We start from the raw sequence: 72,089 nt of genomic DNA on the forward strand, positions 1-72,089 counted from the left end.
GGAGCAGCATAACCGCGGGTACCCATAACACGAGTTGTAACATGTGTTTGATCTTCCCCTGGTCCATCTATTGCTAAACCGAAATCCGACAGCTTCGCATTATAGTCCTGAAAAACAAGAACTTAATTATTGTGTGTTCATTGTAATAATTAACTAAATGCATACATGAAGATTAAGTAATAAGTTATTGCTTGATGGAATGATGGAACTTACAGCGTCCAACAGAATGTTTGAGGCTTTAACATCTCTGTATATGACTGGCTTTTCTTCTTCATGAAGGAAACAAAGTCCCTTTGCAGCCCCAATTGCTATTTTGATTCTTGTTAGCCAAGGTAATGTTGCTAAATAACCTGCATTTTTTTTTCCAAAGGAAGACAACCATTTATAAAAGAAATAATTGAATAAAAAATTAAAAAAGATGAACAAAGAATTTTTTTTTTTCAAAACTGGCTTTTGTTTTTTATTTTAACCATCATTTTTCACACTCAAAAAATTATAGTTCCAATAAAATAATTAATAAACTAAAAAAAAAAAGCCTTTCGAGATCTTCCAAAAATAATGAAATTTGACAAATTTCTTCCAAATTGATCCTCTCAAAAATCACAAAAATTTGACAAACAAACTTAAATATGACCTTTCTTTTATTCAAAAGATATTTTTATCAAAACCAAAATTCAAAATTATGGCATACAATTTTCTTTTGGTAATTATGCAGAGAAAGGCATGCATGTACATGCCTTTGAAAAGCTTCTCTTCCAGATTGCCCCTCTCCATGTATTCATAGACAAGAAGCCTGTGTTCATCTTCACAGCAGTATCCAATTAAGTTCACCAGATTGCGATGCTTCAACTGCCCCAAGAAGATTACTTCAGCCTATGCACAGTAAAAAAAAAAAAAAAGAAGAAACGAAAAAGAATAGATAAGATAACACATTAATAATAATATCATCATTATATTTGAGAAACTTCTAATACAAAAATAATAAAAATTAAGATGGCTACTTCAATGTTAACCTATTCATGCGAAGATAGTATTGAAAAACATTAGATAGTTTAATATATTTGATTGAACTATTTAATGATTTACAATATCATATTCACCTAAAGATAGCTTCATAGAAATAACCATTTTTAATAATTAATACTGTGAAAATGTTAGGAAGAGAATTGATTCATACCAACCACTCTCTGTGTCCTTGTTTGCCATCCAAATTGAGGGCCTTAACAGCAACAACCTGAGGCACAAGCCTGGGCTTAAATTTCTCATCAATGAAGCCTTTATAAACCTTTCCGAATCCACCTTCGCCGAGGAAATTGTTCTTGCTGAACCCATGTGTGATCTCTTTCAGCTCCTGGTAAGTGAAAATATGAATGTTTGATCCAATTCCTGTGAGGGAATTTGACAAATCACTCATTATAGACTGTGATGAAGAATTGCTCAGATCAGAGAGCGAGATTCTCCTAGAAAGTGTCTTTTTTGAAACTGATGATGTGTGTGTTTCGTCCAAGGAGGAATTGGAAAAGGGATTGTCTTTGAAGCAACCAACTATGAAGGATTTCCACATAACCCTTTTTTGGGAAGGCATTTTCTTTCTTCTCTTTCTTTTTTCTTTGAGTTCCCTATTATTCCAAACCAGTTTGATGTAGCTTTATCACTAGCTGCAAAAATGTGATGACAAAGCTTAGCTTTTATAGGTTGGAGAGACCAAAGCTAACAGTATTTTGGAACATTTTTTTAAGAGACTTTGAAACAAGAATTTAATTTTAAAAATGCTATTCGTACACTAAAATTAGCCACTAAAATCAGTCACTAATGTATTTATATATAAATACAGATGTAATTTAATTTATTTTCAACGTGTATTTGTATTTCAACATATATTTTATATTAATGGCTGATTTTGGTGTATACGTAATATAGCTTATTTAATTTTTATATAAGGTAATTATAAAATAATTTTATATGCATGTTCAATTAAATAACGCTTTTATTGATAGTATGAATGATCATTAAAAAAATAAATATAATTAAATAATTGTATAAAATATTTTAAATTCTTAAAATAATAATAAAAATTAAACTAAAAAATCTTATGTATTTTTGTTTTGTCATGAAAAATCTTATGTCATATAAACCAAATCTAAAATCTTATGTCATTGGCCGTATTGTGTTTTTCTTCGTTGTAGGCCTAACGGATGATAAAAGTAAACTTGGTAGCAGCCAAGTCCTGCTGCAGCTGCTGCCCTCATTTTTTTAAAATGTAAATGAATAAATAAATAAATTCAATCTACATGTCCACTTCTGTGGTTGGTTACCGTTGAATTTTTTAACTTTAACTAGAACTAATATAAACAGGATTTGCCGATTTTGTGTTTTTTATTTTATTTTATTTTATTTTTAAATTATCGGTATTTAACCCCCTATTATTAGGAATTTGAGCCATATTATTTGATATTGCCTTAGATGGATATTATATTACTCTTAACTTGTTACGTAAACATAACTAAATTCGGTCTTGTAAAATGTTTTGAAGAGATGATTATAAGCACCTTATTTTATAAATGATAAATAAGAATATAAATGTATACTTGCGTTTTTAATTTTAAAAAAATTAAGAGTATTTTTAAAATTAAAATTCTAACATAACCTTTTATATATATATATATATATATATATATACTTTTTTATTTATATTTATTAAAATCATTTAAAATATGAAAAGCAATTTTCAAATAATACAACAGTCACTTTTATTTTTATTTATCAAATATAACTATTATAACTTTAGAAAATTATCTTTAAAAAATAATTTTAATAAATTAGTTTTGAATGAAAAATAAAAATTTACTAAATCAGACCTAAAAATTGTTCCCGCTATTATATTGTTTAATAGAAATTAAATTATATAAAAGTTTTTTCTATATAAATAATATACTTGTCAAATGAGTCACCTTATGTGTGGATAAGTGGCCAAAGTGGGATTTTAGTTTGTCTTTGATCTTTCTCATTTTAATTATTTATTTATTTATTTTTCATTCATGCGGTAAATATAATTGACTCTAACTCCATGTGATCGATCTAAATAAGACATGTTAATTTTAATAATGAAAAAGAGTGAGATGGTCTTTATGTTTAATTTCTTCGTCAAAATGATTGGAGATATCGTGGAAACAAGTGGTTCGAAAAATGCCAAATTGCTTAGCATGCCTTTCTTCAACCTTATTTCATGGTGATGACGCTGTGCCACTCTCTTCTTTCTCCTCTTCTGCAGGCTTCTAACCTGCTCCATTTTCACACTCACACATGCAAATTAAACAAAAGTCGTTGTGGCTGCAAGAATTATTTTCTTGAAGTAAAAATAAAAGTTGAAGTAAAAAACAGAAAAAAATGTTTTGTATTTAATATATTTATAGAAGTATTTTATATTACATGTCACAAATATATAAAAAAAAATTTGTATAAAAATACAATTATAAAAAAATTATTTTACATAATATGGTATTTTAAAAGAATAAGGGGTATAATTGTCATGAAACTACTATGTCTAAAAGTTTAACTTGATAGGAGAAAGCAAAATGAATAGTTATATTTTTAATAATAATTATTTTATTATAAATATTTATTTATTGGCATAAAATAAAATAATTACATAAGTTTTAATAGAAAATATTAGCTATATATTTAATCTTTTTAATAATATTTTAATTAACAAATTTTGATAATAGTAGTTAGGATTTTATATTTTCAAACGGACATATTTTTTTTTAAAAAAAAAATATATCGACATAAATTTTTAATATTAATCTTTTTATAAAATTTTTCTATCTTCAAGAAGCAGAAGTATGCACTTATCTATTTCTTAAAAAATACCAAAAAAAAAAAAACATATTTCCGCTTCCAATTTTTTTTTTAAAAAAGAGAAAAGAATAAAAACATATAAAAAACAAGTCAGAAAATAAAATAAGTACTTATTTTTTTTAAGGAAAAAAAAAAGACTTTTATTCTAGAAGCACAAACAAAAGATGCCAGTATTCTGTGTTGACATTTTTACTTAACTAGTAGATTAATGCTGTAATAGACATTAATATGTTTATTAATTTTATATTTATGTTATATTAAAAGCAGTAAAAAAATAGAAAATTTTATTGAAAAACAAACTAAAATTCTATTCTTATCCTTTTAGTTGTAAAAAAAAAATAATTTTCTTAATATTAGTAAGGGCAAATCACATAAAAATACATTTAATTTTACATGAATCTCCTAAAAGAAAAAATATTACATAAAAATTTTATTTCTATGTAAATCGAATTCAATGAAGTCTATTTAGGGGTTTGCATGTAAATCAAATTTAATGTATTCGATTTACGTGGTTACGTAGCAAATCGAATTAATAACATTCGATTTAGGGTTTCTAGTAGTAAATCGATCTTGTTAGCTTCAATTTATATGGGAGAATGAATGGATTATGGTAAATCGAATGGACTGATTTCGATTTACTCAATAACAACTCCACCAGGTAAATTGACTCTACTAAATTCAATTTACCATTTACAATCATCCTGCATAAATCGAATTAATATAATTCGATTTAGTGTACGTGTCCAACCTATATAAATACGAGCAGAATGTTGAATCCTCATTAGAGTGGCACTCACAATGGCTATGGAGGATAGTTTCCTAGTGCTTATGCACTACAAAGGCACGATTAAGAAAAAAACGCGAGTGAGAATAAAATTTACTGATAAGGATCCGTGAGTGTCTTTATAAGACTTTCTCCGAATCTTGTTGATTTTCAGAATATCGTACTATAGAAATTGGGACTGCATGGAATGAAACGGATAAAGAAGTTATGTTATAGAATTTCGATTTGTGTTGTTCGCGATGGGGTGAAGTATGACTAGTTTGTGATAGACAGTGACGAGAATTTATAAGTTTTATTTCACTATCGTTGCCAGTTTTTCGAAGTTGGAATCCCTGAACTATTGGCCAAGCTTGTGGATGTGGTCTCTATCTCAGGAGGATCGAACCGAAATCATGAATCAGTACCAATGGCAGCAACCTCCAGCTCAACCCCTGTTGTTATGCCTTCATCTCTGCCTGTAATAGCATCTGCGAGAGATTTAATGGCATCTCCATTTTTCGCAGCTGATCTACACTGCGATGAGATTGTAGAAATAGGTGCTAACATGAATACTCCTGGTATGATCCCGGTTTCTGAGGAGGTTAGAGAACTAGATGTCATGAAAGATGTACTAGGGGATGGCGATGATGTGGAGCCCGCCATGACTGATGATGATAGCGATGATGATATAGGAAGGAGTATTTCTGTTAGGACTGGTAGAGCATCGAGCTTGAAAACTTAGTAGTACCCGGCACACTTTTTGACTCTACACTTAGATGCCATAAGATAGCAAGAGTTTTCAGATGTAGAATCCGATTTTAGAGCCAGAGATTCACAGGACACTGTAGGTCTAGCTAAGTTCCAAGTCGGTCAGCAGTTTCAGAATAAGGAGGAAGTCATCTTATGTGTGAAGACTTATAGCATTCGTCGTGGGGTTGAGTACAAAGTGTTAGAATCGGACCATGCCAAATAATACAGAAAGTGTAATAAGAAGTTCGGAAATCTATCCCTTGCCCGGAGTAAATCTATCTTGAGCCTCAACTACTGGACTCTAGGCCCTTTCTCGCTCAATGTTGGCTGATAATCAGACAATCTGACACTCAAAACATGTTATAAACAATGGCAATAGTATTTAATATATATTACTAAACATAACAACCATAAACATTAAGTACCTCATCTCCAACGACCAACGAAAGGCATCAAACCTATTGGGTCTGAAACTTGGGAACCGCCAGAAGATCCATGACTGGAGGAGTTGCAGTGGACCGGCCAATTTAACCACATTCCTATTGGCCACACGGTACAAACACCGATATAACCACGAGAGAACGACGGATCTCCAATTGTATCTGCCCATGTCCTCTAATCTCGCTACATACATTAGCCACCGAAGAGTTGCGTCGATAACAACATCATGATGTATGCTCTCACGTACCTCCTGACTGTCTCCTCGTCTGCGCCCTGAGGAAGGTCACTGAATGTCTCCTGCATCCAAGTGCACTTCATAGTAAACTTGTAGATATAGTTCGTCGGAGGCAACACACCCGATAACTCCTCGGACAAATCCCATGCAGATCAGCCACTCTCAATGTATCGCTTGAAGTCCATCAAACATCCACTGATGTACTGTCTGTTGATGGGGAGGCCTAACTGGTACGCAACATCCTGTAGCATGATCGTGCACTCTCCAAATGGCATGTAGAAGGTATGCGTCTCAAGATGCCATACTCGACAAATATACTAACCAGCGGCTCATCCAACCTAAATCAGTGATCGTTGAGCCTCGTGAGATGGGCTAAGCTGACCATCTGCAAGTATGGTATGATCCTATCGTCTAGAGGTATACTATGCTGCCTTTTCATGCTAGTGATACATCGGTGTGATGCATGACAATGAAAAATTTCTCTTAAAACCATAATAATTAACAAAACAATTCACTAAACAACCATTAAATAATGCTAACCCTTTTCATAAATATCATATCCAATCTTTATAAAAAATCACCTAAAGTGGAAAACTCTATTAAAAATAAACTTTAATGTAAATAATATTGCAATCCTATACATAGATAACCTAACATTTAAGAATTAAATTAAATTGCATTAAACCAAATTAAATTAAATTATAATAGTTCATAATTAATCTAATATTTAAGACGTAAATTATGAAGCTAAACTAAATTAAATTAACTTAATTTAAACTCTAACTAAACTTCTAGTGCCTCGTTAATCTAATATTTAAGAACTAACTTAAATTTAAATAAATTAAACTAAATTTAAATCCTTAAACTAAATTAAATCCTTGCAAAACTTCTGCTGCCTAGTTAATCTAACATTCGAAATCTAAATTAAATTAAGTTAAATTCCAATAAAACTTCTAACCTAGTTAATTATTACTCTAATTAACCATTGTTTATCATTTCTCTAACTTGATTTTTGCACTTTTAAAATTCTAATAAACTACTAATCACTACTCTAACTACCATTTGTAGTTTAAAATTTCTAATAATGCATATAATGAAATTCTAAGTGACTTAATATCACGAACAATTATTTATTTTTAAAGAAAATATATTTTATTCACTAACCTCTTCATGGATAAAACCAGCAAAGTCGTCGTCTAACCGATAGATACAATTCGGGTCATCTTCCATTTTCGCAGTTTGAATGTTGTGGTTTTATTTCTCACTTTTCTTTGGATTTAGCGTGTGGGGTGGGGATTTCGTAAAATGTAATTCGAAACAAGTGAATTCGAATTGTTTATATATATATATATATATATACACTACAAAAAAAAGAGGTTAAAATGGCATTTATATTATGGCGGTTTTGAAGAACTGCCATAATATTTGGATATTCTGGCGTTTCCATTGCTGCCATAATTGAGTTTTGGATTTTTGGCGGTTTTGATAATTAGGGTGGTTTTGAACCGCCATTATCACCTAGGTATAAAAGAAGAATTATCAATCCCTAATTTCAGAAACCCTTACTTCGTTGAAACACTATGTCGTGACGCTGTTGCTCCTGGATGGCCTGTGTGATGATCTCCGATCCTCTTGCGTTCTCCGACGATCTTCTCTGGTGACATCTCCTCTGGCATCGATCTCCTTTGGCGACATCTCCTACAACAGCGATTTCCTCCGGTGACGTCTCCTCCAGCTTCCTCTCCTTGTCGTCCTCAGTGTCTTTTCTGCCAAAATCATCAACACTTCCTCTACGATGATCCAGGTCAGCTTCCTTTCCTTCTTTCTTTCCTTCCTTTCCTCTCCTTTCCTTCCTTTGTGATGAGTCTCTCTTTTTAGGCCGTTTGCAAGGATTCATTGCGAGTGGAGAAGTCTGTTCTGCAGTTTGCACCGCCAATAACGTTCCTCCGCAATTTGTGTTTCATCGCTCTCGCTGCACTGCCGTCGTCGATGTTCATCCATTCTTCTGCTTCATGCCTTGTCCACCATCCCTCGCTCTTCTAAAGGTCTCATTTGTGTTCCGTTTATGTTAGGGATTGTATTTTCCTTTTCAGTTTTCATCCATTTGTAACATTAAAGTGTTAGGATTCTTGATGAATAATAACTTAATGAATAATAAACTAAACTAGGTTGATGAATTTAAATTGTAATTTTATTAGATTGAGCATGTCCTATGAAAAAAATATCAGTATTAACTAATGGATTGTAAAATTGTCCATAATATTCTATGTAAAATTAGAAAGTAATTTCTGCCAAGTGCCATGCCTGAGTTTGCAACCAATTTACAAGTAGAATAACTTTTGATTCTTGTCATTTTTATACAGCATAGATATCATGGCCTTTTTTTTGTGTTCTGTTCCATCCAGTTACTGCCTAATTGTGATTAGTACCTTTAATTTAGTCTTGCCATCAGGGACATCTTATACAAAGCTATAAACTATATATGAAATTAATTTCATTTTTTATGATATTTTTGGGTTTTTTGTGTTTTCTTCTTCTGGCTTCTATCTTCAACTGCTTCACAAACGCAGGTTTTTTTTATTCTTTTTTCTGCTTACTCAGTTTTGAGCTGAATATCATACAGTGGGGTTGAGCAATTTGAAGTAAGCTTCTACCTTTATGTCATTTTGGGTTTCTCTTCTTGTTTTTAATTTCAGTGAATGATCAACTAAATTAGATGATTTAACTATTTTTGTCTTTGCTCAATGAAGTGTATTAATGGATCTGTGTTCTGTTTGTGCTTAATATTTTTAACAGTGGGGTTCTCAGAGAACTTTGGGTAGTTCAAGTGATTGAATTTGAAAGTTTTAGTTTGGTTTGTTGGTTTGTGTTGGGGGAGGGGGATAATGGGAATATGGGTATTAAAGTACATGCAAAATATGTGTGAAGATTAGTTTGATTGAGAGTTTGATTTCTACTTTTAACATTTGAGTACAATTTTTATAGCCTTTAGTTACTTCTATTTTTGTGATAGAACCTTTTTTATTTTCTTATTAAGTTGGCATGTGGAGAATTTTAATTGATGCAAAGTAGTCAATGCTTCTGACTTAATCTTTGTTTCAATATGAGATTTTATTTTATTTGTAGAAGATACAACCACTAACTACAGAAGAAGCCATGTACAATATAACTAGAAGCTTACAGGTATTTTTTTCATATATCAATTTGTGCAGCCAATTCTTGTCCATAAAATTCTTATGGAAGTAAATAAGTAATTCTTGCCTATATACTGTAAATCAATTATTTTCCCTATCATATAGTCTGTAAAGAGATGGTCATCCACATTTGAGAATTGTATAATAGTTTTCATATTATTTATTCTATAAGAATTCGATGTTTTTTCACAGCTCTGAATAGGAGCATTAATGTTGCTCAACACTAAGTTGCTGAATATTTGATTGTGATCTCAAGTCCCAACTTCTGAATGGGCTTGAAAATGTCTGATATACATGCAGTACCACTTAAATTCAATTTGCCTGTAATAAAATATTACTCCTACCCTCCCATTTTCTTTATATAAACAGAAGAAAAAAAACTTTATCACTTATTGCCTTATTTGAGCAATTGCTCTGCTTATTATTTTTAATAAATCTGTTGGTGATAACTTTTCATGTGAAACAGGCTTTAGATCTTCTTCAACTCCTGCTGCTAGCTACTTTACTTTGAAAGTTTCAAGTTTTAATATTTGCTAGGAAAGAAAAAAAGAGGATTGATTTCTATTTTCTGTTTCAAGTTTTAATGCATACTTCTCGACTTGGCATTCGAGGTCCTTCTCTCTTGCGTCAAGCTCCTTAATCTAGCCTTTAATTTGGTTCTTTTCTGAATTGAGTTTCGTAACTTGTTCTTCATATTGCTTCTCTTTGGATTCAAGCTCCTTCAATTTGTATTCAAAATGCTCCTTGTTTTGTGCAAACTCCTCCACTTGGCTTTTATGCTCCTTCTCTCTTGTTTTGAGCTATTTTGCTTTGCCTTCAACTTGACTCTTTTTTGAATTGAGTTTTCTCACATGTTCTTCATACTGCTTCTCTTTTGATTCAATCTCATTTAACTTGCAATCAAAATGTTCCTTATGGTATAAGGAACACTTGGATTCTTTATTTGAAAATGGTGATAAGCTATCATTGTTAAGAGATGAGGTAGATGATGAACTACTAGATGATGACATTGGAGAAGACGAACACATGTCTGAATAGTTAGTAGGTTAAATTAATTTATGGTATGAAATTTATATTAAGTTTTCATTTAGTTATAATTCACATTTTATCTATACTTATTGATTTCTTAATTATTACAGATTGAAAATTATAAGTTTGCTTTCTTAATTATTGATTTAATGGAACTACTAAGCTTTGATGCACATTTTATTCTATATTTATTAATTATTGATTTGATCTATTATGTAGATATGCCAAAGCAAAAGAGGTACAAGAATCTACTTAAAGCAGTAGCAGCTGCAAATTCTTCACAAGACAAGTCAATAGCAGTTACAAATTTATCCCGAGACAAGGCGACATCTTTAAATGCATCACAAGTCAAGTCTGTAGCTGCTGCAAATTCCTCCCAAGACACATCGGCAGCTACAAATTTCTCCCGAGATAAGTCGGCAGCAGCTACAAATTTCTCCCGAGACAAGTCGGCAGCAGCTGCAAATTCGTCCCGAGACAAGTCGGCAGCAGCTTCAAATTCATCTCGAGACAAGTCAGCAGCTTCAAATTCTTCCTGGGACAAGTCGGCAGCTTCAAATTCCTCCCGGAGCAAGTCGGCAACAGTTTCAAGTTCCTCCCGAGACAAGTCGACAGCTTCAAATTCTTCTGAGCCATCATCAGTTGCTCCAACTATATCTGAGCATCTATCCGAACCTAAACGTAAACGTGGACGTGAATCTAAGCATTACTGGACTATTGATGCCATATGTATGTAATATTCTCCACCCAGCTATCACACCATTTCTTTCACTCCTCTTCCTTTCCAAATTTCACTATCTTCCAATTTACATGTCCTTGTTACTAACCCATATAATCTAATAAAATCTAACATGCATTCCTCTGATAATTCATCCATTTTTTCTTTAATACAATGACCCCTCGGATATATAATATATAGTATTATATATGTAGCTGTTATATTATACCTTGCACAAGAATCAATCTTTTATAATATATATCCATCATCATATGTTTCATTCTTTAGTCGCTCAGTTACTCATTTATTTATACTTATTTATCTATTTTAGATGAATATGAAGATAGTAGAAGCCTTCATTTATTAGTGAATGATGTGCATAATTTTTCAGAAGGTTTGCGCATAATTGTCAATTTTGATAAACAGCATGTAGCAATAGGAGAAGCAGCCGGACTCCTTGCAGGAGTTTGTGGGCAATTGGCCACTGATTGTGTACCATTTCTAGTCAGTTTTGATAAGTGGTCAGACTTCCAGAGAGCTTTTTCGAAAATCAATGGAATATTTTTTTCCTAGTAAGAAGATTACTTAAACTCTAAAGCTTATTTCTTTCTCATTATTTAGTTATATTTGCTGGTTAATATATATTCTTTGTTCTATATTAAAGGCTCGATTTTGCTTCAAAGTGAGTGATAGCTTGGCCAAACAATTTTTACTCCAATCGCTTGGCAAAAAATGGAGGGAACATAGGATAAAGCTTTGGAATGAGTTTTATGATCCGAAGTTGAGTAAAACTGAGATCATAAATAATACACCAGAAGATATTGCTCCTGATCAATGGGCTTTATTCGTAGAATATCGTTTAAAGCCTGAAACTCAGGTAAGTACTTACTCTCGTAGTTAAATGTTGTCCTACTAAAAAGCCTTATATAGTTTGCTACTATAAACAGGATATTGAATTCATATGGAATGTTGTTAAAAGCCTTTATATAGAGTTGGTAATAAAAAGCCTTTATTCATAGTTTGCTGCCTGCTCATCTTTTATTTTATATAGAGTTGGTAATGAAATAGTGATATGTTGAATGCATGTTATATGTTGAATGCATGTTTGACTCTATTTAATTGTGTCCAAATTTATCTTGCAGAATCTTTGTAAGAGAAATCAAGAAATTCGGCAAAAACAAATAATTCCTCATACTTCAGTTGCTAAATCAATTGCATGAACAAGAGCTGAATTGGTAATCAATTAATGTATGCCCTCTACTGTTAGTGTTATTCATGGTAGCATTGTTAAGATGCAGGATTTGGACATATTTTGTAGGGTGTTGTATGATTTGGTGATCCTTCTTTTGAATGTTTATGATTTATCCCTGTTGACTAAAGTCTTTTTAATTGTTTATACTATTTCAGAAAATAATTATCTTTTCCTACATATATGGATTTCGTGTTATTATCTACATATTCATCTCAGTTACGTGGTTTTACTTTAGCACCCATTGTTTAGTTTGCTGCTACTATTATATTTTATATAGCATAGGAGTCATTTACGTTAGCACCCAATGTGTAAGACCCAGAACTTTTGAAAAGTCTTATTATGATCAAGTCTAAAATCATATAGTTATTTACAGCCTTAATTTCAGAAATTATTTTAGTAATGATAATTAAGGCAAGTTTTGATTTATTGGATTTGAGATAAGTTATGATTATTATCCAATTTTACAATTATTGGATTATTTTCTATATTCAGAGTATAAAGTTGATAGTTATGAAATAATAAGGATTTTATATGATTTGGATTAGATAAGTAATATTTTAAATATTATTACAGCTATTTTGGAAAATGAAGAAATTAAGTATATTATTTCTAATTTTTAGATTTGGGTATTTTATTGAAAATAATTTGTGAAATTGATGAGCAAATAGTATTTTCTATATATAATTAGTGTTGGATTTAATTTGGGTTTCAATCATCATATTATTCTCAATTTTATGTGAAATTACCAATTTACCCCTAACCCTAATTTCCAAAATAAGGAAACCCTAACCTAGTAACCCGTTACCATGACCCGGTTCCCTTATCTCGATACACAGCAGCAGCAGCAGATCCTCCCCCTTTCCCCAACAGAACGCAACACCCATGGGTTCCCCTTTTCTCCATAAACAAAGAAACAGAAAACAAAGAAAGGTGAGATCGGAGGGGAACACTGAGGGAAGCATGGGAGGAAGAGAGGCACGGGCCAGCGCCGGCGGGCCTCGCTGTCACTCATGGAGCTGCGAGCTGTGCTCAGTCGCCGTCAGGGTCACCGCGTCGTCGCCCTTGCCAGCTCCGAACGAGAAGCACGATGGAGCTCCGTTTCTGCTTCCCTAGTCCGCCGTGAGTGAACGACACTGGAAGAGAGGGGCGCGCGCGAGGGAGCTCGACCGCGAGGAGATGGGCATCGCGCCTGCCACAAGCTCGTCCTCGCCAATCTGCTGCCGCCGTCACTGTAACCGCGCCATCGCCATTCCCGGAAGCCTGTGTCGCCGTCGAGCCCAGACGAGAGGAGAGACCGGAACTGAACCCCGATGAGCTGGGGAGAACTAGCGCCGCCGCTATGTCGTCGTCGTGGACACCACCGCCTCCGTCGGAACGGCCGTCGCCACTGCCACCATCCGAGCTCGCCGTTGCTGGTGATGGCAAGCTGAACCACAGTCAGAAGAGGGTTCAGACCGCCGCAAGTGTCGCTGCCGGAGAAGGGAGCTGCGCCTCTGTATGTGGGTTTCAGTTACCAACGCTGGAGTCCGGTCGCCGCTGTCACTTGAGGTGGCTGCCGGGCTGCCGCCGAACCGGTTCAAAAGACTGCCGCTGTTCGGTTCAGCCGTTCCTTCTTCGTTTCGGTAAGTAAGTATGTTTCGGAAAGCCTCACGTTAGTATTTCGTTGCGTTTGGTTAATGAATATGAATCTTGATAACGTGGGATCGAGTCCTGATTATTGTATGTTGCGATTAGTGTTGCTATGGTTATTGTGAACGTGGCTGGGAGCTGAGGTTTTGGTTGCCGTCAGTTCGGGTTGAGGCGGAAATGGACTTAATGAGGCGTTTGGATTATGGAATTGCGTTTTGAGGTAGGGGCGCTTTCCGAAAACTATAGTTTATTATTAGAATTATTACATATGGGTACTGATGTGAGATATTGTGTATTTGGTGATTGGATCTGCCTTATGTATCAATTGATTGACTCAAATGACTATGGATGTTGGCTTGGCTGAATTGTTGTGTGGCTTGTGAAATGTAATGTTTGAAGTTGATTCTTTAAATATTTGAAATGAGTTTAATCCGTTGAGGATTGGTTTGAATTGAGTCAATTAATTTGATGATGTGAAAGATAGAATGCTCTTGAAATTCAGCCTGGGTTGCTTTAATTGCTCTGGTTTTGATAAATGATTTATTGCTGAACCGATTCTTTAAAGCTTTATAAATGAGTTAAATCGGTTGATATTGAGTTGATTTTTGAAATGGTTTCCTTGAGGTATGCCATTGAGGCAACTGTTGGATTTAGCTTGCTTTTGAATTGATTTCTGGCTTTGAGCTGTTGAAAAGGAATGAGAAACGGTTTAGTTGGGACCCGAACCGGGTGGCAAAAGTCCAAGTTTTAGGGGAGGTGCTGTCGAAATTTCTATAAAATTCGAGTCTTTATTGAAATATTGTTTGGAAAATGATGAGTTAAAGACTTCTACTATTTTATTTGAATTATCGAGAAAAGGATGATTCATGCTTTCGAAATGAATTAATAAAGAGGAAATTGTGATTTAGTCTTGCTTCTTAAGAAAGGCATTGTATCTCTTTCAGGAGAAGGTTATTTAGATGAAACTTGTGTTTTAAAGCTGTTTGGATGTAAAAAGGGTTTATGCCTTTGAATTTGACTTGGGGGTTTCAATTAAAGAAGTTTCAATGACTTTGAAAGAACCTGAATGTCTATTGACAAGTTTCATTTTGAAATGTTTTGAGAAAGGTTTTAAGTACTCTTTGAATTCTGAATTCTTGCAAGACTAAAACAATTTTGAACAGTTGAAACGTTCTAGAATTTATCATGGGGTTGAAGTTGGTTTTGCCTAAGTAAAGGAAACGGCTTTGAAAGAAGTAAATGATTACATGACTCGGTTTGGCTTAGATCCTATTTGCTTACTCAAATCAGAAAGCCAATGTTTTAGTGATTTTAAATGAATTTGGCGAAATGAGTTATGTTATTCTCCCCTAAAGACTTGGGACTCTGCCGAGAAACTTTTGTTATGAAATCCCATTGTTGTATGGGTGATTTTGAATACTTTGAAATAAATCCTTAACTTGCCATGGTTTTGGAAGTTTTGGAAAGAGAATGTCGAGAGTGGCTTTGTTTTAAAAAGGGAACTCACTTTGAGTAAATTTGGCTTATGAGCCTGAGATGATTTGAGAAACGAGATTTCTAAAGCCAAGGCTGAAAATAGTTGAAACTTGATTTCAAAGTGAAGCGATTTGAGAAAAAGTGATTTATGGCTTAAATGCCGGTTTTATGAATTTGATGATGTTGGATGGTGGAAGTGCTGTTTTGTTATGGGCCGGAATGGCTGTGTATGATTATGAATATTGGCTGGTTCTGGATTGAACCATGAGCCGGAATGGCTGTGTATGATATTGATTTATGGCTGATTGCCGAATGAGTTATGGGCCGTATGGCTGACTATGAATTATGAATTTAAGCCGGATGGCTAAGATGGATGTTGATCCATGGCTGGGACTGAATGAATATATGCTTGAGATACCTGGGTAGTAGCAAGGGTTGTGGTTCGTCCCACTTGCTCCAGTTAGAGACTGTGATGCCTGGGTAGTAGCGGTAGTAGTGGTGATTCCACTCGCTCCAGGTTGAGCTTTTAAACACCGGCCTGGGTAGTAGCCGCAGTAGTGGTTATTCCACTGGCTCTGGGTTGAGCGGGTAGTAGCAATGGGGTTGTAGCTCAAACCTACTTGCTCCGCGATGGGTGTTTCTGTCCATGGTTAGCTACCGGGACGTGTCGGGTTGGCTATATAACTGACAGATGATATCATCAGCCACTAGGGATAGGCATGCATCATATGCATTTATGTGACATTGTTTGGGTGTACATATTATACTTGGTTTGCCTATGTGATTAATTGCTAACTGTTCTACTTGCAATAACTGTTTGTTTGTGCTTGCATCTTCCTATTTGTGTTTGCTATTGGGACTCTGTTGAACTGTGGTGATTGGTTGTTGTTGGATTGTTTGGGCCTAGGGCCGTGGTTGGGAATGAGATGAACTGATGGTTGATTTCGTTTTTGTGTTTTTGGTTTGGAATAAAATATGAAATGTTGTTTTGGTTCAGCATAGATAAACTGTTTTGAAAGGCTTTTGAGTTTTTGAGAATTGAACGGTTCTTCCTTCAGAAAAGATTTTTAGACTTTACTTTTACTGTAAACCGTTGTTTTTGAAAGAGGCATAAGACGGTTATTAATCACTGGTACAGTTTATCCTCACATATCCTATTACAGTAATTCCCAAAAACCCTCTACTGAGAACCCTTTCGAGGTTGATGTTCTCACCCCCCTACATTTTTCCCCTTTCAGGATATGGGCGCAGAAGTTACAAAGAGCTTATTTAATTGTTGTTGTGATGCTCTGTATTGTTTTAGTTATGGTTTATTGTACCCTCGCCTTTATCTTAATATATTCTGTAAGAGGGATAGGGATTGTATTGGGTAATGCTTGTAATATTATTTATATATGTGTATATATATACGGATGTACGCTTTATGAGTTTTTGTAAGTTGTATGGTATTTATGGATGTACGTTACCGAATGAAAGAATTCTTGGGAGCGGTATTGCGGTTTAAAGTTTTAAACGGGCTCATATTTTAGTATTAAATAGTATAAGTGTCATCGTAATGTCCGAGCTATCAGAGTCACGCAGCCGGAAGTATGAGCTTTGGTAGTTAGGGTGTTACATTATGGTATCAGAGCAGTTCTTCCTGTAGAGCCTGAGGAATGGACTGACTATGCTTCAATTGCATACTCTGAGTGTTTGTCATGTATTAGGTCTTGTCGAATGACGAGGATTAGAGCTTTATGCACATGACGATCTATTGATTTAACGCTGTTAGTCTTGCATTGCATAATTCCTGGTATTAAGTTTGGCCGGCTTAATACTAGTGAATTATGTATATGAAAGCACTGATAGGTTATCATAGATGAAATACGAGTTTTGAGTAAAGCGAATCGCGGATTTTGGGAACGTTAGAAATTATTTCTCAAGGCTATTCAGTTGTGTGTCTTGAATTCTGTTCGAGTTGACCTGTTCTTTCATATCCTAATTTGAAGTTCTTGTTTGCTAATCCTTTTGAAAAGTAGTTTGATTCTTCAATTCTATTCCTCTATCCATATGCATTCTTGTTTGACCTTAAGTGCATATGCTGGTTTAAGATCCTTGTTGCATCTGTCTTCATCTATTTGAGTTCTTCCTGATCCCTGTATTCTTTGACATGGCTTTGAACTGGTCCTAATGCACTGTGCATTTTAACTCCTGATTTCGAGTACATTCTTAGAGAAATTGTTGATTCAGTTTTCTCTTATTTGATAGTGATTATAGCTAATTTTGAGATTTTTATAAAAGTTGCTGTTGATTAGATATATATTTATCTATATATGAAGCTTTGAAGATTTTTTATACAGTTTAACAACTATTTATTTCTAATGCCTCGCCTGTACTTTTACTGGTTTACGGAACTGCACTTACTTTAAAAGTAAATTGACTTTCTAGTAATTTTACTATAGTTCCAATGTACATCTTCGTTTGATTATGTATTTGGGGTGTTTTTCAAAATTCTGGAAAGAAAGGGGATTTCTCACTTTTATCCCAGTTGAGTTTCGTTTGATAAACTTTACTTAGTTCATTTTGATTTGAGTTTGATTTAGCATACTACATGGTTTATGCCATTGTTGTTCTTTTGAAAATGTTGGACTCAGCTTTCTTCTTATGAACGGACTCGTTCCTTCTTAAGCTTTTCACCTCTATGAATGTCATACGTGACCTGTTTTTAACTAATCTTTTACATCTTGTGAACATTACCATTGATCTTGGTTTGTCCTCTCTTGTGAATCTCATCCTTACGTGAGTCAGTTTGATTCGTTTCAAGTTAGTGCATTGTTTATTCTCTCATTATCTCCACAAGAGTTTTTAGTCAGAAATTTATCCTTGAGAAATTACAAATGATTGAGTTATCTTTTTCTATGACTTTTGTATTCTTTTGGATCAATTTAAGACTTGTTTAATGTTTCATGTCTAGTGGATCTTGTTTGAACTACTTTAATTTAAGATCCTTTCTTGTATGGCTTGACTCCTTTTAAGTACATTCTAATCTCCTTGAATATCCTTCTGAGATGGTGATTTCAAGAACACTTTGGAGTCTTGTCTTGAATTTTTCTAAAGAAGTTTTGAATTCTCTTTGAAGGAATACTAAACGGAATTTATTTTCTGTTGCCTGGTTATGATTGAAACCATTGTTCAAATTTTGGCAAAGTTGTTTTGAAGTGGGCATGTGCTATTTTAAATAAAGTTTTGAAGAGCTTCCTTGTTTAGTGGAAATCTGTTCAATTGTAACGCACCACTTATTTCCTTTACCAAATTTTAAGCAAATTTTTACCTCAAAATTTCTTTTCCAAAAAGAGTTTAACTTCCTCTTTTTGTCCTTGCTATAAATGTTATACACGCTTGTTTGAATATGAAATTTTGAGAATTTTGAACAAGCATTTGATTTTCCTCCCGAGTTTTATGAATTGCTTTTGGTTAGGTTGTGCACCTAACTATCTTTCTAAAATATTTGAGAAAATATTTTAGCTATTAGTCAAACTTGTGTGCATTTTGTTTTAGAACTCTACAAAGTCTACTTCAACATGAATTTGCATTAAAGCAAAGACACGATTATGCTTTTGTTACTCTCTTGAAGGATGTTGTTACTTAACCTTTCTTTTAGACTGCGAAGTGGTTTTTTCGCAAGTTTTTGACTCTTTCATGAACAATGTATTCGAAAGTATTTTTAATCATGCTCTTGAGTTCTGTGAGCTTTGTCTTGGGTTTAAAATATTCTCTTCTGTAAACCTCATGCTTCCTCGACTCAGCTTGAGTTTGTTTCAAACTGATGCGCTGGTTTTCTTCTTATTGATCCTAGTGAACTTCTTTGATCTAAGGGTTATCTTTGAAGTTGTCAGTTGAATTGTGTCTAGCAAACTTCATTGCTTGAACATCCTTGTTTATCTGGAATTGGATACATTCTCTCAAATCTTTGAGTACTATCCTTGACATTTGACTCTCCTTTCTAAATCTTGTATCCTTCTGAGTAGACTCGAGAATTGTTTTGATATCACGTGCGACTTGTAGACGTAGTAGCGCAATGTGTTAGTTCTTTAAGATGTGATATGCGTGTATGGAAGGTGAAGTGGTAGGTGTAAAACGTTATGAGTAGTGGGTGTTTTGTTCCTTGCGAACGGGTTTGCGGTCGTTAGGCTTATGATCGGTTATGGGGATTGTAAAGAGCTTGATGGAGTTGGAAAGTTGAAACTTGGAGGTTAATATGAGATTAGTGTGCGGATGTTAAGCACGTCATTTTAGCCCCATCCTGTTTTATAGCCTTTGATGCTTTCCCCTACTATCACATGATTGACTCATGTTATCTTTTGCTTTGAGCCTACCTAGTAACGTTTGCCTTGCAATCACACTCCTATCTTTGCACCCTTATGCATATGACAATCAAAGTATTTGAAAATCGTATATATGATTATATTTTGAGATATTTTTGCTTCTTCCTTAAATGTGTTCAAGGGTGAACTGTTATGGAACTTCTTTCATTTTGTATCAATTTTTGACGGCGAAAATTTTTATAAGGTGGGTAGGATGTAAGACCCAGAACTTTTGAAAAGTCTTATTATGATCAAGTCTCAAATCATATAGTTATTTACAGCCTTAATTTCAGAAATTATTTTAGTAATGATAATTAAGGCAAGTTTTGATTTATTGGATTTGAGATAAGTTATGATTATTATCCAATTTTACAATTATTAGATTATTTTCTATATTCAGAGTATAAAGTTGATAGTTATGAAATAATAAGGATTTTATATGATTTGGATTAGATAAGTAATATTTTAAATATTATTACTGCTATTTTGGAAAATAAAGAAATTAAGTATATTATTTCTAATTTTTAGATTTTGGCATTTTATTGAAAATAATTTGTGAAATTGATGAGCAAATAGTATTTTCTATATATAATTAGTGTTGGATTTAATTTGGGTTTCAATCATCATATTATTCTCAATTTTATGTGAAATTACCAATTTACCCCTAACCCTAATTTCCAAAATAAGGAAACCCTAACCCAGTAACCCGTTACCATGACCCGGTTCCCTTATCTCCATACACAGCAGCAGCAGCAGATCCTCCCCCTTTCCCCAACAGAACGCAACACCCATGGGTTCCCCTTTTCTCCATAAACAAAGAAACAGAAAACAAAGAAAGGTGAGATCGGAGGGGAACGCAGAGGGAAGCAGGGGAGGAAGAGAGGCACGGGCCAGCGCCGGCGGGCCTCGCTGTCACCCATGGAGCTGCGAGCTACGCTCAGTCGCCGTAAGGGTCACCGCGTCGTCGCCCTTGCCAGCTCTGAACGAGAAGCACGATGGAGCTCCGTTTCTGCTTCCCTAGTCCGCCATGAGTGAACGACACTGGGAGAAAGGGGCGCGCGCGAGGGAGCTCGACCGCGAGGAGAAGGGCGTCGCGCCTGCCACAAGCTCGTCCTCGCCGATCTGCTGCCGCTGTCACTGTAACCGCGCCATCGCCATTCCCGGAAGCCTGTGTCGCCGTCGAGCCCAGACGAGAGGAGAGACCGGGCCTGAACCCCGATGAGCTGGGGAGAACTAGCGCCGCCGCTATGTCGTCGTCGTGGACACCACCGCCTCCGTCGGAACGGCCGTCGCCACTGCCACCATCCGAGCTCGCCGTTGCTGGTGATGGCAAGCTGAACCACAGTCAGAAGAGGGTTCAGACCGCCGCAGGTGTCGCTGCTGGAGAAGGGAGCTCCGCCTCTGTATGTGGGTTTCAGTTACCAACGCCGGAGTCCGGTCGCCGCTGTCGCTTGAGGTGGCTGCCGGGCTGCCACCGAACCGGTTCAAGAGACTGCCGTTGTTCGGTTCAGCCGTTCCTTCTTCGTTTCGATAAGTAAGTATGTTTCGGAAAGCCTCACGTTAGTATTTCGTTGCGTTTGGTTAATGAATATGAATCTTGATAACGTGGGATCGAGTCCTGATTATTGTATGTTGCAATTAGTGTTGCTATGGTTATTGTGAACGTGGCTGGGAGTTGAGGTTTTGGTTGCCGTCAGTTCGGGTTGAGGCGAAAATGGACTTGATGAGGCGTTTGGATTATGGAATTGTGTTTTGAGGTAGGGGCGCTTTCCGAAAACTATAGTTTATTATTGGAATTATTACATATGGGTACTGATGTGAGACATTGTGTATTTGGTGATTGGATCTGCCTTATGTATCAATTGATTGACTCAAATGACTATGGATGTTGGCTTGGCTGAATTGTTGTGTGGCTTGTGAAATGTAATGTTTGAAGTTGATTCTTTAAATATTTGAAATGAGTTTAATCCGTTGAGGATTGGTTTGAATTGAGTCAATTAATTTGATGATGTGAAAGATAGAATGCTCTTGAAATTCAGCCTGGGTTGCTTTAATTGCTCTGGTTTTGATAAATGATTTATTGCTGAACCGATTCTTTAAAGCTTTATAAATGAGTTAAATCGATTGATATTGAGTTGATTTTTGAAATGGTTTCCTTGAGGTATGCCATTGAGGCGACTGTTGGATTTAGCTTGCTTTTGAATTGATTTCTGGCTTTGAGCTGTTGAAAAGGAATGAGAAACGGTTTAGTTGGGACCCGAACCGGGTGGCAAAAGTCCAAGTTTTAGGGGAGGTGCTGTCGAAATTTCTATAAAATTCGAGTCTTTATTGAAATGTTGTTTGGAAAATGATGAGTTAAAGACTTCTACTATTTTATTTGAATTATCGAGAAAAGGATGATTCATGCTTTCGAAATGAATTAATAAAGAGGAAATTGTGATTTAGTCTTGCTTCTTAAGAAAGGCATTGTATCTCTTTCAGGAGAAGGTTATTTAGATGAAACTTGTGTTTTAAAGCTGTTTGGATGTAAAAAGGGTTTATGCCTTTGAATTTGACTTGGGAGTTTCAATTAAAGAAGTTTCAATGACTTTGAAAGAACCTGAATGTCTATTGACAAGTTTCATTTTGAAATATTTTGAGAAAGGTTTTAAGTACTCTTTGAATTCTGAATTCTTGCAAGACTAAAACAATTTTGAACAGTTGAAACGTTCTAGAATTTATCATGGGGGTTGAAGTTGGTTTTGCCTAAGTAAAGGAAACGGCTTTGAAAGAAGTAAATGATTACATGACTCGGTTTGGCTTAGATCCTATTTGCTTACTCAAATCAGAAAGCCAATGTTTTAGTGATTTTAAATGAATTTGGCGAAATGAGTTATGTTATTCTCCCCTAAAGACTTGGGACTCTACCGAGAAACTTTTGTTATGAAATTCCATTGTTGTATGGGTGATTTTGAATACTTTGAAATAAATCCTTAACTTGCCATGGTTTTGGAAGTTTTGGAAAGAGAATGTCGAGAGTGGCTTTGTTTTAAAAAGGGAACTCACTTTGAGTAAATTTGGCTTATGAGCCTGAGATGATTTGAGAAACGAGATTTCTAAAGCCAAGGCTGAAAAGAGTTGAAACTTGATTTCAAAGTGAAGCGATTTGAGAAAAAGTGATTTATGGCTTAAATGCCGGTTTTATGAATTTGATGATGTTGGATGGTGGAAGTGTTGTTTTGTTATGGGCCGGAATGGCTGTGTATGATTATGAATATTGGCTGGTTCTGGATTGAACCGTGAGCCGGAATGGCTGTGTATGATATTGATTTATGGCTGATTGCCGAATGAGTTATGGGCCGTATGGCTGACTATGAATTATGAATTTAAGCCGGATGGCTAAGATGGATGTTGATCCATGGCTGGGACTGAATGAATATATGCTTGAGATACCTAGGTAGTAGCAAGGGTTGTGGTTCGTCCCACTTGCTCCAGGTTAGAGACTGTGACGCCTGGGTAGTAGCGGTAGTAGTGGTGATTCCACTCGCTCCAGGTTGAGCTTTTAAACACCCGCCTGGGTAGTAGCCGCAGTAGTGGTTATTCCACTGGCTCTGGGTTGAGCGGGTAGTAGCAATGGGGTTGTAGCTCAAACCTACTTGCTCCGCGATGGGTGTTTCTGTCCATGGTTAGCTACCAGGACGTGTCGGGTTGGCTATATAACCGACAGATGATATCATCAGCCACTAGGGACAGGCATGCATCATATGCATTTATGTGACATTGTTTGGGTGTGCATATTATACTTGGTTTGCCTATGTGATTAATTGCTAACTGTTCTACTTGCAATAACTGTTTGTTTGTGCTTGCATCTTCCTATTTGTGTTTGCTATTGGGACTCTGTTGAACTGTGGTGATTGGTTGTTGTTGGATTGTTTGGGCCTAGGGCCGTGGTTGGGAATGAGATGAACTGATGGTTGATTTCGGTTTTGTGTTTCTAGTTTGGAATAAAATATGAAATGCTGTTTTGGTTCAGCATAGATAAATTGTTTTGAAAGGCTTTTGAGTTTTTGAGAATTGAACGGTTCTTCCTTCAGAAAAGATTTTTAGACTTTACTTTTACTGTAAACCGTTGTTTTTGAAAGAGGCATAAAACGGTTATTAATCACTGGTACAGTTTATCCTCACGTATCCTATTACAGTAATTCCCAAAAACCCTCTACTGAGAACCCTTTCGAGGATGATGTTCTCACCCCCCTACATTTTTTCCCTTTCAGGATATGGGTGCAGAAGTTACGAAGAGCTTATTTAATTGTTGTTGTGATGCTCTGTATTATTTTAGTTATGGTTTATTGTACCATCGCCTTTATCTTAATATATTCTGTAAGAGGGATAGGGATTGTATTGGGTAATGCTTGTAATATTATTTATATATGTGTATATATATATACGGATGTACGCTTTATGAGTTTTTGTAAGTTGTATGGTATTTATGGATGTACGTTACCGAACGAAAGAATTCTTGGGAGCGGTATTGCGGTTTAAAGTTTTAAATGGGCTCATATTTTAGTATTAAATAGTATAAGTGTCGTCGTAATGTCCGAGCTATCAGAGTCGCGCAGCCGGAAGTGTGAGCTTTGGTAGTTAGGGTGTTACACAATGCATCTCAGTTATTATGTTGTTGCTGTTAGTTACTTAATTTTATGCATATCTTTTCTTGAATGATATATTTCTTGATTGAGTCTTTCTACTTTTCTTGAATTTTAGACGGAAGAGACGGGAAAAGAAGTTAGTAGGGTTCAAATGTGGGACATCACTCACAAGAAAATAGATGAAAGTTATGTTAATGAAAAGACTAAAGAAATAGCGATGAGACTAAAGTACAATAAGTAACTTATTTTTATTTCTTTTTCTTTCTTTTTTATAAGATAATACTATGTTTGATTCTTTCTCTTTCTTTTTATATATGTATGAGAAGATTGAAGCATATAGCAGTCAACAAGCAGTGGAATCAATCGTTAATTCTCCTCTTGATGCTCTTGGAGTAGTTCTTGGGAAAGAGCACCCTGGTCGTGTTCGAGGTTTAGGCATGGGAGCTGTTCTAACAGTTGCTTTCAAGAACAACACTACAAGGATTAGTCAGATGAATTTAGGTTCTTCAAATGATGCTGGAACATCATCTATTTGTGGTCCAAATGTACAAGAAGAGTTGGATACCATTAAAGCGCAATTGCAAGCGCTAGTCTCCTATATTGCTTCTAAGGAAGGAGGTAAAATTCTAGTAGAATTGGCTAGAATGTTTCCTACTCAACAAATTTTACAAGTACAAATACAAAATTTTAAGCTGACTATATTATTGTTTAGCTGACTATATAATATCCCATTTCATTCTTTAATCTATATAATTCATGTCTAATCAAAAAGCTTAGTAATCTACTAATTAGGGTTGGTTGTCTATATAATTTATATAATCTTGATCTACGTTAGGGTTGGCTGTCTAATAGTCTAATAAAGATTAAAAATCACAGTTCTATCTTTTCTGTGTACCATGTATATTAAAAAAAATCTGAGTCACCTAAAATTCTCATATAATTATAGTTTGTTATACATACCTTGATCCTTTTTAGTTTATGTCTTTGGGAAATCCTTAATAAGAAAAATTTCAATAGCATTAGTGATAGGTGGAAGGGTAGAGAACTTTGTAGAAAGAAATGAAATTCTATATTAAAATATATATTAATATATGTATTTTTTTGTATTTTTTGTGCTCATAATAATTATATTTTTGTTGTAGAGATTGGACCAAAAGAGTGAGATTCCATCACCAAAAGTGTTAGGAAGTAGGTCTTTTGGAGCGAGCAACAAGGAAGCATGACCTTGCATGATAAAGATTTTATGTATTAAGGATTATATGTTAAGACGTATTATTAAAAAATGTTACTTTGATATTTTGTTTTTAGATTATGACGTTTCAATTATGACTTGGATTATGACTTTTGGATCATGTAAGAATTAAAAATCATCTTATGATGTTTGATATATGGCTATGATTTTTGGTTATTTCGAGATTTTAAAGTTTGAGTTCCGAAAATATCACTTCAAATAGGTGGTTTCAATCTTATTTTAAAAAGCATAAAATTGTCATCATAATTAGGTACAAACGGCGGTTAGAAACTGCCATTTTAAACGAAAACAATGCCATTATACCTTGGTTTTAAATGAAAACGATGCTATTACATCTTGGTAAAAACGGCAGCTAAAAACCGCCATTTTAAATAAAAAAAATGTCATTATATCTAGGTAAAAACGGCGGTTAAAAACCGCCATTTTAAACAGAAATGATGCCACTATATCCTGGTAAAACCACCGTTTTAAACAACTTAAAAACCGCCGTTTGACGTGAAAATAATGGCTTTTTCTAACCGCCATTTTAACCGTAAAAAAACCGTCGTATTATCCACAAGTAATTGTGGCGGTTTTCTAAAAACTGCCGTAATAACTAGAATGGCGGCCAGAATACGGACGTTTCTTGGAAGTGCTGCTTTTTGGTAAAAATGGCAGTTGGAACCGCTGTAATTTCCAAAAAAAAAAAAACTGTCATTTTAACCTTTTTTTTGTAGTGATATATATATACACACTAAATTGAGTCTAATGGATTCGATTTACCCCTAGCGTATATTCCATGTAAATCGAATTCAATCAATTCGAATTACTAAGAGTATAAATCATAGGCCTAAATCGAAGCATCTAGTTTTGATTTACTATAGATGATTCTATTCGAATTTTAAACCTTAGTAAATCGAAGCTATTAAATTCGATTTATGTGTAAATCTAGTCGTTCGAATCTTATTGATTCAATTTAATAGTAGATTGGCTAAATTGAATTTAGACAATTCGATTTATATATAATTGTGAATTAAGACATGCATATAATATTTTTAATTTTAGGATATTCATATTAAATTGTCTCTCATTTAGTTTGTTTAGCTGATTTGCCATATAAGGCATAATAAAAAAAATAATTGTCCCAATTATTCCTTTATCAACAGTAGATATTTATCACTCTAATATATATAGTTAATTTGTTCATCTCTAAAGTTTATTAAGTGTCAGGTGTTGGGTTTAAATAACGCGTAGTCACGTACTTATGTTTACATTCTTTTCTAAGAGGCTGAGAGGATAATACACGGTTATGGAATAAAAAAGACCCAATAATAGATGATAAATTTTATCAAATTTTCTCTAAAATAACATATAATTTATTTTATGTTGATGTATTAATTTTTAATTAATTCATATTTTAATTTAATTATTAACTATATTAATAAGTTAAGTTGCCTAAATTTAAATAATTAATATTTTAACTATAATAGAATTAGTTGTAATTAATTTATTATAATAGATATTATATAACTTTCAAAGGTATTAATAAACAAATCCCTCTTCTAAATCCTTTTCTCGTCGAACAAAATAAAAAGAGTAGTTATGATAGATATTCAATTATTGCAGTGATGAAAAAGATTGAATTTAAAATTAGGGTTCAAACATAAATCTCAATAAAAAAAATGGGATGAAAGAAAATAATTGACTCCTTCATAACTTATATTATAATATTTTTTGGTGTTAATTTTTCTCTTTTAAAAATAAAATAGAAGATTATCCATAAAATTAAATAAATAAAAAAATGCAAAAAGAATGAAAATCTAGTCGAAGACCGTTTGATTTTGATATTAAGAAAGTAACAAACATGAAAAGAAAACATTAGAAGATTTAGAGTGTAAAAGATATATACATATTAGGGTGAATAATGGTCTACGTCAGTAAAAATGAAAAATCCAATCCAAGCAGAATGATAACCATTATGTTGAGAGGGAGAGAAAGAAGAACACTATGGGTTTTTTTTTCCTTTTTTTTTTTTGAAACAAAGAAGGAGATTTAGGAGAGGTTTTTTGTTAATATTTTTAAAATATCAACTAATCAAAAATTAACAAATCATAAATAATAAGTTATATGTTATTTTAGAAAAAATTTAGTAGAATTTATCATAATAAATACGTAAGATACAAATATATAATAGATACATATGATACATAGGTTATATCTAAAATGAGCCCAATAATAACTTTATTTGTATTTAATGCATTACTTTATGAATTATTAAATTTAATTAAACAATAATTAAAGAATATTATAAAAAATATAAATAGACTTTATAAATAAAAAATTAATACATACATATATAAATACATTTTAATATATAATATTTTAAAAATAATAAACGTAATCTTTTGTTTTTAAATAAATAAATATAAATACATATAAATACATATATATAAAAATATTTTTTATTTATTAAAATTAATTATTATACATAAAATTTTTATAATATTAAGATATTATAATTAATTATAAAATATAAAATAATTAAATTATTTTATACTACTTTACAAATAATTAAATTATTTGTTAAGATTATATAATACGATTTTTCTATCCAAATATTTGTAAACAAAGGATGTGCTACTTTTGTGATTGGATAAAAGTATTGGATGCGCCAAAATATAAAAAAAAAAATAAATTATTATATATTACTTGAGAAATAATTAGATTATTCGTTTAAAAAACTAAAAAGATTTACTTTTGTTAAGAGTATAGTATTATATATAGTACAATTTTTTATCTAAATATTTGTTAACATGTATTTTATGTAAAATATTATATATAATACATGAAATTATTCATTTTTTCTTATTTTTAAACAAATATTTTTGAATTTTTTATTTATACTCATAAAAATAAAAATAAAAAATAAATAATATTATTTTCACTTTTTTTAATATAGATAAAAATTTACTTCTACGAAAAACAAAAACTATGAAAAGACATAAAATTTAAATTACAAAAGTATAGTCTATCCTAACTCAATTATGAAGAAGATTTAAGAATAAAATTTATAAGATTTATATTATATATAAACCTCAGTTGTTAATCCAACTTAATCAAATTGAGTGAAGTAAATATAAATAAAACAATTTAAGAAGTTAAATATTAAATTTTATTTTCTTAAAAATTAACCTTTAATCTCTATATAATTATATATGTAATCTTTTAAATAAACATGGAATAAGAAAAATAAATACTTTAAATATTTTTAATATAATATCATCTGTCAAGTAATATAAATAAAATCAATAAGCATGGAATAACATACTTGGATAAAAAAGAATATTCTATTAAAATATTTAAGTATGGACAAAAAAATTGAATAAAAAACTCAATTTTAAAATAAAATCATTTCAGCGCATCCAATACTTTTATCCAATCATAAAAGTAGCGCATTATATAATAATATATTCATAACAAATAATCTAATGAAATAATTTTATTATTTTATATTCTTTAATTAATTATAATATTTAATATATAAAAATAAAGGATTATATTTATTATTTTTAAAATATATTTATAAATACATGCGTTAATATATTTTATATTTATAAAATTTATCAAAATTTTCTTTTTATAATATTTTTTATTTAATAAAATATAATATTTTATGAAAATTAGCGCTTCTAGATAAAATTGTTGAGTTCATTTTATATATATCTGGAAAAAAACGATGAAAAGGATAAAATAAATAAATAAATAAATACATATTACTATCATATGAAAATTAGCGCTTCTAGATAAAATTGTTGAGTTCATTTTATAATTATTCATTACTTGTTTGTTTCTTTTTGCATGTTGGACTACTTCTACACGTTTTCTAAAAATAATAGTATTTGAACTACAATAATTAACTAATTAAGGACACTATTAATAACTAAGATAAAATACTTTTTGAAAATTTAAATCATCATATACTTTATGTAGACATATACTTTATTATTATTTTTTGTGTGATTTCTATTAGAACGCTTCGACCAATTCTAATGTTGACTTTTATGTTAATTTTATTTTGGTTATTATAAAATATTACATTAGTATTTATGTATCATATATCATAAATAATTATTTAAAATTAAATGAGAGATTTATCATTTCAATACTTAATTTCAACTCAAATTAAGTTTTATATTAATTATTATATTTAGATAATTATATAAATAATAAAATTTTATTAGTTTTCTTTTAAAATGATATTTTTTTTTAGAATAAAGTGACAAACACACCCTTGAGAGTTTACATTTCAGATAAATTAGTCTATAAAAAAAAATACCAATAAAATCTTATAGAATAACAAATGTGAAAATTAGTTTAAATTAAGACTTTTTACCTTAATCATATGGAATAATTTAAAAATTGTGTGTCCATATTTACTATCCTAAGAAATTTTATTGGTACTTATTTTTAGACTAATCTATCTAAAATATAAATTTTTAAGAGTTTATTTATTATTTTATTCTTTTTTCTAAAATAAAATTAATTTTATTTTATCTGTCAATTCTAATAAAAATTTTAATTCAAAATTACTTCACGTATTATATTATAAATATCAAAAGTAATATTTTAAAAATACTCATTCTATTGGAGTTACTCTTATATTTAATTTTTATCTTTAAATTATTTTAATTTACTGTCCAATTGACACCATATTTTAAGATTAACAGTAGAAATTAAAGTAAATATAAAAAATGATTTTTTTTCCTTCAAATTAATTATGAAGATTATTTTTCTGTAACACTTAAAAACTTGAGTTGGAGTTTGTTTCAAGAAATTTTAATTCATTTTTGAGAATTATTCATGAAAATATAATATTTTTATTCTTTTTTGAAAATTTCAAAATTTAATTCCTAAAAATGTTTTATTTCTAGAAAAGTTTATTACCGTAAATTTTAATTTTTATTCCCATCTCAAATTTTACGTATTTGATATTTTTATATCAAGAGAATAAGAATCAACATATAAAATTACTATTATATCTATTAATTACTATATTTGTTGTCAAAGACATCCTTCTTCTATTAATACTGGGTATATTTTGGAAATTGAAAATCTAGGTATTTAAAAAAAATATTATAATAAAACAAACAGATCTATAATTTATTCTTGAAAATATTAAAACAATTCCGACAATTTAGAATACTAAATAAACAAGTTTTGATAGAAGTAAAGATTGCATCTCCCATAACAGAAACGGTTGAAGGCTGTTATGGTTGAGGATTAGTTCCCTGGAGCGTGTTAAACCCTTCTCTGTATGTATATATAAGGGAAGACAACACCACCTGAATTCGCGGGTATCCATTCCACCCCTATCCGTTCGAGACGGGTAATTATTCGTCCCGCATCGGGGCGGATTTTTAGTAGGACAGGTTCTTGGGTGGGGTGGAGCGGGGCCGAGTTTAGGTACTACTCGCCCCTACTCGTTCCGGTATATATATAATATATAATGTGTAATATATATATAAAATAATTAGTAAAATGATTGATAATATTGTATCATATTTAAGATTTTACTTTAATTTATGTTATGTATGTGATGATAGTTATATAAATTTTGAAATTTTATTTTATTTGTTAGATTTTAATAATTATAGGGGCGGGTAGGGGCGAGGCGGGTACCCGCGTAGGCGGATTAGCGTTCAACCATTTACTACTCGCGAGTAAGAGTGGGCGGGTTTTATGTGGATTATTGTAAGGTGGGGCGGGATCGGATATAGCAAAAACCCGCCCCGTTGCCACCCCTATATATAAGTCAAAGGATTTTTTATTTTTCTAATAAATATTATAAAAATATTGTAAAAAAAAAAGAAAATTCCACTCCCATCTCTTCTATTTTATAAATATACATTCTCCTCCCTTCTAACTTTTAAAAAACATCCTCTTTAATCCATTTTAAATTTTTTGTGTTAACTAATATTAACTTTATCCATTTTTTAAGAAAAAATAAATTATTTTTTTAAAAAATACTTATTAGCAAAAATTTTGTTTTTTATTATTAAATTTTGCTTACCAAAATATCCTTTAATAAATTTTTTATTGATTAAATTATATTTTTACCAAAATATTTTTAAAAAAATTAATAATTAAATTATTTTTTTAAAGATACCTACCCTTCAATAATTTTTTAATTATTAAATTATGATTTTACTAAATTTTTGTTAACAATTATTTTTATATTTTATTATTAATTTTTCGATATCAATATATATTATTTTAACATTAAATGAAAAAATCTTACCACTATTAATATGTATAACAATTAATATATATTGATATTGAAAAATAATCTTATTAAAAATTTTTATTTAATGTTAAAATAATATATATAGATATCGAAAAATTAATAGTAAAATATAAAAAAAATTGTTAACAAAAATTTTGGTAAAATTATAATTTAATAATTAAAAAATTATTAAAAGATATTTTAGAAAAAAATATAATTATTAAATTTTTTTAAAAATACAATTTAATTAATAAAAGAATAATTTATTAAAGGGTATTTTGGTAAGCAAATTTAATGATAAAAAATAAAATTTTTGCTAATGCGTATTTTTTCTTAAAAAATGGATAAAGTTAACATTAGTTAACACAAAAAGTTTAAAATGGATTAAGAAAAAGGTTTTTTTAAAATTAGAAGGAAGAAGAATATACATTTATAAAATAAAAGGAAGGAAAGTGTCATTTTAACATATCTCACAAGGAAGGAAAGTGAAATTTTTTGTAAAAAAATAATGATTTCACTATATTTATTGGTAAAAATATTTTAGAGTTGATTTTAATTGATAACCTTAAACTAGATTTCGAAGACATTTATTAGAAAAACTTTTTAATTGGAATATCTTAGAACAAACACTATCTAATCACCCAAAAAGCAGTAATCTTATCTAATGTAATTTTAAGAAGCTAAGGCTTCATGTTGAAGGGACTCCCACTCCAATGTCGGAGAACCTACACGTTGAATGTACCACGAAATAAGCATTTATTTTCCAAGTTGATTACTGTGGGGCCCACAGTAGCTGACTTTGAACGTTTGAATATTGACGGCAGAAATTCTTTTGGGTGTTTCATACTTCATACCCGTAAAAAAGAGGTTAGTAGTTCGTCTTCTTGAGTTTACCAAATTCTAAACACCGATTTCTTTGTAATTTCATCTTCTTAATCGATCTGTTGCTCTTTATGTGGATATGGAACAGATGTGCTAAATAACGGGCGGCAGAAAGAAATGAAATTATTTTATTCACTTCGGATAGGGTCTTGAGGGAAAGTTCGTTCTTTATACTGAAAAAGTATGTAAATGCATTTATCCTTTTTAACCAGAAAGCAATACATTTAGTTAGTATGTACTTGCTTTAATTTTGTTCTCATTTGCTTTCTTTTCTTTTCTTGAGATTTGAATGACTTATTGAAACTTTTCAAAATGAATTATACTCCCAAGTGGCCGGGTCTACGCCTCTCTTCAGCTTTGATGATAAGTGCGTTGTTTGTTAGGTTGTGAAGATAATTTCTTAGCTAGCTGCACACTTATACCTTTACGGCTATATTTTCCCTTATCGTTTCTAACATACCATAGGTCTAATTTTCGGCTAATTTTTTGGATACGAAAGAATTTTTAGTGAAATACTCGATCATTGGATTTTATAATATTTTTTAAAATTATGAGAGTGAAATAATATGCCTCATGTATTGTATATTTTAAAAAATATTATAAAATTTAATAACTACACAAAAATTTTATTAATATCTAAAAAAATAAACTTCAATTTTCTGTTAAGTGTTCAAAGATAAGGTAGAATTTAGTTTAAAATATACTAGTTAATTAACTAAATAAGTACAACAAGTTATTTATACTCATGAGTACACACTTTTTTTTAGCGCGCTACCATACCACAGGTTCTTTTTCTTTTCATTTTTTCATTATTTTTCTCTTTTGTTATTGTCCTCACTAACACCACCTCGGATGTGTTTGGCAAACGCGTTACAAGAGAAAAAACACGTTTAGCCTTCTTGAAAGATTCAATTTTTTGTTTGGCAAATTTTTGATTTATGAACGCGGAAGTGATTTTGCTTTCAAAACCATGGTTTTCAAGAAGCTACAATTTTAAGCTTTTGCGTTTTACAAACGGACTTCTTGCCATCAATACTCCATCTTTATTTACCTTTTACCAACTTTATCCTTCATGCATGTTATTATATTATTTATGGAATTCTTATTATTTTTGTTTACATGAACTCTTTTTTTTATTATTTTTATTTTTATTTTTTATTAATTATTTATTTGATATTATACACTTTTATAATTGTAATTTTTTGTATTATTTTTATTATCTTTTTATAATATAATTTATTGATTCTATTAGGTAAAATAAATTAAATAAAAAATTAATTGTAAATAATAATAATAATAATAATAATAATAATAATAATAATAAATTATAGCATACTAAAAAAGAGTATTAAGAGTACTAAAAATATACTATATAAAAAATATCATAAATTTTTTTTTGATTTATTTCAATTACTACCAAGATAAATATTTAATTTTTTTATTATTCTTAGTACTCTCTAAAATTTATATTTTGTTAGTTTTAATTAAAAATATATTTTGCTAATTTTTATATATTATTTTTATTTTAGTGTATAAATATTAATTTTATTATAGAATTAATTAATAAGATCTATTCAATTATCTAAATTAAAATGATAAGATAATATATAAAAATTATTTAAGTTGGTGTCTATTTTAGTAATTTTTTATCCAAAAGTGATTTTGAGTTGTAGAATCCAAACAACATTTATTTTACTATAATTCATTTTAATGCAAAGATTATCAAACATAAATCACTTTAACACAAACTTACTTTTCATCAAAATCAAGTTTGCAAAATCAATTTTATGCAAACTCCCGTTTGTAAACTGTAATCCAAACACACAACTCATCTTCCTCCTCTTCTTCCTTCTTTTCTCATTGGAATTTCTTCTCCTCCTTCTTTTTTCTCCTTCTCCTCCATCATCTTCATCATCATGATCATCATCGTTGTAGTCATCGTTGTCTTCTTCTTATACGTATCGTCGCTATCGTTATCGTCGTTATTATTATCGTTATCATAGAATTTTTGCCATATTGATGACGTTGTCTGATCCAAAATTGATTTGGATGTGTTTTTATTGATAATTCAATAATTTTTGTATGTTATTTTCAAACTCAGTTTGTGTGTCATAATCATTAAAAAAATTATTTCTGTGTATTTGTAGCAAATTTTCGGTATAAAAACTAAGAAATTTATGTGTTATTATTAAAAAATTTCGGTGTATTTTTATTTTGATAAGTTCTACATAATTCAAAACTCTTCATCTTTCTCCTCCTCATCTTTTGCTACTGGTTCTTCTTTTTTATCATCATCATCATCTCTTTTTTTTTCTATTCATCTTTTCCTTCTTGTTTTACTTTTTCAAGTTTTTTCTTATTTTACTCTCTTAATAAGAATAAAAACAACAAAAATTAAACAAAAAAAAAGAAAAAACACATAATGCTACAAAATTACTGAGAAAAGGATGAACATACCTTCATTCAACTAAAAAAAAAGAAATAAGAAAAAAAAAGAAGAAAAAATCACATTAAAAGAAATATTTTTGTGCATTTGTAGCAAAATTTCAGTGTAAGAGTTTTAAATTTGAATTATTATTGTGATGAATCTGTCTCATGCTCGTTTCGGTGTATTTTAAAAAACTTCCGGTATATTTTAGAAATTTTTTTGTGTATTTGTATTATGATAAGTTTTGCATAATTTAAAACTCTTCCTCTTCGTCCTTCTCATCTTCTGTTATTTCTTCTTTTTCATCATCATCATCTTCTCTTTTTTCTTATTCATCTTTTTTTTTTGTTTTACCTTCTCAAGTTTCTTCTTATTTTACTCTCTTAACAAGAATAAAAACAAAAAATCCAACAAAGAAGAAGAAAAAACACATAATGTTACAAAATTACTTAGAAGATGATGAACCTAGCTACATTCATTCAACTAAAATAAAGAAATAAATAGAGAAAAAAGAAGAATAAAAAATGCGTTAAAAGAAACATTTTTGTGCATTTGTAGTAAAATTTCGGTGTAGAAGTTCTGAATCTGAATTATTATTATGATGAATCTATTCCATTCTCGTTTCGGTGTATTTTGAAAAAATTTCGGTGTATTTTGAAAATTTTTTAGTGTATTTATATTCTGATAAGTTCTACATAATTCAAAACTCTTTCTCTTTTTCTTCCTCATCTTCTGCTACTGCTTTTTCTTCTTTTTCTTCATCATCATCATCTTCTTTTTTTTTTCTTATTCATCTTTTTCTTCTATCTTCTCAAGTTTCTTCTTATTTTACTCTCTTAACAAGAATAAAAACAAAAACAATCAAACAAAGAAGAAGAAGAAACACATAAAGTTGAAAAATTATTTGAAAGATGATAAACCTACATTCATTCGACTAAAAGAAATAAAGAAATAAGGGGAAAAAAAGAAAAAGAAAAAAAGCATTAAAGGAAACATTTTTGTGCACTTATAGCAAAATTTCGGTGTAGGAGTTTCGAATCTAAATTATTATTGTAATGAATTTGTTCCATTCTTATTTCGGTGTATTTTGGAAAACTTTCAGTGTATTTTAAAAATTTTTTGGTGTATTTGTATTTTGATAAGTTCTGCATAATTCAAAATTCTTTTTCTTCCTCCTCTTCATCTTCTGTTGCTGCTTCTTCTTCTTTTTCATCACCATCATTGTAAGAATCAAATTTTCGGTAAACAAACTTTTTTTGCTATTTTTTTTAAAATTATCTTTCAAAAATTCCGAACCACGGCCTAATAAAAAATAGTGAGATAGGCCCAAGGATTAAAAAATAAAAATTAAATAAAAAAAGATTTACGAGGTCAAAGTTGGTTTTGTGAGGATAATTAATTCCTCTAAGTTAAATTTGACTAATGGATATTAAATACTATTTTACTATTGGCTTAGTTACCATACCAGAAATTTTTGAGCCACAAAAACAGTTTTAGTCACAATTTTGTTCGCGGCGAGAAAAATCTAGTAACTGAAAACCTAAGAACTAGTGATAAAAATAATTTCTATCCAAGTAAATGTGTCTCTAGATTTATATTAGTCATCCCTTCATGATTTACTTCTTTAAGAATAAATATTAGCCATTAATTATTTTACCACCCCATAAAAGTTATCCGAATCGAATTTCTGCCTAATATTCCGCAAACGACTCCTAGAGGTCCCGAATCCTCTTACTTGCTACCTAGGTAACTCGACCCCCTCTTTCAGCTTTTAGGTCAAGATTATCTCAGCCTTTTACCCTTCTCTGTTGTGTTTTTAACCGCGAGTATTTAACTGCGGTTAACTACGGATAAACATATCATTATCACACTGATTGTATTTCTTCGAAATCACGCCCCTTCTCTCTTATTATCAGCTCATCCCCCTCTAATTTTTCTAGTCCTCTTTTACCACATTTAATTAGGTTAGACTTCATATTTTATTTAAGACAATTATCGAAAAAAATTCAATAACATTTTACCGTAAAGAGAGAGAGAAAAATCGTGAGTGAGAGAGGAGAAAGACGTGGATAGTTAGGATGACATATTTATCTGTTTTGAAAACACGAGGTTTATTCCTAACAACTACATCTTGAATCCTAACTCCTTGTATATATCACCCCTGATCTTATTATTAAATTAATTAATAAATTAACTAATTAATTAATATTTTTATTTTTACTCTTTTTAAAATAATGGCATGAGAAAAATTTAAATTGAATATTATTTTAAAATATAAAGCTCTTTTAATCTAATTAGAAAATAGAAATTAGAAATAATTTTTTTAGTTTAGTTATAAATGGTATCAATCCTATTATTTATCGATAAAAATAAAAAATTAATTACAATTTAAAAATTAATAACCTTATAAATTATGTAAATATATAAAATTAACAACTTAAGAAAGTGTATTTAAAAATTTAAAAACTAATAACCTAAACAAATAACTTAAATTTTAAAAAATAACAACTTAAGCAAAATAATTTAAGTAAATAATTTAAAATTTAAAACATAACTACTTAAGCAAATAACATATAATTTATAAATGAAGTTTTAAAAATTTTTAATAACGACACCTAAAACAAATAATTTTCAAACTTAATGTATGAGAGCAATGTCAACAAAAAACTCCTTTTTTTTCAAACTACTAAATTAGTTCAATTTTTTAGGAACAATAGAAAGAAAAATTAAGTATAAAAAAATATAAATTAATTTTTAAATAGTATAAATAACCTCACATTTTAACAAAATAAATAATTTTATTCAATTTAATCTAATATTTTGTAGTTAGCAAATTTATTTATAAATTATGTAAATAAACAAGATATTTTTCAAGACATTTTTTTACTTAAGAATTCAAAAAAAAATTATATTTTAAATTAAAAAAATTTAAACACAGTACTTTAATTAGCAACTAGAAATTAGAATTATGTTTTTTTAAATAATTACATATTAAAAATTAACAACTAACTTAATTATATCAATAATATTTCATATTAGAAATATAAAACTTTATGATATCAAATACTAAATTAGAAATTAACAAAATATCAACGGTATGAATTGAAAACAAAATCACAAGTAATAATCAAATAACTTTAATTTATATTAAAAAATTCTAAATTCTAAACATAAAAATTTAAAAAAAAAAACTTAAGAACAAATAATGTTTTCACTAAAACAAATATATGTTTGACATTATTCTATTAGATAGACTTAAAAAAAGATTTTAAAACATGTGCATTCAAATTCTCAAATTTTATTCCCAATCTTGATCATCTTGTAAGTTGAAGTATCTTTTTTCACCTCCGAATCTTTGAACTCCGAGAATAGTCGCTTAGTTGATGTAATAATATTTTTCAACACTTCATATCCACCATTATTCATAATCTCATCGGAGAATTCAAACAATAAATTATGTACAAAGTATTATATTAAATAAAAGACATCCTTCTCATATTTTATTTTAACTCAATAATATTTTTTGAATAAAATTAGACTTTAACTTTAAAAAAAAACACAAAATTTGTTTATAGGAGATAATCACAACTTAAACACTTGAAAATTTTTGTAAAAATATAAGTAAATTTTTTTTAAATTTTGCAAAAATATAGGTAGAATTTAAAATTTAAACTTTATTATATCAAATAAAATTAAAAAATTAATTCTATGTTAATAATTAACAATCTTTTGAAATGTCATAGTTACTTAATTATTTCATAATAGTGTGTTGATATCAAATTTTATTTTATTTTAAATTTTAAAACTTTAAAACATTAATTAATTATTATTTTTTTGAGAAAATAGATATTAGAATTATAATTTGTTACGATTGCAAAAGATATTTTATATTTAAATTTTACTAACTTATCAACATTTAATTTATGCATAATTTGAATTTAAAAAATAAACTTAAGTTTGACTTGAATATAAAAAATAAACAAATCTCTTAATTCAGTAAATTTTTAAATCTAAAAAAAACTTAAATAAATAAGATAAATAAATAAAAATAATCTATGTACAACGAATTGAAATTATCTTTTTTTTTTTCAGTTAAGAATATTATTATATCTAATTTCTTTAACTATTCAATGATTTTGCCTTCATAATTTTAAAGAATGCAGCCTCATTTAAAATTCTGTCGATATTACTCTTAGGTCCTTCAAATCTTGTAAAGCTAAACAAAAAAAACAAAAAAAATTTATTAGATAACAGATACATAATTCTAAACTCAAGAATTAAAAAAAGTATTTACACCTATTTTTAAATTAAATGACATTTTCATCTTTAAGATTGAAAAACATCATTGTCATATACATAAAATTTTGTAAAAAATCTTCTCTAAAAAATTTAATTTAATATACAATGAGTAAAAAGTCACATAAAAAGAACATATTTCGAGAAAGTTGTGAATGAATATTAATTTAAAAAAAGCAAAAAACTCATATTTTTATTGAGTTAAACCATCTTAATTGAGTACGACAATAAAAAATTTTTGTAACTCAGTAATGTCCAACTTTCCATAACCTTATGAAAGAGAATAAAGAAAAATATGAGGTAACTACAATCAATTACGTGAACTTAGTTATTTTATTAGTTATTAAGTGAACTTAATTTTTTAAAAATGATAATTTATTAGTTTTGTGTTTAAATAAAAGTGTAATATTATTATAATAAAAGTAAAATATAACTATAATTTAAAAATTTAAAAGTAACTTTTTAAGCAAATAATTTATAACTAATTTTTTAAATTAGCTCAACAATTTTAAAAATTAAATATCTAACAACTTAAAAAGTGTATTTAAAATTTAAAAACTAACAACTTAAGGTAATAACTTAAAATTTAGAAAATAATAATCTAAGTAAAATAATTTAAGCAAATAACTTAAAATTTAAAAAATAACCAACTAAGCAAATAACTTATAATTTATAAATAAAGTTATAAAAATTTCTAACGAGGACACCTAAGAAAATAATTTTCAAACTCAATGTACGAGCATCACATCAAAAAAAAATCTCCATTAAAAACTAACAACTTAAGCAAAACAACTTAACCAAATCACTTAAAATTTAAAAAATAACTTATAATTTATAAATAAAGTTTTAAAATTTTTAATGACGACACCTAAATAAATAATTTTTAAATTTAATGTATAAGCGCCACATCAGCAAAAAAATTTTCCATTTGTATTATTATTTATTTATATTTATATTATATTTATATTTATATTTGTATTTGTATTTGTATAAAGATAAAGATATATAACAAGTTGTACAATCTGTTTTAAAATAATTATCGTATTGGTTTTTTTATACAATAAAATACCAATATATTTATATATAAAATATTTTTAAATATATTAATTTTTTAATAGATAAAAAAATCAGAGTAACAAGTAATTTAAAACCAAGCAATACTAGAAAAAAAATGAAAATAATCTTCCTTGGTATTCTTTCAACTACGGTCTTCACTGATTTTTTCAGTCTGGTAACTAACAACCCAATAACCCCATTTTGAGGACCATGACTTCTTTTGTTTCTCACTTTCTCTTCTCTTTCGTCATTTAGAACAACACCAAACTCCAAAAGTATACAGAGTACACCTTTTTTTCTTTTCTTTTCTTTTCTTTTGTTTACTTTTATTTTTGTTTAAAAGATAAACAATATTGTATGCTAAGAGTGAAGACTCAACTATTCTTTTTTCTTCTTCGGTACACAAGACTCAACTATTCTAAATTTCTAATAACAATGTTGGGCTCATGGGCATGGCTAGTCAAGCATCAATAATTGACCTAAAGCAAAAAGTAGCATTTTATTTTACTAGACTTAGAAACAGGTTAACGTAATAACAATACTCGTCTGATGGCTCGGGAATTTTTTTTTTAAATAATTTTTTCTTAAAAAAAGGTTCATTTTGGTATTTAATGGTGTGTTAATTTATTTTAAAAAATTTTGATATGCTTAATTTATTTAAAAAAATCAATGGGCTTGCCATTCTAAATTTCTTTGATTTATTTTTACATTTTACTTTTTTAATCAATTTATTTTCTTCTAATCTTTCACAAAGTTACAACGATAAACAAGCAACATCATGCCAATTCTATCATCTACTATAACAATATATAAAGTCAATATCATAAGTTGGCTATAAATTTAATATCCAATTTTTTTAGATTATATTTACCTTCCAACAAATTATTTCATAGAGCAAAATATAAGAATAAAATGATCGGTAAATTTATTTAAAAAATCCATTAACCTCCCACTTAACAAACAGTTTTGCTACTCCTATAACCAACAGTACACGCATATAGTTTTATGAGTTCTAAAGGCAATGAAACCAAACCTCATTCCGCATTCTTTTTGAACTTTAGGATAACAACAATCTTAGGAATCAAAAGGTTTTTATTAACAAAAAACCAGCCAAATATTTCTGAGTGAATTCAAAATCTCTACGAGTTAATATATATGAATGTTTCTTTTGCTAAGTATCAAAATGTTTCTTTTTCATACTAAATGAATGTTCTTTTATATATTTTTCGAATTTTTTTGTATTGCAAATGTGAAAGTCTCTATTTCTTTAAGAATTTAATATTTTTTTAAAATTTTATAGATATTTAATTATTTTTGCTAAAATATAACTAGAAATTTCTTTTGTTAAGTATTAAGATATTTTTTTCATATTAAATAAATATTTTTTTATATTTATGTAATTATATAGTTTGCAGTCTCTTTAATCATCAAAACGGTACCTAATAATCATCAGCACTTGGGCACTTTCAGCAACATCATTTACTGGCACAGACTCAATCTCAATTGAGTTGTATTCATTAACATATCTAAATACATCATTCAAAACATAGTATCCTTTATCCTGTGGAGCTTAAAAAAATGACTGAGTAAACTTCTTCTTCAAATTGTCACTTTCAGTTAAGCAAAGCAGCCAGTCACGACAAACAATAGTAATTGTGACAAACAATCAAGATCACCTGGATTGCAACGACAATCGTAACACACTAATTTAAAACCATACAATTTCAAAAGCTTGTGTGATATTAACAGTTCCTCCGTCGTCTCTTCCCTCCACACCCCCCACCGCCTCCATGGCTTCTCCGGCTGTCCCCCCGCCCTCGAAATCGCAGCCGCTTTAGGAATCGAGCTCAAGTTCAACTCTAAGTCTCCAACTGCAACGGCGGCTCCGGTAACATATCTGATTCACGAAAGGGAAGCGGTTCTTGTCAACTGTGGTGAATCCGACGAGCCAGATGTCGGTGATAGAAGAGGAGTGGGTCGCGGTAGAAAGGCGGAGAGGGCCTGACGGTGAGAGAGAGGTTTGTGTGTGTGATTGTTGGAGGTGGGTAGGTTAATGTGAGAGAGAAGAGGAAAATTTTTATAGGTTTTAATTAGGTTTACTTAATCAATTTTAAATTTTTTAAATTTTGAATTTAAAAAAATTAAAATTAATTATTAATATAAATTAATATAATTTTGTTTAGTTTTTAGCTAGTAACCTTTTAACTCCATATACTTTTCCTTAGGATAATTTTTTTTTTGGTGACTTCCTTAGGATAATTTATGTGCTCTTGAATTTTATCACTGGAAATTTTTATTATTTGGTGTTTTTAGACTTTTGAACATGAATAGTGGGATTGTTGGTTTAACTTTTAAGTTTTGAAATTGTATTTTTGGAGATTGAAGTAACCGAATTCAATTAGGAGGAACTTAATAAAATAAAAAAATCAATATAAAAAGTAGAAGAGAAGTAGAAGATCCTAAAGAGGAAGAAGCAGAAAACTAAAAAAGAAAAGGAACGTATAACAAATATAATAGAACTTGATTATTAAAAAAATTTGGTCACTCAATAATTTTAAAATGCTAATTTAATAACTAATTAGAAAATTATTTTCTTTTCTAAAAACAAGAGGAAAACTAAAGGATTTGAAATAATAATAATAATAATAATAATAATAATAATAATAATAATAATAATAAAAAAAAAAACATGAAAAGGTTAGCCACATATTTGGGGGATAAAGTTGATTTGTAGGTATTTATATTAATGGAATTGTTTATTGACCCTTAAGTCTATGAATGATAGTAAGGGGATAAAATGAAGTGAGTAAGTTTTAATATTTAAGTATATATAAAAAGAAGGAACAGCATAATGTCATAAAACCTTTCGAAATTTTTTTATTTTAATTTAGTTATTTTTAACTATTTTTTAAATTTATTTATAATAATAATATTATAGGAGTTTATTATATGCAACCGTTATAAAATATGTCATCACCTTCATTAATAATTTTTGTTTAGTTGACAGTAGAATAATATTAAGTCATTTTTAAAATATTTAGTATCAAAATAAGATGAAAAAAATTAAAAACAATGTTGATATATCTAAATATTTGGGACAAAATTAAAATTTTACTTATATAAATTATAAATGTTTATGTAAATATTTTACAGCAAAAAGCATGTTGAAATTAAAATTTCTCTTTTTTAACCACACAAAAAGCTTCAATATCTTAAACTATGTATACAAATTTGTTATTTTACAATTACATATAGAAGATATAAAAAAATTTTATAATTAGAAAAACACATTATAGTAAATACAATTATATAAAAAATAGAGACTTACTACACATACAAGTCTTTTTGGCATATAAGTCTATACAAGTTAGCCCAAATCCAACAAAAATAACCCTTAATTTAGAGAGCATGTAAACACACGCTTCCTCAACTTTGAATAACGTGAGATGCGAAACGGTTCTTCTTCAACGTTTGTATTCCACGTCCTTCCTCCTCCTTCTCCTTCTTCTTCTTCTCCTTCTTCTTTGCAATTTGCATTCCTCTTTCTTTTTCTTTGCATTTTTTCTTCTTCTTCTTCGCGTGTTTCATCCTCATCGTGGTTCTTTTTATTGTTGTTACTGCATTTTTTTCCTCCTCTTCTTTCTATTGATTTTGTAACATTATGTATTTTTTTCTTCTTTCTTTGATTTTTTTCTAAGAAGAATTATAAAAAAACGAAATAAGAAGATGAGGAAGAAGAAGCAGAAAAAATCGAATATAACTTCATATATTAGTTGTTATCCAAATTTAATTTTTACATTAATGTATTTTTTAATTTTAAAAATTATTTTATCAAATGTATTTCTTGTTGTTTGTGCTTATTGAAAGCTATTTTTAATTTAAGGTTAAATTACACAGTTAGTCCCTATACTTTTAGTAAAATTACAAATTAGTTTTTATACTTTAAAAGTTTGTAATTGGTTTCCTAAAGAGCATTAAATTTACAATTTAGTCCCCGTAATTCAAAAAGTGTTTAATTTAACAGAGTATTCTCAACATATTCTCTATTTTAAATATGTGAGCTGCACATATTTGATAATAAGGACTAATTTGTAATTTTAGTAAGAGTATGGAGACCAACTGTGTAATTTAACCATTTGAAAATAACCAAAAACTTTCTAGGCTGTCTGAACCTACTCGCCCCTTCCCAATTCTCTCACTCTTACTTTCTCACTTTTCAAAATGGCACCCCAACCCCATGCTCTCTGTCTCTCACCTCGACTCACCATCACCGTGCCTCTCGCCTCCGTCGCTGCGCCGAATCCACTGATAAATTGAGTTGCTATTTTTATGTTGATTTGTTGCTATTTTCTTCTTAGACATTGAATTGTTCGCTTTGAGCATGTTTGGAATTGGAATTGTTCTCTTCCATTTATCAATGTTCAGTATTGAGATTGGAAAAGAAGAAAAAGTCCGAGAGAGAGGCGAGATGGAGGAAGGAGGCGAGACCCAACTCGTGAGCACAAATACGGTGGATCCGGCGCGGCGACAGTGAACCGAGGTGAGAGACAGAGAGCGCTGGAGTTGGGGTGTCGTTTTGGAAAGTGAGAAAGTGAGAGTAAGAGAGCTGGGGAGGGGTGGGGTGGTTCAGATAGTTTAGGAAATTTTTGGTCATTTTTAAATGGTTAAATTATACGGTTGGTCCCCATACTTTCACTAAAATTGTAAATTGGTCCTATTGTCAAACATGTGTAGCTCACATGTTTAAAATAGAGAATATGCTGACAATATTCTGTTAAATCAAACACTTTTTGAACGACGGAGACTAAATTGCAAATTTTAATTTTCTTTAGAGACCTAATTATAAACTTTTAAAGTGTAGGGACTAATTTGTAATTTCACTAAAAATGTAGGAACCAACTGTGTAATTTAACCTAAATTTAATTTACTAAATATAGATACTATAACTTTTAAAATGTTATCTTTTAAAAATGAATTTTTATAAACTACTTTTAAAAAATAAAAGTTCTAATGTTCTATCAAATTAGTTTTAATAAGTATAAGCAACAAGTCTGTTTGATAAAATAATTTTTAAAATTTAAAAATATAAAACTTAAATTTAAATATTAATTAATATATGAAATTATATTACACTTTTTAATTTTTATAAATACAAATCAATTTTAAAAAGCTTTCCTGGAATATTTTTAAAACATCCATGGCTTTAATTTACCAAATATAAAACCTGGTGTGCTCAAGCACCTCCTCACAAAATTTTATCAAACAAAATCTTAGTAATGTAGTGTTGTATGCATAGATAATTGTAAACATTAGTTAGTGAATAATTCATTTTTCTTTTAAAATAGAATACAAACATTCAGATTCACTTCTGACACTTCAAGCTCCATTTCTCCTTTCCTTCTCTATTGAAGTCTCTCTCTTTTTCATCTTATTTCTTTTCTCTTCACATCTAAACTCACACTAAAATTAAGGAGTTGCTTTGCCTCAACCATAACTCTTTATTATTCAGTCCCATATCAGTATAATGCTCCAAGCCTTAATCCGTATAACATTTATACGACAGTCATATAAAAATAATTACCTTATTTCGGGACATAATTTTATATACCAAAAATTTGAGTGATATTCTAAATATGAGATTTCTCATGTTTTTTTTTTCTTAATTTAGAGGAGCGTTCGAAATTTAGAAAATATTGGGATAAATTTTATTTTCTTGGTAATTTTCGAAAAGTGAATCTGTCGGAAACAAATTTCGTATTTTTATTTTTAATTATTTAAAAAAATATTTTTAAAAAATGAATTTGTTGAGAAGCATCTAAATGCATTTGAAAAAGGAATTTATTGTGTGCAAATTGCATTTTCTTAAAAAAAAAACCATCATTACCATTTTACCAATGGTAAAAAGTGAATATGCTAAAGTTAATTGTATTTAAAAAATAGAAAAAATTATTCTAAATAACCGTTAGAAAAGATTTAATTATTAAAACTAATTTTTAATACTAAAATTATTAAAAAAGATTAATGTTTATAATATTTAAGAAAAAAGACCAAATTTTTTTATAAAAAAATAATTTTTTTTAATTATTTTCTTATTTATTTTTCATAATCTTTATAACAATGATTTCCATAGTTGTCAGAACCGAATCGGTGATCGAACCGGTCAGGTCATTGGGTCACTGGATCATTGGTTCAACCGGTGAGTCACTGGTTAAACTGATTGACCCGGTCCTATGTAAATAAAAAATAAAATATAGTCAAAAATTTAAAATTAAAATTTAAAATACATATTTTCACTAACATTTTAAAAATATCTAGCTATTCTAAAACAATATAAAACAGGAACAATAAGTATTTTGTTAATTTTACTCTATCATAAATATTTTTATTTTTTTATATTAAAATAACTATTATTTTCGAATTTTAATAATTTATTAATTAGTTTATATCTATTATACTATTATATACTACAAGTATTTATTGAAAAATAATATTAATAGATATTATATAATTATAAAAAAAATAAATGAGTTTATAATTATTGTTAAATAAAAATATAATTAATTTAAGAATGAATGAGTTTATAACTAAAATTAAAATAAATTAAATAGATTGATAAAAGATATCCATATATAAAGAAATTTGTAAACATACTAAATAGTATTGTGACAGCCTGGTGGTTATGACAGGTTTTTTTTCCTGAGGACAGGGCTTTGAAACTCACCTCCACCCATTTTGACAAATTTTCACTCTCAGCGGTTCGATTGAATCGGTTTATCAAGTTTGACCGATTTTTGTCGGTTTATCAAGTTTGACCAGTTTTTACCGGTTTACTCTGGATTTGACCGATTCATACCGGTTCGTTATCTTATTCGGTTCAATTAGCGGACCGGACCGGCTTAGAGTCCGGTTCACCAGTTTTCCAACACTGATGATTTCTATTTCTCCTAAAATCTCAATCTTTATAATCATTTATTTTTTCATTTATGCAGTGTTCCATCATTTCTTCCTCTCATGCGGTTATACTAATTAGATGTGATACTTAGATTTTCAATTAAATATATAACATCTAATTTTATACTATTTTAAATTTTAATAATAATTTTAAAAGTATTATCTTATTAAAAATGATACTTTCTAAATTTATCGTGGATATATATAACTAAAATTACCATCAGTTGGATGTTAGGGGGCAGCAACTTTTGTGATTTGTAGTTATCAAATAGCCATCAATGATAATTTTAATGGTGTGAGATTGGTGTGAGATTTCATCCAATGGCTCACTTTTCTTTGCTAGCCCCTAACTTTTTCTAAAAGAAACTACAATACTATAGATTCAAGAATCACAAATCCCAAATAGTAGGGTAACGAACTTAACCAATCTTATGTTAATTTTTATGTTAACTTTGTTAATTTAAATCTATCATAGTCAATATTAATCGAAAAAGAAAGTACACAACAGTATAAATAGAACTGGAATAAATCTCTCATATGTAGAAGAATTCAGTACATTTGAATTTGCATAATGTTACTTCTTAGATGTTCTTCTTTCTTCTCTAAGGTTGCTAGAGTTTAGAATCACAACCACTTCCTTTTATTCCTCCAAAACCGCATAAATGAAAAAAATAAATGATTATAAAAATGGCCAAAATTTTAGAAGCAATGAAAATTATTGTTATAAAAATTATGAATAAATAAAAAATAATTAAAGATATATTTAACTTTTTATAAAAAATTTGGTTTTTTTATGCATTATAAATATTAATTTTTTTAATAATTTTAGTATTAATAATCTTTTAATAATTAAATCTTTTTAATGATTCTTTTAAAATATTTTTTTAAAAAAAATATTAGTCTAAACAAAATGGAAATAAAACACTCTGAAATATTAGAACATATGATCTTATCCATTAGAGCTTCTCTGTTCTCGTACCAAACAAAAATGAGTAAAAAAATAAAGGCAGCTAGTTTTTTTTTTTTTAAACAAAAAGTTATCCTTATTTATATTTTGCATTTTTTGTACGAGTTTAATCTAATTTATAATTAATTTACTAAGATCTAGATTGGCCAAAATAGTTAAGAATGAGTGTCTCTAATGTACTCCTACAAAAGAAAATAGCTTCTCAGATGGTCTATAGAATTTATTTTGTATTTTGAGTGAAGTTGAAGGCTGAATTTTTAATATAAAGGAGCCTCGGTCCGCATTTTTTTCTGCTGGAATTAGATAACCCCCACTTTCTCCTAGAAAGTTCATATTATATCTTTAGATCCAATTACTCGGAAGATTAAAATGATTCATGACTCTACAAATCGCATGTTCCGAGAATTCACGCTTTTTTCTTGAAGTTTGTGCTATATCTTCACCCAACTAGTGAGAAGATTAAAATGACTTATGATACCACAAATCACATGTTCTTGCAATGCCTACTACTATTTTTATCCTTACATTATACATGAATCAACCACCTAATGAATATGTTATGTTATATTACACTTACATATATTGGGTCTCTAGGAATTTATTTCTCAAGAAAATTTTCTCGTACCTACTTTTACTTTTATCATTCATCCACTTTATAATGTTTTAAGTGAAGTAATAATTAAACCTCACTATTTACTATGTCAAACTGTAGAGCATCCTCCAAAATTGTTGTTTATTCAAGATATCACTGTTAGTGGAAATATTTATCACAACGTGGTTAGAGTTTATTTTATCAGCAGCTGCTAAACTAATATATAGTATGTGCGTGAACTTAAGTTTAACACATTGTATCTATGATGGGGATATAATATAAGACTTGAGTTTTGCCATTTTCTAATTCAGGTCACATCTTTATCTTTCTCTTCTCTTCTTTCTCTAAACTTGAACAATCTCCAGCCAGCTACTCTAACTACACCTTTATCATGGAAAAATAATTCTGTTCATGCATTTCTAGACTATCCAGATAATTACATAGGAGTTTATATTACTAGTTTACATTCTATCTTTTATCCACAAGACCATTATAAAAAATAATATATTTTAAGATGAATGAAAAACTTAATAGAAAAGTTAAAACATTTGAGAAAAAACCAAGAAAAGTGTCGTTAGTATATTTTATTTATCAATCTTCCAAAGAAATGCTAGGAGAACATTAGCTAGTCTTTCCTTTCAAAATAAGACAAAAAGTATTAGCCCCTTAGGAATTTTCCAAAAAAAAAAAAAAAAACTTGCATAGGATTTCGTACAAGTGACAGACCTGTTGACTCCCAACATATGAAGTGAAATTCAACTACATTGCTATAGAATAACTTGTCTAACTTGGAATAAAATGAAAAAAAAAAATAGATACACTAAACTAACATAAATTAAGATGATATAATATACAATGCCTCAACAGATTTGTTTTTCTATTAAAATCCAAAAGATTAGTTTAATCATACAAAATTAATATCTTAATTTCATAAGAGTACACAAACGAATAAAGATTTAAAGAAAATGAAATGAATGAAGATTGAATTGAAAAACAAAACTACGTTTCCAAAAGAAAAGAAAACATTTATGACAAAAAAAAAAAGACATGCATAAAAGAAACCCGCGCAATTTTTGGTATCACATCGAGCAGCTTCATCGAAAAATTATTTAACTATAATTTTCCTAAAAATAATTAACTACAGAGCAGAGGATATATATATATATATATCAGAGATTCAAAACCACTTGACATGGTGGTAAAATGCTGAGAAGCTGGTCAAAATTTGATCACAGAAGATTTCTTCATCTACAAAATGGGCACACAAAAGCTATATACACCAACCCTGCAATATCAAATCAAGATTACCCTATTTGAATCAGAAATACAGATTAAAAGAAATAAAGATTAATCCTGATCTTGATATATCATTTTAGATCAGCTCTAGTTTACCTTTTGTAGATGGATAGCCCAGTACAGGAAATCGCCAGAAAAGAAACCCAGTGGGATGCCGAAAACTAGCAAAATTTTTCAATGCATAAGATGCTATCTAAAAACAAGGCTTCCATTTTGCTGTATTCTCAAATTTTCTATTAGAGACTTGTAGAATGATTTGAGTTCCTTAATATCAGCTTCCTACAAACAAATTGTCAAAATTACAAAAATGTTTAAAATAAAAAAAAAAAGCAACAAAAAAAATCAAAAGTTCTCTTACCTGCAACTTTTGGCCATACTGCTCTGCCAAGTGTGGAGGACAATGTGCAGAGGAGAATCCTTTTGAGACAAAATAAACTAAAAATTCGTTCCCAAATTTATCAAACATAACCTTTTGAGCCAAGACAATTTCTCCAAACAAAATATGCTGAAAAACAAAAGGGTAAAAGATGAAAATGAATACGTAAAGTAAGCATAAAATGTTAATGCTAAGTACCACAACACAAAATCTACTAATTAAGTAATTATCCCATAAACAGTTTTTTTGTTTTCTAAATTAAAACTTTCCTTTCACAAGCCACACAAAAATTCCTTTCTAAATTAAAGTTTTTTCGAACATGCAATCTGCCGAATGAGTCTAATAAAAAAAAGCCCTGGTAATAATCATGAGTTTCCAGTTTTATGTTGAAAAGTTAAAACAATAAATCTAAAAGCAAATGATAAATGAATATTTTTCTATCCACAATCATGAGATGAGAAGCTGAACTCAGTTTTTTATTAGACATATGGCTTGTATCTGTGCGCATTATATACAAGTAACAAAGTAGCAAAAATCATCATATTGGAAAATAGATCATAACAATTAAATGAGTTACCAAAAGAATGTATAAAGTCTTACAGTGTTGGCATCATGAAACTCAAAGGATCTGTCTAGCACACTGTACAAGCAGCAATTTATTGCAAATGTCTGAATCATGAAATTCCGAAATCCAGGTACCTGTAAACAACTGATAACTTAATACAACAACAAGAGTGCAATTCTAAGTCAAACTCCAGAATAAGTAGGAGTGAATGGAATCAACCTTTTCTTCATATGGCTGGCCACACCAATCTTTGATCAATCTAATAAAAATCTGTACACAAGCCTAAGTTATGAAAACAAAAAGTGAGAACCATACTTTTAGATTATATATCAGAAGGATTAATCAAGGAAAATAAGAAGAAATAAATATGCATACCTTTCTAACAAGAATATCCTTATGATTACAGGAAGAGTACAAAAGCAACTGCATTATTTGATCCAGGTATTCTCTATTTTGGGGGGAAAGAAAAACAGAAGAAAGATTGTGTGTAGCAACAACATGAAGAAACGAAAGGAATGTTTGCTGAAGTTCTTGCAACTCACGAACTTCCTACGGAAAACAAAGGTGCACAATAAGTTCATTGTATCACACATACCAAACCTAATGCATAATAAGTTCATTGTATCGCATATCACACACATACACTAAACGCGAGTGTTTAGAACCACTAGGGGGAAAAAAGTTAAATTAGAAATCCAAAAAGATACATTTCTGCATTGGATTTCGCATTCAAGTCAGCAGAATATAGCTAGTAAGAATAATTTGATACAACATGACTCTAAGGTAATGACTTGGATTAAGACCTGGTTCTTGGAATTCTAAAGAAACTACAATAACTATCATAAGGATGCTAAAATGTATATTCTCTATAAGCCATGTTCATTCAATTAAAAATGTTCCTGAATGTCAAACTAACATTTTTGTCCTCAATTTTACCAGGCATAAATACAAATATACAAAAAAGCAAGCAGCTCAGTGCACAAACTTATGATTGGAGAAATTACTTTTAAGGGAAACTCATCAACTTGTCCATACCTCGGTTATTGCAGTTACAGCACCAGGGCCTAAAAGTAATGCATCTCCTGCAATAACACTGAGCACTCTACCAGCAACAGCTGGAAATGATTCTTCCAAAATGTCATGCACCGACGTATTGAACTTGCACATAAGTTGATTCAGTAACAAAAGAAACCCAACCATCTCCTTTGGCTGCAATAAGAAAATTGAGATATCACAATTCTTTCTCATATGTTATGCAGGAAGGAACTAGGAAATAAGTTGCCCTTAAAAAAAAGGACAAAAGGCAGTATGCTGAAATGCACAATGCAGATTTTTGTATTCATGGGAAAAATAATTAATAATAAATAAATACATATTAAAATTCAGGTATTGAACACACATCAACTAGAGAAGAACTAAAGCACATAAGTAGTCACAAACAAAGATAATACGATTGAAACATGAAATGCACTAAAGGCCAACTGCCAATTAAGAACTTCAACAAAAAGCCCACAATTAAAGAAAACAATCATTTGCAAGTGCCAAAGAGTCTTGAAGATATATATATACAAAACGAAGTACCAAAATGTTGATTGTAAATGCAAAGCATCATTCATACTTTTACACGGAGAACCCAAACTTGGATTACCATAAATGACATACACATATGTGGCTAAACAGGATCATACATTAATAAAGCCCCAAAACAAATTTTAACATCTTGGGCAATGGAACATTATTCCCATTGCCATCTTTATACACCATACTGTTTACATATATATGTGTGTGTGTGTGTGTCTGTGTGTAAACTTCCAAAAATCAATCTCAATGAATGAATAAACACCAATGGCGATGCAAATATGGAATTTAGAATATTTGATCTATAATAATAATAAAATCAAATAATATATGTACCTCACTTTCTGCAAGCAACTGTCCCAATGCCTTTGGTAGGTATGGAAAGACAGATGAACCTAGTGTATCTACCATCCGGTGTATAAAGGATATCACCTACATGCCATAAATGACATGAAATTAAATCATGATACTGATGAATCAACCAACATAAATTAATAAATAAATTATTTTCCCTACTTTTTTTAAAGGAAACCTAATGCATACCTTGCTTCGCAGTGATCCTACTTTTGGAAATACAACAAGAACTTGGAGAAGCACATCCAATGTCTACATGGAAAAAATTGAAAGTTTAGCAAGAGTAAAATTAGAGGCATGAACACAAGTTCCAAAATTAAAGATTCAATGAATACAACAAACAGATAAAAGCATCAAACAAATAAGAAGACTGACATTCCATATCATCTTATACAATTTCATAATAACTGTCATCGGGTCATATGGTTAGCAATATCAAAACAAAAAGAAGCACAGGACAAAGCATACTACAGTAACAGAAGTCAACGGTGGCATTTGCAATGGCATGAGCAGGCAATGTCTGAAAGATATTGAATAGGTACAAAAGTACATCAATATAATTATAGCTCTCCTCTTCGTATTATTAATTGCAGCATTCACTCAGGTCATAAACATCATAAGGGCTGGCAAAGCACAAAGAAATAACAAATAAAAATCATCAATTATATGTTGCATGGTAACAATTTCAATTGGAAAACGGTCAAATGTGGATTTCCAACATTGGTTGAATACTCTAGTGGGATCCTTTTAGGGTCCACCTTGCAAACCATGGTGGAATTTCACACTCGACATAGTGAAGTAAATTTTCCAATTGAGAGAATTCCCATGCTGCATTTATTTTTCTTTTCCTTTATTTTATTTTATGTTTCCTTTTTGGAAGAAATATAGATTTCAGACATCCAAACCAAAACTACAAATTTTTAAGCCAAAATCTTTTCTATAGCATAGTATCCAAAAAGAGGATAGGGAATACACATCTAATATAGCAGTCAGTAAAGACCGAAAAAAATTGCATAAAGTACCTGCTTAAACATGAGACCAATTGTAGGGCGACTGGAGGTTGCAAGACGCTCATTGAAACCCTGGATCAGTTCATCAAAAATTATACAGGAGGGAAACAAAAATGTGAATGTATTTGTCAAATCTATGACTCTACTTAAAAATCATTGCTCTAAACATTTTGAAATAGCTATGTTTTTAACATAGAGAATTAATAGCACTGATTAAAGATAACTCTATAGTTTATGCCCAATTGCTTCTTTGAAATGTATAGAGTTGTTTTGAAATAACTAAACAATGTGAATGTACCTGTCAAGTCTATGACTCTATACTTCAAAATCAGTGCTACAAACATTTTCAAGTATAGACCTTATTTCTATAGTCTATGGCATGACCAATTGATTTTTTAGTGTTCTCAACAGGGAAAATTATCTAATTGAACATAAAAAGAACCTTAAAAAAAGCACCTTGCTTAGAGAATTAATAGCCATGATGATATGCTGGATGGCAGCAACTTTGACATTAGCCTCCACATTAGTCTTATCGTTAACGAGCAATACTTCAACCTGAGTTAGACACATGAAAAATATAAACATCAAATACCAATGCTTATTATTTTAATCAGATTTCATTTTAGAAAGGCATCCATCCAGCTCAGCTATGTTGTTTCTTGAGGACACAAAAATCTCACAATATTTAGGCGGAAAAGAAAAGTAACCTGTTGACAAAGAGGAATGAGCAAAGAAGACAGATAATCACATTGCTTCTCTGGTGGAACATCTTCCATTCCAATCAATAAGCCAATTGCCTATGAAGGGTCACATTCGTTAATAAATAAGAGGATAAACAACCCGAAATTTTGCAGAAATATCCTTATCCCTGAAATCTTAGGAAATCTGATTACCTCAAAAATATGGCTACCATCTTCAGATCTTGATAGCTCGGTTGTGTAATTCATGCTTGTGAATTGGGCAACTGCATCTTGCAGGCTCTGGGAAATCAATATTACAGTCAAATGAATAGAGAAGAAAGCTAGAGGTAGAGGATGGAATAACCAACACAAAATGCATCCACACAGAGGTCATAAAATAATTGCAGATAAAAAGTACAAAGTTGGATAACTCAAAAGTTAAAAATAAAATAAAAGGAGTTTAACTGCTACCTGCAAAATTGTCTCTATGAAGGGGACAAGCTTCACCCTCAGCAATTTTACAAACCTCAGAAACAGATAACTGGCCCTACGGCTTACATTAATATTTGGATGATGTATACCTCTATCATCGAGAAATGCAGCAAGAACCATAGGAATATACTGCGTATTATCTTGGATAAACTTAACATATCTTGTTACTGTCTCCAAATACATCAGAGCAACTAGTCTATTAGGGTGGCAAGAAAACTTTGTGGATAGCAGCATTGGCACCACCTCACTCAGCAATCCTTGACCATCCCGAATGGCCTCATCAGTTAGTGATTCCCCAAGTGCATATAAAAGAGAAAGTGCAGCTTCCACCTCCTCAACATTACTACTGTTGGATGAAGTTGAAATGACATTTGCCAACAAATTTCTGATGAACAAATGGGTCACACCTGGTGCTACACGGCCAACACTACGAAGTAGAACAAACAAGTCCTTCCTAAAATCAACCATTCTATCTTCCTCCTCTTTCCCAATTTTGTCCAACATGTCAATATTAGAACGGTATTCCGGATCATAACGAATCAACACAGAGATGAGTTCTAATATTTTTCCAACATGAAGCAGTTGCTTCTCCCCCAAAGGTGTAATGCTTTTCATAGTAGCAACATAACTTGAAAGAAACTGTACAACATTGAACGTGGCATCCAACTCACTGTCCTTCATTAAATGGAAAACAGAGGGCAAAACTTCATCCAAAAGCTCCATGGAGATTCCTCTAGCCTCAGAATCTATTCGTTTAAAGCAATCCAACAACTCTGTGGCATATCCTGTAAGCAAGACAGCAATATCAGAGACTAATTCAGCATTGGCATCGTCAACCACGAGCCTAAACAGGCGACTGATTTGAAGGCTCTGCAACAATGCCAGCTTTGACCGCGGTTCAATCCTCTTGGAAACAACTGCCGTCAAGCACTTAATGGCCGCACTCCGAAGCCTGTCGCCCACTCCAGCAGCCAAAACCAAATCAAACAACAAAGCACCAAAAGCATCATTCACAACCAATCCAATATCAATCCAAGAAATAAACCTCCTCATGGATTCCAACACCCCAACACAAACCTCTTCATCAACGTTCCTATACATGGAAACAATCTCATACCACGCTCTAACTATCTGACCTACACACTGCTCCCTCATTGCATCCTTTACCCGTGTGGCAACAGATATATCCTCCGGCGTTCGCGGGTAATCTAAACTAATCAGTTCATCATCAAGCGCATTCAAAACCCTACAGAACATATCTATAACCATCTTCCCTTTATTTAAGTGCGGGAAGAAATCAAGAAACACGGACGACCAAATCAAAGGGTACTCAAAGTAAATCAAAGTAACAAGAACCTGTGCAAGCTTGTTCTTTACAAAAGGGGGTCCTTCCAAAACCCTAGTCGCGCTGTTATTGGCGCCAACACCTTCGAGGCACACTATGGAAAACACTGAATGCCTGATCAATTGCTTCTCTTGAGGGTTCATTGAAGAGTAGCGAGACACAATGGCCTCGTGCAGAGTCTGCAAGCACCAAAACTGAACCTGGATTAGGTTTGAGAAGCAGAGTTTCTCAATGCACATGCTGCAAATCGATGGCTTCGCCTTTATTTGTTCACAAAAGGTTTTAGCTTGCTTTTTTAAACTGTCATCTATGGTTCCTGATTCATCGAAGTTGATGAGAATGGCTTTGTCAAGATCATCCATGATTTTATGGTGACTTTGACGAAATAGAAATGGCCGAATGGAATATTTATAGGAGATTTTAAGTGTTAGGGCTTTTGATTCTGTGATTTTTAGAATCTGTGATTCAAGGCTGAGGGTACTTATAGGTTCCAGATGACGGTGAAATGTATTGGTCGGAGGAGTTTGGATTGAGGGTACAATTTTATAGGCTTTTTTTACATTTTTTAATTTTTTTTGTGAACATAAGAATATTTATTTTGATCGTGGGAAAAAAAAAAACGGGTCACAATAATGGCAACTTGATGGTGATAACTTTTAGGGTCCGATTCAGTGGAAATTTAAGTCGCCCCCATTCAAGAATGCCATTACATTCTCTACTGCTTTATGAAGCTCAAGTTATTTCCCCAACAACCATAAAATAAAAGTTAAGGTTTAATAACAAAGTTAGTTTGGTCTTAATGATTAAATTACTAATCTCGTTAAACAGGATTCGAATTTTTTTTTGTGCCGTAGAAAATAAAAAAAAATTAAAGTTTAATTAATTAGTATTTTATAGATACATATTAATATTAGGATAATTTATATGAATTTAATTTTAATACATTATCAGTATGAAATATATATATATATATATATATATATATATATCTAATTACGTAACGTCACATACGTATTAATAAATTGAATAGGGTTTAAACTTATGCAAATAATCATTATATGTTTGTCCTGAAATATCTTTATGTAAATCGAATTAATTATATTATTTACATGTAAATCTATATATGTTATATCAATAGTAAATCGAATCAAGTTAATTGTTTATTTATTCTATATTAACTTTAAAACATCAATATTAATAAAAAAAATTACTCTATTTAAATTCAAATAAAATATAAAAAATTAAAAGGAATAAAAATAGAAATCTAACTTTTGTATTTTAGTTCAAATTTTAGAAAATTTACATTTTTATAAACTTGTGAATTTAAAACAGAAAAATAAACGATTTCTAAAAAATATTAAAAATTATCCTTTAATTCATTAATATCTAAAAAATTATTACCGAAATTTTTTATGTTAAAAAAATTAATATAAAATATAGTTTTGTAAGATAACATAAGAATTAAAATTTAATTTTTTTTAAAATAAAAAATAACAAAAATTATACTATATAAAATTATCAACTATATTTATATAATATATAATTTAAAAAATAATTAAAATATTATATTAAAAAAATTATCATTTAATTTATAAAATTAAGTATAAAAGTTATTACTTTAAATTATGAATGCACTATACACACATATACATTAGTACAATAATTTATAATTAAATTAAATGATACTCGTGTACTAATACACTATACATACACAGAATAGTACAATAATTTATAATTAAAAACAAAAAGGTTATTAGCTAATGATACTCGTATAATACGATACACTATACATACACATATATTATATTATATAACTTTTTATTACTTCTAAATTAAAAAAAATAAATTTTAACTCTTATGTCATTTTAAAAAGTTATATTTTATATTATTTTTTTAACATAAAAAATTTTGATAATAATTTTTTTAGATACTAATGAATCAAATGATAATTTTTATTTTTTAATGAATTTTTAAAAATTATTTATTGTTCCGATTTAAATTCACAAGTTTATAAAGTAGATTTTCTAGAATTTGAACTAAAAGATAAAAGTTGAATTTCTATTCTTATTCTTTTGATTTTTTTTATATTTTATTTGAATCCAAATGGAAGTATTTTTTTATTGATATTTATGTTTTAAAATTAATATAGAATAAACAAACAATTAACTTTAAAAAATTGTATAAGTAGTATATTGAAATAAGCTGATTCGATTTACTATATATGCTGCAAAAGTAATAAATCGAATTAACTAAATTCGATTTATTATTGGTGTAACACAAAATTTACTATTGGTGTAGCAGATATAGTAAATTGAATCAACATGTAAATAAGGGAAATTTACCTAAATAAAACAGTTGACATATTTACGCAAATGCAACAGTTGAAAACTAAATATATGTTTGTCCTATTACAATTCTATATAATCGTGGAACCTCTACCGCTTTTTAAGAAAACACATAAATTGTAGAACTCATACCACGGTTTATGAAGAAGTGGATTTATGCATAAACCGTAAAACCCCTATCACGGTTTATGAGGAGCTAAGTAAACACATAAATCGTGAGATCAAAGGACGGATTGCATTGTTGAGTGTTAGAGTAGTTGGAATTGATAGGATCTGGGAAAGAATCCAGTGATACGGATACTCTAGCGGGGTAGGATCATGAAAAACCAAGATCATTTGTATTGGTTAAATGGTGTTGCTCACGTGGCTGGAAGCATCAAGGAAGAGGTTAGTTCTTTAGATGTTTTCTTTAGGTGTTAGTTGTTTGTTGTTCCGTTCATATATATCCTATGTCACTTTGATGTGTGGTTAGGGCATTTTTATACATAATTTGAAGATGTTTGTGAGTTATATGTTAAAATCTGATTGGTATCGTATTAATTTTTTTTTGTTAATTTATGTGTTAGTCTTTTTTCTTTGAATTATTTAATTTATAAAAAATTAAATAGGCGTTAGTTGATTTATATGTTAAAATTTGATTAGTACCGAATTAATTTTTTTGTTAATTTATGTGTTATACTTTTATCTGTGATTTATTTAGTTTATAAATAATTTATAGTATAGTGATTTATATGTTAAAATTTGATTAGTATTTAATTAACTGTTTTTGTTAATTAATGTGTTAAATTTTTATCTGTCAATTATTCAATTTATAAATAATTAAGAATTTAGTGATTTATCTATTAAAATTTAATTAGAACCGAATTAATTTTGTTGTTAATGTTTGTACTAGACTTTTATATGTGACTTTTTTAATTTATAAATAATTTATATGGTAGAGATTTGTATGTTAAAATTTGATGAGTATCGAATTAATTTTTTTATAGTATTACTGTGTTAGACTTTCATGAGTCAACTATTTAATTTATACGTAATAAAGAATTTACTGATTTATCCATTAAAATTTGATTAAAATCATAATATTTTTTTGCATGATGCAACCGACTAGATATATTTATAGCGCTAGGAAGCAACAGAATATGTCTTGACATGATCGGGTCAAGAACGATAATTTTAAAACAAAAATTTAAATTTATTTCTTTTAATCAAGCTTAGTGATATTTTTATTCTCATTAAAGAAAATACTTAAGCTTAATTTAATATAAATTTGCTTGATTATTATATTTTTTATTCTTATGGCTAGATTTTAAATGATTACATTTTGAGGTAAATTGCAAATAGGCTTGTTTGCACCTAAATTAAAATAAGAGAAAGTTTAACAAATCAACTAAAATATTAGATAATTTTATTAACTACAATGTGGATTACAACAAAAAGGTCTAATAACAAAAAAATAAAAATAAAAATCTCATAACATTATCCAAACATAATCCTAATTTGATTTCACTATTACTCAAAATAAAAAACACAACTGCACCTCTCTTTTTTCTCTCATCTCTATTCGCGTCGTACTTCATTTTCTCCAATTAGTTTCGTTGCAGGAGACATCACCGCTGCACCTAATCGAACAAATCAACCTTCTGTCGCACGAAAGGGCTGCCACGCCTAGCACCGAAATCGTCATCCATAACATGCACGACAGAAGCTCTTTGGCAGCATCATTGCACCGCGCGACCTAATGCCGACCTCGAACCGACGTCCGTTGGTACCCACCCTCGCGCCTGGTGCATAGATCGAGCGGCGCTATAACCATTGTTTGCCGCTGATTACAAGGTAATGTCGCTTGTGTCTGCGAAATGAGATGTTTTTTAATATAAATTTGCTTGATTATTATATTTTTTATAGTAACTGTGAGATGAGATGTTGTTTTCTATTTAACTTGGGATGTTTTTTTATTAAATTTGGGATTTTTTTTTGTTACACTTGGAATTTTTTTTTGTAAAACTTGGAATGTTTCTATTGTTAAGTTAGGAGTTTCTTTGATTAAAATTTGGATGTTTCTTTTTTTTTAAACTTGAGATATTTTGATGCAGTTGAGGGTACAACGGCAATGCGACAGACGGTTGAAGACAAAGTGATTATAAGTTTACAATCCTATTTTTAAAAATTCAAAATTTTATCTTTTAATAATTTTGAAAAGTTATTTAAATTGGCAGGTACTCTAGTTGATTATCTAGTAGAATTATTAAAATAATTGTTACGTGCTACTTGATAAATAAAAATAAACTAAAGAATAATATAAGAAAACTAAACTTAGTCATGGGTTTGAATTTAAATTTAAATCTAACAAGTTTATTCAATGAAAAATATGCAATGTGACGCAAATTATATCACATTAGAGAAGTGGACGATACTTGGCCTTCTACATATCCCCAAAGAAAGGAGAGAAATCCATCCTCCTCTTCGAATGCATACACAAACACACACTGATAGGGAATGATAGATTTAATAGAGAATGTGAGTACGTGGGAGTATAGGAGCTACTATGGATGCATAATTATTAATAAATGGCGATAATAACCAGAAAGACCAAGAAATTCCCACAACTGCTTCTGATTTATTGGAACCGACCATTGAGTTACAACCAACACTTTTGCATTATCCATACATACTCCTGATCTTGAAATAGTGTGTCCCAAATAATCAATTTCCTTTGTGCCAAAGAAGCATTTGGAAAGCTTAGCAAATAAGGTTTCTTTTTGCAGCAGTTGAAGCACCAATTCAAGTTGTACCAAATGACTTTGCCAATTCGGATTGTAAATCAGAATATCGTCAGAGAAAACAAGCACGAGTCTCCTCAAATAAGGGCGGAGGACATCATTCATAAGAGACTGAAATGTTTCAAGGGTATTAGTCAAGCCAAATGGTATAACAAGCCACTCATAATGTCCTTGGTAAGTTCTAAATGCAGTCTTATGCCTATCATCAGGATGCACCAAAATTTGATGATATCGCAATCTCAAATCAAGTTTAGAAAAATAATTAGCACCATGTAACTCATCTATCAATTCATTAACAGTGGGTATAGGGAATGAATCCTTAATAACAATAGCATTTAACGCCCTATAATCCGTGCAAAAATACCACATTCCATCTTTCTTTTTAACAAGTAAAATAAAACTAGAAAAATTGGCTCTTACTTAGCTGGATAATTCCATCCTTAAGCTTTTGCTGCACCATGGTTTCAATTTTTTTTTTTTGTGACTATAAGAATATTGATATGACTTAGCTTTGACAGGACTTACACCCTCGATCAAGGGAATTCTGTGATCATGCTCCTTCGGAAGAGGTAACCCAACAGGGATCTGAAACATATCATTATACTGTGATAATAATGTAACCATCTCTGGATCCATATTAGTAGACCATTTAAACTCCTCTAAATCCCCCAATTCGGACCCAGTCACTTGCAAGGAATACATTTCATCAACTGCATCAATTTGCACTTATATTTGAATGTGATGAAATTGAGCTTAGGTTGGGGGTGGCAATGAATCACCATAAATTATGATAAACTTTTTTTGATGTAAGAAACGAATAAAAAGAGAATCATAATTTGCAATATGAGCCCTCAATATTCTAAGCTAATAACATCCTAAAACCATGTCTCCACCTGCCACTTGCAACACATAGACATCAGATACAATAATTTCATGTCCTTGCATTTTAACTTGAATTGAAGGGATGCACCTTTCTACATTTATCACAGCAAAATTATCGATCATCAAATAAAAATCTGGAGCAGGTCCCATGTGCAATTTAAGAAACTTGGCAATTTGAGGTTGAATAAAGCTATCTGAGCTGCCTCATCTATCAATATTTGAATTGGTAATCCATATATTGTAGCTGAAAAACATAAGGTATTCATTCCAGATTCTTCCTTAATTGCATTCATGGATAAATAGTGCAGGTCTTTTACCTGATTTTCCAATTCTAACAACAATGAGTTCTCCTCAGTACCATCAGGTGGTTGCTCCTATGATGGAGAATCTGCCTCATCAATTTCTTCTAACTAATAGAGCATGAAATATCGATTGAGGCATTGGTGGCTTGGAAAAAATCACTCATCACACAAAAAGCACAAGTCCTTCTCCTGGCGTAGCTGCTACTCAGTTGGAGAAAGTCGCTTTACCAAGTTCTAATTGGGGTTTAAGGTGGGTCTAAAAGTGGGTCACTAGTAAAGGAGGTGATGATGTTCGGGGAGCAGTTTTAGTAACAGAAGTAGTAGTTTGATTGTGGTGAATTAGAGCATGAATATTAGGTGCAGGGTTAGGACGGAAAGAAAGTGTGTTTTTATCTTCGTCAAGTCTAGCCAAGCTCACTACACGCATTAAGCTATGGGGACACTGGGCTTTCACCTCACGACAGATATCTTGATGTAACCCACTGATAAATAGTCTCTTACTGCTTCATGTGGTTCGAATTGTGAGCGATTGGTCAGTACGGTAAACTCTGAATAATAATCCATCACCGAACCACGTTGAGTTAGATTGAAGAGAGATTCACGAGATGATTCGAACAAAGAGGGGCCAAACTCAACCTCAATTGCACATTTCAATCCATGCTAAGAAAGAAATGGAGTATGATACTGTATAATTTGAAACCATGGTATGGTGGAGCGGCTGTGGCGGCCGGAATTGATACGTCCGACTTGTTGGAGGCGGTGGCGGTGCTGATGTAGCTGATCCTTTGTCAACGGAGGGTGGTGATACCTGCAAGAGACTCTGATACTTAAGTTAGTATGGGCTTTAAGCAGATTTTTAGTAGAATTAGAGTATGAGTTATACATGGGTGCTCCAGTGTATTTATAATAGTGTGGAGTGATCTTCCCTTGAGATAAGATAGTTTATCTTATCTTATCTTTGAGTGAAGTCATCTTTATCATTAAGGGAACCGCCCTTATCTTTCTAGGTTTGGGCTTCCTTTAGATTTGTGTCGTGTTCCTCTGTTTGGGCCTACTTGGGCCTCTATAGGGTTTTGGCCGAACTCTCTTATGAAGAGGTCGGGTAATCCTGATCCGAAGAGGTCGGTCAACTTGTCTTTAACCAGCCCGGGTCATACAGCTCGACCCAGGGCATGAACAGTGCCCCTACTTGAGTGCGGTCTTCCTTTTGAGGTCGTGTCTTTTTAGACCTCGACCTCTTTTTTGAAAAAGCCGAGCTCGAGCACTCTTTGTTGATCCCATTGTAGAGCTCCTATTAATGATTTGAATGTAGAGCGTTTTTCTCACTCCTTTTAATTGCGACACGCATTTTTGTGTTTTCTTGGAAACGTGCGAGAGTAAATTTCATTAACTCCTTGTCGTTTCTCTCTTTTGTATCTCACTTTTGAATTTCAAAGTTTCTTTCCCGTCTCTCTTCTCTCGCTTACTGCAACTTCTTCTCTTCTCCTTATCCTTCTTGTATTCGCATCTTCACATTTCTTTTCTTTTACTCGAAAGGTGATTTGATGGTGTCACTTCGTTTGTTTACTTCAACTCCTGATTAGTTTATCGTCTCCTTCTTTCCTGCAGGTTGGTTTTTCTTCTTCTTTCCCTTTTTTACGCCGTTCTTTTTTGTGTTTGCATTATTCTGATTTTGAAGAGGTTTTGGTTTTGCTTAAATTCATGTTTGATGTTTGGAAAGTTTGGATCTTTTCCTGAATTTGTTGCATCTGATCATTGCTGTATTGTGTGCTGTAAGGGTTTCCTCGCTTTTCTGTTAGATAAGAATTTTGATCTTTCTTCTATTTATCGCTTGAAGTAGTGAACTGTTTTGTTAAAAGGTTGTATCTTTTGAGGGTTTGTTGTTGCCGGTTTGCTGATAGATTAAAAAGATGGTAACTTTGATATCTCTTTGTGATTTGTGGCTTTTCTCTTCGAAGCGTCGCTGTTGAAGGAGGGTTGTTTTCTTGTTTGATAGATGTCGAAACGTAGACTTTAGATTTTTCCTGAATTCTTATTCTGTTACTGCCTCCAAAGGATGCCCATAGACCTTGGTGTGAGTCCTGGGGTTTCCTTTTGTTGCTATTCCTGCCTTCTAACATTTGTATGCTTTAGTTTGAGTTATATCCATACTTGTCCGAGCTGCTCTCTTGATTTGTCCGAGCTGTTGCTTAGTAACCTATTTTCCTTTTTCTTACTGTAGGACTAGTTGACCCATGTCTTCTCGCAAAAATATTGTTGAGACGTCTTCCAAAGTCCCCGAGGGCATGTCTGACTGGCTAGACTCCCTCGTCTTGATGTGCGTTTCTGTGGTTAATTCCGAGTATTGCGTGCAGCTTAGGAGACATCACAGGGTTTCTAGTAGTAGAGATCAGGAGAAAAACTACGAGTTGGTAGTGCCTGACCCTGATGAGAGGGTTTGTTTTCCTTCTCTGACTCAGGGGGAACGCCCCTTCTTTTATGCTTACGATTACTTTTTTAGCCAAATGAACATCACCATTCCCTTTACTTCCTTTGAGACCGACTTGTTGTGGTCCTGTAATGTTGCCCCTTCTCAGCTTCACCCGAACTCGTGGGGCTTCATAAAAGTCTTCCAACTGTTGTGCCAAGAACTGGATGTCCGACCTTCTCAAACTTTTTTTCTTTACCTTTTTGTTTTGACGAAGCCTGGGGCAGCTAAGAAGAAGGCTTCCTGGATTTCTTTCCGAGCTGCCCAAGGAAAGAAAGTTTTTTCTATGTATGATGAATCTTTTAGGGAAGAAGGCTTCCTGGATTTCTTTCTGAGCTACCCAAGGAAAGAAAGTTTTTTCTATGTATGATGAATCTTTTAAGGATTTTAAGAACTATTTCTTCAAGGTCCGAGCTGTTGAAGGAGCTCGGCCCTTCTTTTTGGATGAGAATAATGAACCTGCCTTCCCCCTATCCTGGCAACAGAATGTAGTAGTGTCTAGGTATACTTGGAAAATGTTGGATGAGGTTGAGCAGGCTTTTGTTCATGTACTAGAAGAGAATTGGAAGGAGCCTCCTTATCTTGATACGAAGAAGTTCTTGGGGAATCCCTCCCTTCTTCGAACTGAATTGGGTAGCTTCTGATTTCTATGCTAACTTTATCTTTGTTTATTTTGTTTGTTTTGTCGATCCCTCTCTTTCTAACTTGCAACTTCGGTTTTTCTGCTTTATCTTTTCAGAGATGGTGAAGACCACTGATTCCATGAAGGCTTTTAAGAGAGCCAGGAAGGCAACAGCTGCCCAGAAATATTTCGGCCAAAGGTCCTAGGGAGGGATCTTCCAATGTTACGTTGAGGAAGTCGACCTCGGACGCTTCTGGGCCGAGGAAGATCATCCCCACTCCCCAGGTTTTCTTGGCTTCTTCTGATCCTCCCCAGTCGACCCTGATGCCGCTTCTCCCTCTGCTACTGGTCCTGCCCCCAAGAAGCAGAAGACTGCTGAACCATATAATCTGGATGCCCCTGACTTTGACACTGTGGGGTTTGTTGATAACCAGATTGCCCCCTATGGCCGACTTCCTATGGACGATGTGTCCATCCTGCACCACCTGGATTTTATCACCAAAAGTAGTGTTCGGATGGCGCATATGGGTGCGGCTTTGTTTCGCTCGATCCAAGACTCTCCTGTCCATGCGACGAAGGAGTTTATGCTGGAAGCCAAGTCAGAGTATGATCGGATCAAGGGTCTGAAGGACGAGCTGGACGCTAGAGTTATTAAGCTGGAGCTGGATTTGGAAAAGGAGAAAGCCCGAGCTACTGCCGCTGTGGCTTCTGCCAAGCTGTCCGAGGAGACGGCGCTGTAGCATAAGGAGAGCTATGTCCGTACTTATGGCGAGTTGTTGGAGGCAAGGGAGAGTCTGGAGAATGCTCATGCTAATTATGCTGAGCTTCAGAGTCATCTGGTGGGTAGCGTGACTAACGCATATGAGAATTTGAAGGCTCAGGTCCGAGTTCTTGCTCCCGAGCTCGACTTGAGTCTTTTTAGTTTGGAAAATATTGTTGAAGATGGTAAAATTGTTCCTGCCCTAGATGATGACGAGGATGTAGATCCTCCTCCTAAGCCATCAGCCAAAGCTTCTGCTGCTCCAACTTTTCCAACTCTTATAACTGAGGTCGGCCATCCCGAGTCGGACCCTGATGTTCAGATTCTGAACCGGCCAGATGGAACCGTTGATGATGTTCTGCTTGCGACCCGTCCTCCTTCACCTCGGGATGCCGCCACTGGGGAGTCTTTAAATCCTTTGTAGTTTGTTTGGGTATCTGTATGGCCCGACTTGTGGGTCTTTGAACTCTATTTTTTGTAATTTTAGATGATTTGACTTTGTTGACGTTAGGTTGCTTTAGTAACCTTTGTCTTTTTTTTTTTAAAAAAAAAAAAACAAATACCTTTGAGCTCTTGAGGTCGATTTCGAGGCTTCCTTCTTGAGCTTTTATTATAGTATCTTTTTTGCTATACTGGTTTGCACTTTTGCCACTTCCAGGAATTTTTAGAGTGTGGGGGTCTTGCTGTCCGACCTCTTTTGATTGCCTTTGTTTATTCCCTGCTTTAGTCGAAGTGAACTTTGAGGCTAGCTTTGTTTGGCTATATTTTTCATAGAACACTTGTAAATTGATTTTGGTAAGGTCGTGGCTTTTTGGGTCGAGCTGCGTCCCTTCTAGCGCACGTCTTCCTGTTGGTTGGTTTCTCTCGACAAACCTTCTCGAGTTATTTCTAGTAATCTCCTTTTTTAATTGGACCTCGCTGGGTCTTCTTTTTATGGGTTTACTTTTTATAACTTTGTTGCTTTATTCGGCTTGGGCCGACTTCTTCATGTCGATTCCTTCTAAGTTATTTTTAACAATCCATTTTTGATAAGGGCTGGCCAAGCCTCTTTCTATGGATTATTTTTTATAACTTTGTCGTTTCTGGGGGGATTGGTCCGGTTTCTTAATGGTCATTGTATAAATTTTACAATTATCTATGAATTTTATAAGATTTTATTACAAAGATTAGAAAAAGAACAATAGAACCTGAACAAAGTTATAGCTACGCTTTAAAAGCATAGTCATATTGTACAACAGTCATCAACAGCTACACTTTAAAAGCGTAGTCATATCTCTTGCTACTGACGCGCTTTAAAAGCGTAGCCATATCTCTTGCTACTGGCACGCTTTAAAAGCGTAGCGATATCTCTTGATGTTGGCACGCTTTAAAAGCGTACCAATATCTTTCACATACAGCCACGCTTAAAAGCGTGGCAATAGATAAAAGCGTGGCGACAGAAAAAGCATGGCCATAGGTCACCAAAAGCGTGGCGATAGAGCAACCGGCACGCTAGCAGTTGTGACCCTTTCAAAAGTGTGCCGGTAGCTCAAAAAGCGTGGCAAAAAGCTATCGCTACGCTTTTTTCAACTTTTCGCCACGCTTTAAAAGCGTAGTAAAATCTTGGTTTTCTTGTAGTGTTGGGAGGACGCTGATGGACGAAGTAGTTGCTGCCAACGATGCTAGAGGCGCACGAAGGAGTCTGGGCGCTGCGGTTCTGATCGGCGCCGACGCAGGTTCCCGAGCAGATAGAGGCGCAGGGATGGGATGTTCAGCGGCAAAGGAGGAGGGTTTTTGGGGGTAGGATGACCGTTTGTTCAAAAAAGGAAAATGGGTAAAAAATAGGATTAGAAATTATGTGGTCAAAACAAATAGCAGTTTTGAATTTAGGATAAATATAGGTAAATTTTATTTTTATTTTATATTAGGCCAAATAAATAGCTCATTATACATATTGTACAAATACTCTATTGACTTCCTAGCGGAATTCTTTTCTTAATTCCCAAAAGTAGGTAGCTCCGAAAAATGTGCAACCTATACATTTAGAAACCTTACTTCATTATGTAGAGGTTAAGTTTGCAGAGTTTGGACTCCACCTAGGTTGCTAAGGTGAAAAAGATTCCTTTGTTAGGTACGTTTGTGAGCTAGATTAGCCTCAACCAAAGTTGTAAGTTAATGCGGGTTACTCTTGTGTTATTTGGTTAAGATGGATAAATTTGGGTTTCAGTCTAGGCTGGATGAGGTTTGGTTCTGATGATGGCATGATGCCATGTGATGAGAATTGGTCCTTGGAGACAATTGATTTTGGGGATTTCTTTTTTTTTTTTTTATGAGTCGGATAATTTTTTATTCTAAACATTACAATATCATAAATTTACACATATTATATGATTATGGAAATAAATTTTTTTAATTAAATGAATAAAATATAATATTTAACTCTTTAATATTTTATATATTTTTTTTTTAATTTCACCTATAAAATGTAAGATAAAAAATTATATTTTACTTTCTCAAATAAAAAAAATTGAGAGAATCTAATCCCATATACTCATATATACAATATTTAATGACTTTTATTCACTATTTGGTCTCGATCAAATTTTAAATTCGGATAAAACACTTAAGAATCGCCAAGATTTGTCACCTATGACACTATTTGGCTTAAGTCAAATTTTAAGTCTTGATAAAATACCATAAAAATCACCAAGATTTGTTACTAATGATGCATGCACATTGACACGGATATAGAACACGACGCGATACAAAACATACGGACACACGAATTTAAAATTTTTATAGAACATGGAGATACAGTATATATATAAAATATAAAGTATTTTTTAGATAAATTGTAATGATATTTTGGTATTTTATTGTTATTAAAATGTAAATTAATTTTTTAATTATTTTTAATATTTTTTAATTATTTAAAAGATTTTTTGTTTTAATAATTAATAATATATACTATTTCTAAATTCATTTCAAGAATACATGTTAAAAATAAAATTGGACACGCTAACACGTGATGGTATTTAGGTATGTCAAAGTATGTCCGAAAAAGAATTTTTTATTTTTTATTAAGATACGGCAGAAGACACTTGTGTCGAACGAGTGTCAATGAGTAGGGACGGACATATGGGAGGCGAGTGGAGGCCTCGTCTCCCTCCCCCAGCTTTTTTTTTTTAAATTAATAGTAATAAGTTATTAAATATGATTTAATTTTTTAAAAAAATTATTTAATATTTAGCCTAGTATAAATAGCAGTCTAGTTTAACTTAAATATTAATAATTTCTAATATCTAAAAAGTAAGTAACAATACTAAAAAATCTGAAAAAAAATATGTTTTAATAAAATAAAATTTTTCAAATCCAATAAAGTGGATTCTTTTTTTTCTTTGTGACCGTCATTCTTTATTCATTTACTATTAATTCTCTTTGTTTCAACAGCTACAACTGAGAGATCTTTTTTATCTATAATAAATATGGTAAAGAATAACTAAAAAACAAAATGAAAGATGAATTTTTTACTAATTGTCTTTTAATTATATTAAAAATAATTACTGAAAAATTTGACACAGATTGTATTATCAATGAATTTTATGATATGAAAAATTGACTATTTTGTTAATAAAAAATACCCACATATTTTTTGTATTTTAAAACATATTCTCTATCTGTATATTTTTGTTATACATTTTAATTATATAATTTTTTGTAAATTTTTTTAATATTATATATGTTATTGACCTTTTATAATAATATTTTTTTATCTGTCTCTATCAATGAGTGTCATATTCAAAATGTATGTAATAATAAATAAATAAAAAATTCCCTAACTAAAGTTTTATCTCTCCTGAACAGGTTATTAATTAAGTTTACTTCGCCGTCAATAACAATGATGCAGAGACGAGCCATTAGTACGGAAGTCTTACATGCATAGGAGGAGGTAACAAAAAGATTTAGTGATATAATTTTGGTAATTGACAAAATAAATCAAAAGAAATCATTTTTTTCTCAATGTACATATTTTATTGAAAATATTTTGTAATATGGTTGACTTTATTATTTATTAATTTTAAATTTTTAACAACAACATAAAAAAGGGATAAGTACGATTTTGGTCCCAAAAATTTAGCGTTAAAATCAAAATCGTCCCTCATCTAATTTTCAATTTAAAATCGTCTTTAACGTTTTTTTTTTCGTATTAAAATTGTCTTTTTTAATAAAATTTTTTGTTTTATTCCTAAACTACCCCTATTCCTATTTTAATAATAAAAATTATAAAATAAAAAAAAAAAGAGAAAACGCGTGTTGGGGGAGGGGAAGAAAACGCGTTTGGGGGGGTGGGGTGGGTGGAAGAAAAGGGTATACGAAGGGGGAGGGAAGGGGAGGGGAGAGGGGGAGGGGGACGGCGTCGGCGAGCCTTCGTCGTCGCTGCTGTGACCTTGTCGTCGCCGCTGTGACCTTGTCGTCGCCGCCGCCTCCTCCAGAACTCTCATGATGATGACAATGAAGGGGGAAGGGAAGCCGCCGTCCCGCCGCCGCAGTCTCGCCGTCCCGCCGCTGCCTCTCTCTTGTCTAGATCAACCGCGACCCTCTCCCCTCCTTCTCTTCTTCCTTGTCTCAGATCTCCTCGAACCAGAGCTCACCGCCGGTGAGCCTCTCCTGCTTCACCATGGCGCAGCAATGTGGAGCCTCCCCTGGTTCACCACCACGCAGCAACGTGGAGTCTCCTCTGTTTCACCACCGCTAGCGAACCTCCCTGCTTTCCCTCCCTCAGTTCCTGTCGCAGAAGGAATCAGAGCCACCACTACCTGTTACCCTCCCTTCAGCCCCTTGATTTGATTCTGGGTTAGTTTAGCTGGATTTTAATTTTCTGTTAGTTGATTTTAGGTTATTGAATTGCTGAAAGTTGCTGCTGAATTGTTGTTGTTGTTGTTGAATTAGCTTAGGTTATTGAATTTTTGTTAATGGTTAATTGTATACAAGATCCATGGTTATTGTTCTTCTCCATCTGGTTGTTGCTATTGAATTTGATGTTGGTCTGGATTTTCCTAATCTGTTCTTGTTCTTGTTCTGGATTTTCCTAATCTGTTCTTATTTCTTGTTCTTGTTTTTTATTTTGTTCTTGTTTCTTATTTTCCTAATCTATTCTTGTTTCCTAATCTGTTTCTCATTTTCCAAAATTTATAGATTTTTTATTTTTGTAATTGAAGATAAATTTGGGTATTTTTAATTCTTGTAATTGAAT

At 31.1% G+C, this 72,089-nt stretch overlaps 3 protein-coding genes across 43 annotated transcripts in view; 1 reads left to right on the forward strand and 2 right to left on the reverse strand.

Moving 5' to 3' along the window:
• LOC112779570 (putative receptor-like protein kinase At1g72540) overlaps positions 1–1,706 on the reverse strand; it is a 3,436-nt gene extending 1,730 nt beyond the window's left edge. The window contains exons 1-4 of the mRNA XM_025823885.3: positions 1,178–1,706; positions 738–873; positions 214–350; positions 1–107 (exon numbers count right to left, since the gene is read on the reverse strand). The exon at positions 1–107 is cut by the window's left edge and continues 17 nt beyond it. Coding sequence (XP_025679670.1) covers positions 1–107; positions 214–350; positions 738–873; positions 1,178–1,585 — 788 coding nt within the window. The 5' untranslated portion in view covers positions 1,586–1,706. The remainder of the gene's footprint in view (positions 108–213; positions 351–737; positions 874–1,177) is intronic.
• A 5,754-nt stretch (positions 1,707–7,460) lies between these two features.
• On the forward strand, positions 7,461–25,739 carry LOC112775416 (uncharacterized). 41 transcript variants are annotated; one of them, XM_072226523.1, is made up of 10 exons: positions 7,461–7,851; positions 7,926–8,092; positions 9,174–10,302; positions 10,490–10,999; positions 11,415–11,560; positions 11,653–11,865; positions 12,131–12,236; positions 24,432–24,544; positions 24,643–24,934; positions 25,459–25,739. In XM_072226523.1, the coding sequence occupies exons 4-5, from the start codon at positions 10,492–10,494 to the stop codon at positions 11,474–11,476; spliced, it is 570 nt and encodes a 189-aa protein (XP_072082624.1). In that variant the 5' UTR covers positions 7,461–7,851; positions 7,926–8,092; positions 9,174–10,302; positions 10,490–10,491; the 3' UTR covers positions 11,477–11,560; positions 11,653–11,865; positions 12,131–12,236; positions 24,432–24,544; positions 24,643–24,934; positions 25,459–25,739. The 41 variants fall into 41 exon arrangements, 40 of the variants coding, with proteins under 40 accessions (XP_072082624.1, XP_072082628.1, XP_072082609.1 ...); XM_072226527.1 differs by lacking the exons at positions 24,432–24,544; positions 24,643–24,934; positions 25,459–25,739 and adding exons at positions 8,618–8,689; positions 16,584–16,815 and having other exon boundaries at positions 9,174–9,230; positions 9,708–10,302; positions 12,131–12,223; XM_072226508.1 differs by lacking the exons at positions 24,432–24,544; positions 24,643–24,934; positions 25,459–25,739 and adding exons at positions 8,649–8,689; positions 16,584–16,815 and having other exon boundaries at positions 9,174–9,230; positions 9,708–9,852; positions 12,131–12,223.
• A 24,109-nt stretch (positions 25,740–49,848) lies between these two features.
• LOC112775754 (exportin-T) lies at positions 49,849–57,394 on the reverse strand. The gene is made up of 14 exons (XM_025819588.3): positions 55,333–57,394; positions 55,075–55,161; positions 54,889–54,978; positions 54,638–54,736; positions 54,194–54,253; positions 53,361–53,423; positions 53,154–53,249; positions 52,275–52,448; positions 51,615–51,788; positions 51,459–51,521; positions 51,275–51,373; positions 50,657–50,803; positions 50,395–50,577; positions 49,849–50,287 (listed from the first exon to the last, which is right to left on the reverse strand). Exons 1-13 carry the CDS (start codon positions 57,058–57,060, stop codon positions 50,488–50,490), a joined length of 2,970 nt encoding a protein of 989 aa, XP_025675373.1. The 5' UTR covers positions 57,061–57,394; the 3' UTR covers positions 49,849–50,287; positions 50,395–50,487.
• Between the last annotated feature and the right edge of the window lie 14,695 nt (positions 57,395–72,089).

The sequence above is a fragment of the Arachis hypogaea genome, chromosome 19, assembly GCF_003086295.3.
Source record: "Arachis hypogaea cultivar Tifrunner chromosome 19, arahy.Tifrunner.gnm2.J5K5, whole genome shotgun sequence".
NCBI lineage: Eukaryota > Viridiplantae > Streptophyta > Magnoliopsida > Fabales > Fabaceae > Arachis > Arachis hypogaea.

What these genes read in the sequence shown, in the direction of transcription:
- LOC112775416 (XM_072226501.1), top strand. Translation starts at nt 10,420, where the DNA reads ATGGAACTACTAAGCTTTGATGCACATTTTATTCTATATTTATTAATT. An exon ending in CTGGACTATTGATGCCATAT is followed by an intron (nt 11,000 to 11,414) that starts GTATGTAATATT and finishes TTTGATAAACAG; the next exon opens with CATGTAGCAATAGGAGAAGC.
- LOC112775754 (XM_025819588.3), bottom strand. Translation starts at nt 57,060, where the DNA reads ATGGATGATCTTGACAAAGCCATTCTCATCAACTTCGATGAATCAGGA. An exon ending in TAGGATCACTGCGAAGCAAG is followed by an intron (nt 53,250 to 53,360) that starts GTATGCATTAGG and finishes TATGGCATGTAG; the next exon opens with GTGATATCCTTTATACACCG. An exon ending in AGTTGCTTGCAGAAAGTGAG is followed by an intron (nt 52,449 to 53,153) that starts GTACATATATTA and finishes TTCTTATTGCAG; the next exon opens with CCAAAGGAGATGGTTGGGTT.